The 72,089-nt window shown below is 42.2% G+C and overlaps 2 protein-coding genes across 4 annotated transcripts; both read left to right on the top strand.

Moving 5' to 3' along the window:
• Nucleotides 1–28,479: 28,479 nt before the first annotated feature.
• On the top strand, nt 28,480–35,318 carry LOC106569542 (spindlin-W). Of its 3 annotated transcripts, none has more exons than XM_014140998.3 (5): nt 28,480–28,589; nt 29,957–29,998; nt 30,111–30,376; nt 31,258–31,491; nt 32,236–35,318. In XM_014140998.3, exons 2-5 carry the CDS (start codon nt 29,979–29,981, stop codon nt 32,439–32,441), a joined length of 726 nt encoding a protein of 241 aa, XP_013996473.1. In that variant the 5' UTR covers nt 28,480–28,589; nt 29,957–29,978; the 3' UTR covers nt 32,442–35,318. The 3 variants fall into 3 exon arrangements, with proteins under 3 accessions (XP_013996473.1, XP_013996474.1, XP_013996475.1); XM_014140999.3 differs by lacking the exon at nt 28,480–28,589 and adding an exon at nt 28,873–29,100; XM_014141000.3 differs by lacking the exon at nt 28,480–28,589 and adding an exon at nt 29,332–29,353.
• Nucleotides 35,319–39,392: 4,074 nt separating this feature from the next.
• On the top strand, nt 39,393–67,453 carry LOC106569541 (hydroxysteroid 11-beta-dehydrogenase 1-like protein). Its single transcript, XM_045694352.2, has 7 exons — nt 39,393–39,670; nt 61,157–61,287; nt 61,543–61,654; nt 61,754–61,845; nt 61,956–62,049; nt 65,231–65,396; nt 65,870–67,453. Exons 1-7 carry the CDS (start codon nt 39,589–39,591, stop codon nt 66,045–66,047), a joined length of 855 nt encoding a protein of 284 aa, XP_045550308.1. The 5' UTR covers nt 39,393–39,588; the 3' UTR covers nt 66,048–67,453.
• Nucleotides 67,454–72,089: the final 4,636 nt, after the last annotated feature.

The following is a 72,089-nucleotide window of genomic DNA, read 5'->3' as shown; positions in this document are numbered from 1 at the left end:
GTGTGTGTGTGTGTGTGTGTGTGTGTGTGTGTGTGTGTGTGTGTGTGTGTGTGTGTGTGTGTGTGTGTGTGTGTGTGTGTGTGTGTGTGTGTGTGTGTGTGTGTGTGTGTGTGTGCAAGTAAAATAAAAAATGTTCACTCACCCTGCTTGTAGACTAGTTGATCACCAATGTCATCCTCCTTTCTTTCATGTTGGCTAAACAGTCTATGTCTCTATCATACAGTACACTTTAGTTTTTGTTGTCATAGGCTACCTAGCTAAAATGATTGCTAGCCTAACTTTCTCGCATGGGCAACAGTGAACCAGCTAAGCTAGCTAGCTTGTTAACATGAGCCTACTAGGCTACATGTAGGCTACATATTGAACTTCAATCATCTCAGTTCAGCGGCACAACATATTCATTTATGGTTGATCAGAATCACAGTCATTATCATTGGCCTGTACAGAGAGTTAAGTCAGAACCACAAGTCCAAATCCCCATCTCCATCCATGGCTTAGGAAAGGGCCGATTTAGCCAGATTTAGCAAGCTAGCTACTGAAGGACATCAACACAAGCTGCCCAGAAACAGACACGTTTTTCTAGAAATGACATTTTGCTTAGAAATTGATTTGATTGGTCTGAAGCCAAATCCAAACTGGCCTCCCTTAGGGGGCGTTTTGCTACACCAGGACAACCCACAGTTGAGCTCAGCTCAACGCTGATTAGCTAATTATAAAAAATAAATACAAATATCAAGGGAGACCAAATCTTTTAGAGAAGATTATTAGGATCTCATCTCACTGTGCTGTACCGTGCTGTGCTGTACTGTTTTGTACTGTGCTGTTCTGTGCTGTACTATGCTGTACTGTGCTGTACTGTTCTTCACTGTGCTGTACTGTGCTGTTCTGTGCTGCACTGTGTTGTTCTGTTCTGTTCTGTTCTGCACTGTGATGTTCTGTTCTATGCTGTTCTGTACTGTACTGTGCTGTTCTGTACTGTTCTGTGCTGTGCTGTGCTGTTCTGTGCTGTTCTGTGCTGCACTGTGTTGTTCTGTTCTGCACTGTGATGTTCTGTTCTATGCTGTTCTGTACTGTACTGTGCTGTTCTGTACTGTTCTGTACTGTACTGTGCTGTTCTGTACTGTTCTGTGCTGTGCTGTGCTGTTCTGTGCTGTTCTGTACTGTTCTTTCTGTTCTGCACTGTGCTGTACTGTGCTGTGCTGTACTGCGCTGTGCTGTATTGTGCTGTTCTGTACTGTACTGTGCTGTTCTGTACTGTGCTGTGCTGTTCTGTACTGTGCTGTGCTGTACTGTACTGTGCTGTGCTGTGCTGTTCTGTACTGTACTGTGCTGTTCTGTACTGTGCTGTACTGTACTGTGCTGTTCTGTACTGTACTGTGCTGTTCTCTACTGTTCTGTACTGTTCTGCACTGTGCTGTACTGTTCTGTGATGTACTGTTCTTTCTGTGCTGTACTGTTCTTTCTGTGCTGTGCTGTACTGTGCTGTTCTGTTCTGGGCTGTACTGTACTCTGCTGTGCTGTGCTGTACTGTGCTGTTCTGTACTGTTCTTTCTGTTCCGCACTGTGCTGTACTGCGCTGTGCTGTTCTGTGCTGTTCTGTACTGTGCTGTTCTGTACTGTGCTGCTATGTGCTGTTCTGTGCTGTTTTGTGCTGTGCTGTGCTGTGCTATGCTGTACTGTGCTGTGCTGTACTGTAGTGTGCTGTGCTGTACTGTTCTGTGCTGTGCTGTGCTGTACTGTGCTGTACTGTACTGTACTGTTCTGTTCTGTGCTGTGCTGTACTGTGCTGTACTGTGCTGTACTGTACTGTTCTGTACTGTGCTGTTCTGTACTGTGCTGTTATGTGCTGTTCTGTGCTGTGCTGTTTTGTGCTGTGCTGTGCTGTACTGTTCTGTTCTGTGCTGTACTGTTCTGTGCTGTATTGTGCTGTGCTGTGCTGTTCTGTGCTGTACTGTTCTGTTCTGCACTGTTCTGTTCTGTTCTGCACTGTTCTGTTCTGTACTGTACCGTTCTGTACTGTTCTGTTCTGCACTGTTCTGTGCTGTACTGTTCTGTGCTGTATTGTGCTGTGCTGTGCTGTTCTGTGCTGTACTGTTCTGTTCTGCACTGTTCTGTTCTGTTCTGCACTGTTCTGTTCTGTACTGTACCGTTCTGTACTGTTCTGTTCTGCACTGTTCTGTTCTGTTCTGCACTGTTCTGTACTGTACCGTTCTGTACTGTTCTGTTCTGCACTGTTCTGTGCTGTGCTGTACTGTTCTGTTCTGTGCTGTGCTGTACTGTTGTTCTGTGCTGTGCTGTACTGTTCTGTGCTGTACTTTTCTGTGCTGTACTGTTCTGTGCTGTATTGTGCTGTGCTGTACTGTGCTGTTCTGTACGGTTCTGTGCTGTGCTGTGCTGTACTGTTCTGTGCTGTGCTGTGCTGTACTGTGCTGTACTGTACTGTACTGTTCTGTTCTGTGCTGTGCTGTACTGTGCTGTACTGTGCTGTACTGTGCTGTACTGTACTGTTCTGTACTGTGCTGTTCTGTACTGTGCTGTTATGTGCTGTTCTGTGCTGTGCTGTTTTGTGCTGTGCTGTGCTGTGCTGTACTGTTCTGTTCTGTGCTGTACTGTTCTGTGCTGTATTGTGCTGTGCTGTGCTGTTCTGTGCTGTACTGTTCTGTTCTGCACTGTTCTGTTCTGTTCTGCACTGTTCTGTACTGTACCGTTCTGTACTGTTCTGTTCTGCACTGTTCTGTGCTGTGCTGTACTGTTCTGTTCTGTGCTGTGCTGTACTGTTGTTCTGTGCTGTGCTGTACTGTTCTGTGCTGTACTGTTCTGTGCTGTACTGTTCTGTGCTGTATTGTGCTGTGCTGTACTGTGCTGTTCTGTACGGTTCTGTGCTGTACTGTGCTGTTCTGTACTGTACTGTGCTGTTCTGTACGGTTCTGTGCTGTACTGTGCTGTTCTGTACGGTTCTGTGCTGTACTGTGCTGTTCTGTACTGTTATTTTCTGTGTGAGCAGCTGGCCTAGGCTGTGCAGTACACTATGCATCTGCTCTGCCAAACACTTGACCCTAACCCTAAACACTTCCCATTAGAGACGACCCAGAAATGTCCATGAACTCCTGGCAGATGGAGGGAGGGAGAGTGAGAGAGGAAGATAAGGAGGACGAGATAATGCAGGGCAAGGCAATCTTAAACCATCTGTCTCTTTTTGTAAACATCTTTCACTCCCAGTTTCAGACAGATACCATATGATCTCTTCCCTGATATGTCTCAAAAGCTAATAGTTCATGCCCTCTACATGGCAGGCAATGCATCAGGCTTCCACAAGTTCCATCTACCTCTCTGTCCTACAGTAATACAGTAGTAGAATCCTGAAGGGCTTCTAGGAAGTGTAGTGTTAAACTGTCTGGTGCACAGTAGAACTCTGTGTTCTGGGTGCTCTGGTCTTCTGGGACAATGCTTGGACTTCTGATTCATCTCATCTATTCTGTTCCATCAAGGTCTGGGATCGCTGACGCCCAAGCTATTCATCAAAGCTGACACACATACACACACACACACACACACACACACACACACACACACACACACACACACACACACACACACACACACACACACACACACACACACACACACACACACACACACACACACACACACACACACACACACACACAGCTAAACTCTTTCTATGACTGCCGCTAATACAAAAACCCCATTAACCATTCAACCTTTTCAATGGCAGAGAGCAATTAAAGAGAAGCACAGTTGGCCACCCACTTAGAAGTGTGTGTGTGTGTGTGTGTGAGCGAGAGAGAGAGAGAGAGAGGGAGAGAGAGAGAGAGAGAGAGAGAGAAATACATTTCACATAAGAGAAACATTTCAATACTTTGTCGGTATCTTTAATGTTGATATGGTACATTCATCAAAATGTTAATTAGCTGTCCTGCGTCTTAGATACCTGGCGTCTTAGATACCTGGCGTCTTAGATACCTGGCGTCTTAGATACCTGGCGTCTTAGATAAATTGCCTATTTGATAACTGGGGTCTTAGATAATCTGGGGTCTTAGATAACTGGGGTCTTAGATAATCTGGGGTCTTAGATAACTGGGGTCTTAGCTGTCCTGTGTCTTAGATACAGTAGTCAGAATTTTACATGCACCTTAGCCATACATTTAAAGCCAGTTTTTCACAATTCCTGATATTTAATCCTAGTAAAAATTCCCTGTTTTATGTCAGTTAGGATCACCACTTCATTTTAAGAATGTGAAACGTCAGAATAATAGTAGAGAGAATAATTTATTTCAGCTTGTCATAGGCGTCGTAAGGATTGGACCAAGGCGCAGCGGGTAAAGTGCTCATACTTAATTTATTCGATGAAAACACTTAAACAAAATAAACAAACAACGAAAACCAGTTCCATAAGGCTCCCAGGCTATACAGAAAATAACCACCCACAAAACACAAGTGAAACAACATCAACTAAATATGGCCTCCAATTAGAGACAACTACAACCAGCTGCCTCTAATTGGAGGTCATGCCCAAAAACCAACATAGAAATAGAAAAATAGAATTTAACCATAGATATAGAAAACATAGAAAAAAACTCAAAAACACCAAAACACACAAAACAAACACCCCCTGCCACGCCCATACTATAATGACCAATAACCCCTTTTACTGGTCAGGACGTGACAGGTTGCAGACCACCGCTGAAGGCTCTGGGTTGCAGACCACCACCGTAGGTTCCGGCCGCCTCAGCAGGTTCCGGACTGTAGGCCGTCTCAGCAGGTTCCGGACTGTAGGCCGTTTCAGCAGGTTCCGGACTGTAAACTGTCGCCGGACACTCTGGACGGGGAACTGTCGCCGGAAGCTCTGGACGGGGAATTGTCGCCGGAAGCTCTGGACGGGGAACTGTCGCCGGAAGCTCTGGACGGGGAACTGTCGCCGGAAGCTCTGGACGGGGAACTGTCGCCGGAAGCTCTGGACGGGGGAACTGTCGCTGGACGGAGAACTGTCGCCGGCAGCTCTGGACGGGGAACTGTCACCCTCAGCTCTGGACTGGGAATGCGCACTGGAGGGAGAGTGCGAGGAGCAGGAATCGGTCTCACCGGACTGGGGAGACGCACTAAAGGCCGAGTGCTCACCATTGTTTTATTCTCTCACCTGTCCTATCCGCACATAAGGAGCATTCTTTTCCTTTGGGTTTTGTGGGTAATTGTTTCAGTTCAGTGTGTTTCCTGTCAGTACTGTTTGCCTGTCGGTTTTCCTGTTTTTTGTATAGTGTTCTCTTTGTTTTTTGAATTAAATGTCAAGATGAACACTAACTCCGCTGCACCTTGGTCTCTCTCTCACGACAGCCCTTACACTGACAAGAGTGTAATTGAACAACAATATAACTTTTTTTAGATGTACATAGCAGGCAAAAACTGTCATAAAGACGTCATTGCAACACGTTTTGTCCACTGGGCAGTCTCAAGATCTCTCTGCCAGAACCCCTTTAAAATGTATATTTACCTGTATAACCTTGTTATACCTTGTTAACCATTGTTCTAACCATGTAGTTAACCAATATTTGACTGGATGGGTTTGCTGATGTTGTGGATCATCCTTTTCCCAAGTCGTCCTATATAATGTGGCCATCAATATGCTCACACATGCCCAGTTATTAAGGCAAGTTTACCTTGCTCTCTGCCTTCTCTCCTCTCCGAGCAGACTAGCCCACCTAGATCCAAGAACTCTTCAATAGAACATGTTTTTTATTGGTTGTTCTTGTTTTATTGTCGGAGGGACAGGGTAAAAAATTGCCCTGAAAGTGATCCGAACCACAGATCTCATTATTGTTCTCTGTGTGTAGTTATCGTTGTACTGTGAACGTGCCTGTTCACTTGAATTCGATTTTTTTTTGTTATCGTTATCGTTATAATCCTTGGTGTGGATGGCTCTTAACTATGGGAAGGAGAAGTGGGTGGAGGTGAAACACATGTTGTCTTACGAATAGTTTTGCAGAATGTCTGTCAAAGTCAATGCCAATTGTTTGCAATGTAATCTACAATGAACAAAAACATAAACGCAACATGTAAAGTGTTGGTCCCATGTTTCATGAGCTGAAAAAAAAGATCCAAGAAATGTTCCATACTGTCACGCCCTGATCTGTTTCACCTGTCCTTGTGATTGTCTCCACTCCCTCCAGGTGTTGCTTATTTTCCCCAGTGCATTTATCCCTGTGTTTCCTGTCTCTCTGTGCCAGTTCGTCTTGTATGTTAGTCAAGTCAACCAGCGTGTTTTTCCCGTTCTCCTTTTGCTATTCTCTTTTTTATAGTCCTCCCAGTTTTGACCCCTGCCTGACTCTGGACTACTTTCCCGCCTGCCTGATCATCCTGCCTGCCCTGACCTTGATTCTGCCTGCCCTTCGGTACCTTTTGGACTCTGAACTGGTTTTGACCCTTTTGCTTGTCCACGACCATTCTCTTGCCTTACCCTATTGAATTAATAAATATTGTAAGACTCCAATCATCTGCCTCCTGTGTCTGCATCTGGGTCTGCATCTGGGTCTGCATCTTGTGTCATGATACATATGCACAAATAGCTTATTTCTCTGAAATGTTGTGCACACAAGGTGCACCTGACAGGTGTGGCATATCAAGAAGCTGATTAAACAGCATGCTCATTACACAGGTGCACCTTGTGCTGTGGACAATAAAAGAGCACAGATGTCTCAAGTTTTGAGGGAGCGTGCAATTGACATGCTGACTGCAGGAATGTCCACCAGAGCTGTTGCCAGAGAATTTAATGTTCATTTCTCTACCATAAGTCGCCTCAGGTCATTTTAGAGAATTTGGCAGTACGTCCAACCGGCCTCACAACCGCAGTCCACATGTATAGCGTAATGAGGGTGAGCGGTTTGCTGATGTCAACATTGTGAACAGAGTGCCCCATGGTGGAGGTGAGGTCATGGTATGGGCAGGCATAAGCTATGGACAATGAACACAATTGCATTTTCGAAATGGCAATTTGAATGCACAGAGATACCGTGACGAGATCCTGAGGCCCAATGTCGTGCCATTCATCACCTCATGATTCAGCATGATGATGCACAACCCCATGTCGCAAGGATCTGTACACAATTCCTGGAAGCTGAAATTGTCACATTTCTTCCATGGCCTGCATACTCACCAGACATTGAGCAAGTTTGCGATGCTCTGGATCGACGTGTACGACAGCGTGTTCCAGTTCCCGCTAATATCCAACAACTTCACACAGCCATACAACAGCCTAATCATCTCTATATAAAGGAGATGTGTCACGCTGCATGAGGCAAATGGTGGTCACACCAGATAAACTGGTTTTCTGATCCACGCCCCTACCTTTTTTAAAGGTATCTGTGACCAACAGATGCATATCTGTATTCCCAGTCATGTGAAATCCATAGATTAGGGCCTAATTAATTTAAATTGACTGATTTCCGTATAAACTGTAACTCTGTAACGATGTACGCTGAGAGTTGGGAAGCAAGTTCAGGGAGTGAGTGTTTTAATAAATAAATGAAACAAACACATAACACAAACAACGGACAGACATGACCCAGGAACAGAAACAATGACGACTGGGGAAGAAACCAAAGGGAGTGACATAAAGGGCAGGTAATCAAGGAGGTGATGGAGTCCAGGTGAGCGTCATTATGCACAGATGTGCGTAACGATGGTGACAGGTGTGCGCCATAACGAGCAGCCTGGTGACCTAGAGGTCGGAGAGGGGGCACACGTGACAAACTCAGTAAAATCTTTGAAATTGTTGGATTTTGCATTAACATTTTTGATCAGTATATTTGATTTAAGTGGATTGAGCAGAAAAAAAATAATTAACTATAGGGAATATGGTGCAATTTGGGACGTAACCCGGGTCTGTCTATTTGTTGACTGTGACACACACACACACACAGACAGACAGACAGACAGACAGACAGACAGAGAGAGAGCTGTTGCTGGAGACAGGGGTCACTATTACTCAGGGACCTAATCTGATATGGAATCAGTTGATTTTGAATTTTAGATATGATTTTAGTGTCACACCCTGATCTGTTTCACCTGTCCTTGTGCTTGTCTCCACCCCCCTCCAAGTGTCACCCATCTTCCCCATTATCCCCTGTGTATTTATACCTGTGTTTTCTGTCTGTCTGTGCCAGTTTGTCTTGTTTGCCAAGTCAACCAGCGTTTTTCTCTTAGCCCATGGTTTTTCCCAGTCTCTGTTTTTCTCGTCCTCCTGGTTCTGACCCTTGCTTGTCCTGACTCTGAGCCCGCCTGCCTGACCACTCTGCCTGCCTGCCACCCTGTAGCGTTTTGGACTCTGCCCTGGCTATGAACTCTTGCCTGTCCCTGATCTGCCTTTTGCCTACCCCTTGGAGTATAATAAATATCAGAGCTCAAACCATCTGCCTCCTGTGTCTGCATCTGGGTCCCGCCTTGTGTCATTATATTTAGGTCCTAAAGCACCATTGTTTTATTCTTCCACCTGTCCTACCCGCAGGTTTGAAAATAATGTTACTGACAGTGTTTTTAGATGTTGTGCAACTCATTAAAATAGACTTTCAAGAGTGTAATAAAACAACAACAATATAAGATGTACATAGCAGGAAAAAACTGTCATAAAGACGTCATTGCAACACGTTTTGTCCACTGGGCAGTCTCAAGATCTCTCTGCCAGAACCCCTTTAAAATGTATATTTACCTGTATAACCTTGTTATACCTTGTTAACCCTTGTTCTAACCATGTAGTTAACCCATATTTGACTGGGTGGGTTTGCTGATGAAGCAGTTCTCATTTACCTGTAACTAGTTCTGACAACTCCTTATCTCTTTCCTATATCTCAGCCCATCTCCTGCCCCTCCTGCACTGCTGTGACCTCTTCATATAACACATGCACGTACACACACACATACACACACACATACACACAGTAACGTTGTTCCTTCCTGGCTCCGCCAACCTGACTCAAACTATGACCAACACTTGTGGAATTTACAAGAACGAATAAGTACAAACTGTTTTGGAGTCAGTCTGTCCTGACTGTGCAGACACACCCCGGCTCTCTCCATCTATCCTGCTCTCTCTCTCCATCCATCCTCCTCTCTCTCTCTCCATCCATCCTCCTCTCTCACTCCATCTATCCTGCTCTCTCTCTCCATCCATCCTCTCTCTCATCCATCCTCCTCTCTCTCATCCATCCTCCTCTCTCTCCATTCATCCTCCTCTCTCTCTCTCCATCCTCCTCTCTCTCTCTCTCTCTCCTCCCATCCTCCTCTCTCTCTCTCTCCGCCCATCCTCCTCTCTCTCACTCCATCCATCCTCCTCTCTCTCTCGCCATCCATCTCCTCTCTCTCTCCATTCATCCTGCTCTCAATTCAATATCAAAAGGGTATGACAAACAAACTGGAGGAATAAGAAATACTACAAGTATATTAGAGTGTCTAGTTTGAGAAAAAGACGACTCACAAGTCCTCAACTGGCATCTTCATTAAATAGTACCCGCAAAACACCAGTCTCAACATCAACAGTGAAGAGGCGACTCCGGGATGCTGGCCTTCTAGGCAGAGTTGCAAAGAAAAAGCCATATCTCAGACTGTCCAACAAAAAGGAAATATTAAGATGGACAAAAGAACAGAGACACTGGACAGAGGAACTCTGCCTAGAAGGCCAGCATCCCGGAGTCGCCTCTTCACTGTTAACGTTGAGACTGGTGTTTTGCGGGTACTATTTAATGAAGCTGCCAGTTGAGGACTTGTGAGGCGTCTGTTTCTCAAACTAGACACTCTAATGTACTTGTCCTCTTGCTCAGTTGTACACCGGGGCCTTCCACCCATTCTGGTTAGAGCCAGTTTGCGTTGTTCTGTGAAGAGAGTAGTACACAGCGTTGTACGAGATCTTCAGTTTCTTGGCAATTTCTCGCATGGAATGGCCTTAATTTCTCAGAACAAGAATAGACTGACGAGTTTCTTAAGAAAGTTATTTGTTTCTAGCCATTTTGATCACTTTGTTTCTAGCCATTTTGAGCCTGTGATCGAACCCACAAATGCTGATTCTCCAGATACTCAACTAGTCTAAAGAAGGACAGTTTTATTGCATCTTTAATCAGAACAACAGTTTTCGGCTGTGCTAACACCATTGCAAAAGTGTTTTCTAAAGATCAATTAGCCTTTTACAATGATAAACTTGGATTAGCTAACACAACGTGCCATTGGAACACAGGAGTGATGGTTGCTGATAATGGGCCTCTGTTCGCCTATGTAAATATTCCATAAATAATCTGCAGTTTCCAGCTACAATAGTCATTTACAACATTAACAATGTCTACACTGTATTTATGATCAATTTGATGTTATTTTAATGGACAAAAAAACAAAAACAAGGACATTTCTAAGTGACCCCAAATTGTTATACTATTTTTATATTGAATACTGCATTGTTGGGAAGGGCTTGCAACTTAAGCATTTCTCTGTACTTGTGCATGTGACGAATAAAACCTTGAAAGCGCTCTCTCTGTTTTCTCTAACCATCACAGCACCCAGAGCAGGGCTGAAGAGTGTGCAGCCCAGGCCATTCCCTCTCCTCTCCTCTCCTCTCCTCTCCTCTCCTCTCCTCTCCTCTCCTCTCCTCTCCTCTCCTCTCCTCTCCTCTCCTCTCCTCTCCTCTCCTCTCCTCTCCTCTCCTCTCCTCTCCTCTCCTCTCCTCTCCTCTCCTCTGCTCCCCCAGCCTTACCGCAGCATAACAACCATCCCAGGTTGGGTCTATTTCTGTCCTTCTGTCTCCCTGCTTTTACCAACATGCTTCTGACGTCTCTCCAGCAGTAAACAGATGAAGGATGTTAATGGATTTAGCAGTAAGCATCAGCTAAAGAGAATTGTGAGTGAAGTAAGGATCTGAAAAATCATTTAATGCTCTATTAGAGGACATTGGCATTACAGTGAAATTCATATTGCTTAGGAGACTGTGTAGCTTTTGTGTCGTCAATTACACTTACTGTTAGTCAACGTAGTTACCTGCAAGGCAATTTCAACGTAATTAATTTTATGTCTAAATGTAATCATGTGTCACATTATAAAGATGAGATCTAGGGCCACAATTTGTGACATCCCTGATAAAAACAATTAAGTAGTGAAACTAATGGGGATATTCTGAGGAGGGAGAAGAGGATCATTCACACATTTCATCTGGGAAATAGCTGAGTCACTGGAAGTGCAGAGTTGCGTTCTCTCTCTCTCGCTCTCTCTCTAAACCTTCTCCAGCTACATAAAGAGAAGATGAGGTTCTCTCTCACTCTTTCGTAAACACACACACCACCCAAACAGACACACACCCCACACGCTTATGGGAGTAAATAATTGGGTATCTTTCAGCCATGATAATGGAGGATAGCAGAATTCTGCAGCTGGACCTCCTCCTGGTCTCCTTCTTCTCCTTCTCCTCCTCCTCCTGGTCTCCTTCTCCTGGTCTCTTTCTCCTTCTCCTCCTCCTGGTCTCCTTCTTCTCCTTCTCCTCCTCCTCCTCCTGGTCTCCTTCTCCTGGTCTCTTTCTCCTTCTCCTGGTCTCCTTCTTCTCCTTCTCCTCCTCCTCCTCCTGGTCTCTTTCTCCTTCTCCTGGTCTCCTTCTCCTTCTCCTCCTCCTGGTCTCCTTCTTCTCCTTCTCCTCCTCCTCCTCCTGGTCTCCTTCTCCTGGTCTCCTTCTCCTTCTCCTCCTCCTGGTCTCCTTCTTCTCCTTCTCCTCCTCCTGGTCTCCTTCTTCTCCTTCTCCTTCTCCTCCTCCTGGTCTCCTTCTCCTCCTCCTGGTCTCCTTCTTCTCCTTCTCCTTCTCCTCCTCCCGGTCTCCTTCTTCTCCTTCTCCTTCTCCTCCTCCTGGTCTCCTTCTCCTCCTCCTGGTCTTCTTCTCCTTCTCATTCTCCTCCATCTCCTTCTCCTCCTCCTCCTGGTCTCCTTCTCCTTCTCCTCCTCATGGTCTTCTTCTCATTCTTCTCCTTCTCCTTCTCCTTCTCCTTCTCCTCCTCCTCCTGGTCTCCTTCTTCTCCTTCTCCTTCTCCTTCTCCTTCTCCTCCTCCTCCTGGTCTCCTTCTTCTCCTTCTCCTTCTCCTCCTCCTGGTCTCCTTCTTCTCCTTCTTCTTCTCCTCCTCCTGGTCTCCTTCTCCTCCTCCTGGTCTTCTTCTCCTTCTCATTCTCCTCCATCTCCTTCTCCTCCTCCTCCTCCTGGTCTCCTTCTCCTTCTCCTCCTCCCCTTCTTCTTCTCCTTCTCCTTCTCCTCCTCATGGTCTTCTTCTCATTCTTCTTCTTCTCCTTTTCCTTCTCCTTGTCTCCTTCTCCTTCTCCCGGCATAAGCCTTGCTATCTGACTCATAAAAATATCTGCGACAAGGACATATCCAACTGCATGCTTTTACAAATCAAAGATTGCTGTCATTTCCTGCTGATCTGATGGGCACCTCAGACCCCCATCACATCGCCTCAGGGCATTGTCACAGTCACACCAACTGACTCATCGAAGCCATCAATGGACCAGATCCCAGGCACCCTTATATTGACAATGGATAGATTACATCTCCCTAGAGACCCTCTGAGGCCTTTGTTGTACATCAGAGACTACGTAGATTTTGCCTGCACTGATCTGTCTCCTATCTTGCAAAGGTAATGGGATAGATACAAATTAGTTTGGCTACAATGTACTGTCTAACATTAGAAAATATTACCTAGGTGGCATCGTCTGCTAAACCCCATTTCTGACTCATAACAGTCTGAATTCATCTAAGCTAAAACAATAAATCTGTCGATAATTTTGCTTTTTTTAGGGTGAGGAAGTCTTAGTCTCCCCATTTTACATCTAACTAAGGATTTGTGTGCTTCAACATGCAGTATTTCTTAAGTTTGACAATGCGCACTGCTCGCTGAGCCAGTCACTGAAACAATGCTGCTAACCAACCTACTGTACCTGCTTAGTGCTGCACACACAATGTTGCATGCTTTCAAACAAGCTAGCTAGTTAGCAAGCTATTGTAGTATTGTTAATTCTAACATTATTCTGAGTTTTCATGAAGCAGCTATTCTGCCGCGATTCATTGAGTCTCCGTCACTAAGCACAGTACACAGACTCATATACATTTGAAATAAAACGATAGCCCACACCATAGAGATATACAGAGAGGCTGGTGTTCTATTTAATTATATGCTGATCACAGCAACCCTGCAACATAGTGGGGATGAAACCTCTGAATGGAACTTGAAATGAGTTATACACCATCAGTCCCCATCAAATCTAATCCAGTGGGAAGCTCAGTGGTGTGGAGGGAGGAAACAGTGAAAACGGGGTTTCCTAAAACTAAGTCAATGATTGACAACCATGATAATCCCAACCATTATGCTTTTCAATGGTTACTGACTCAGAGTGTTGATTTGATTGGTTCTAATTCTGGCAACACTTTAGTAACAATGAACATATGAAAACAATAAGCTAGAGAGAGTATTAACAGAATATTTTTCTGCTAAGTTAATTGATGTTTAATTTAGGGTATGAAGTGATGGCCTTTATCATCGGATTAAGATTTTATAATTAATTAAATTAATTTTAATCTCCTAAATTGACTGAGTTGACCTCAGTCAGCAACAACAACATCAACAATGACTAAGGTCAAGGCAGGGGCGGACTAGGACCAGTAATCGGCCCTGGTATTTCTAACACACTGGCCCATATTTTCCCTTAAAGCCCCCACTATTAGCCAAATTATTATAATTTTGCAACCCCCAAAAATTACTAGTTAGACAGGCCCCCTGGGCAAAAAGTGGACCAGCCCATCTGGCATTTGCCCGAAATGGCCAGTCCGGCCCTGGGTCAAGATGATGATAACAGCAATGACAATACAACAATGGTCTGGTTAAATCAAGGGTTCCTAACATACTGTAGCTTTCCCCAATTCCAAGAAGTCAGGGAAGCGTGGGATGCACTTTTATAGTATTTCAATAGGGCCAAAGAGAAAAACCTTAGAGTTGAGCAGGCACAAGGCTTGTCTTCACTAAAGTGGGGGTGTTACATTTTGCACACTTTCATTCATACACATACAAACACTGGATCCTACTGTGACACTAACAACCTGGTGTATGTGACATGACACACTGTTGGGCCAGGGGAGGGAACAAAGTGGAGTTTCTCTCTTTTACACACACACACACACACACACACTTTTAGATAACTCTGTTGTGCGGAGGGGAGCCAAAGGTATCAAAGCATCATCACAGTGAACAATAACTCATACTGCAGCAGAGTACACAGATCAATAACACATATTGCAGGTCCTATACCATCTACACCAGAGTCACTATCTAGCCATACTGCCTGTCCTATACCCTCTACACCAGAGTCACTATCTGGCCATACTGCCTATCCTATAGCCTCTACACCAGAGTCACTATCTGGCCATACTGCCTGTCCTATAGCCTCTACACCAGAGTCACTATCTGGCCATACTGCCTGTCCTCTACCCTCTACACCAGAGTCACTATCTGGCCATACTGCCTGTCCTATACCCTCTACACCAGAGTCACTATCTGGCCATACTGCCTATCCTATAGCCTCTACACCAGAGTCACTATCTGGCCATACTGCCTGTCCTATAGCCTCTACACCAGAGTCACTATCTGGCCATACTGCCTGTCCTCTACCCTCTACACCAGAGTCACTATCTGGCCATACTGCCTGTCCTATACCCTCTACACCAGAGTCACTGTCTAGCCGTACTGCCTGTCCTATAGCCTCTACACCAGAGTCACTATCTGGCCGTACTGCCTGTCCTATACCCTCTACACCAGAGTCACTATCTGGCCATACTGCCTGTCATATAGCCTCTACACCAGAGTCACTATCTGGCCATACTGCCTGTCCTATACCCTCTACACCAGAGTCACTATCTGGCCGTACTGCCTGTCCTATACCCTCTACACCAGAGTCACTATCTGGCCATACTGCCTGTCCTATACCATCTACACCAGAGTCACTATCTGGCCATACTGCCTGTCCTATACCCTCTACACCAGAGTCACTATCTGGCCGTACTGCCTGTCCTATACCCTCTACACCAGAGTCACTATCTGGCAACACTGCCTGTCCTATACCCTCTACACCAGAGTCACTATCTGGCCATATTGCCTGTCATATAGCCTCTACACCAGAGTCACTATCTGGCCATACTGCCTGTCCTATAGTCTCTACACCAGAGTCACTATCTGGCCATACTGCCTGTCCTATACCCTCTACACCAGAGTCACTATCTGACCGTACTGCCTGTCCTATAGCCTCTACACCAGAGTCACTATCTGGCCATACTGCCTGTCCTATAGCCTCTACACCAGAGTCACTATCTGGCCGTACTGCCTGTCCTATAGCCTCTACACCAGAGTCACTGTCTGGCCGTACTGCCTGTCCTATAGCCTCTACACCAGAGTCACTATCTGGCCGTACTGCCTGTCCTATACCCTCTACACCAGAGTCACTATCTGGCCATACTGCCTGTCCTATACCCTCTACACCAGAGTCACTATCTGGCCATACTGCCTGTCCTATACCCTCTACACCAGAGTCACTATCTGGCCATACTGCCTGTCCTATACCATCTACACCAGAGTCACTATCTGGCCATACTGCCTGTCCTATACCCTCTACACCAGAGTCACTATCTGGCAACACTGCCTGTCCTATACCCTCTACACCAGAGTCACTATCTGGCCATATTGCCTGTCATATAGCCTCTACACCAGAGTCACTATCTGGCCATACTGCCTGTCCTATAGTCTCTACACCAGAGTCACTATCTGGCCATACTGCCTGTCCTATACCCTCTACACCAGAGTCACTATCTGGCCATACTGCCTGTCCTATACCCTCTACACCAGAGTCACTATCTGACCGTACTGCCTGTCCTATACCCTCTACACCAGAGTCACTATCTGGCCATACTGCCAGTCCTATAGCCTCTACACCAGAGTCACTATCTGGCCGTACTGCCTGTCCTATAGCCTCTACACCAGAGTCACTATCTGACCGTACTGCCTGTCCTATAGCCTCTACACCAGAGTCACTATCTGGCCGTATTACCTGTCCTATAGCCTCTACACCAGAGTCACTATCTGGCCGTACTAGGAAGGACTAACCACATTGCCATGTTAACTATTATAGAACCAGCAAGCTCAGAGTATGCGGGGGTAAGTGTATATCAATGATCTACTGTGGTGTAAGGAAACTCTGGTAGATTCTCTGACCTATCCTATCCTGTCAAATGATTGTTGAGGGAGAGGAGGAACCCACTGCAGACTGTTGAGATGTACTCAGGACTGTGGAGTCAGGAGTCAGTCTGTGGATCTTGGATTTAGGCAGTGATTAAAGGATTGAGGGAGGGAGAACAGCACTCTATTATTGATATACTGACATATACAGTGGTAGGTGTGTGTACAATTGTACCTGGGTGCATGCATACAGTACCTATGTGCTTGCATGTATGCGTGCATACGTGTGTGCGTGCGTACATACGTGTGTGTTTGTTTGTGTCTGTATTTACTAATGCTGTGTGTGTTGATTAGAGTGCTTAGTTTCACAAGCTGGAGGTCAGACTGGAGAGAGTAATTAATATCAACAGAAAGTGTGAAGGAACAGAGTCAAACGCTACAACACCTTTCATCATCAGCATCTGGAAATAGACAGGCCAGTACATCAACACCTTGTGAAGTAGAGGCCCATCAAAGCCATTGAATGGTTCAGTAGGAACAGATGTTCCAACTGTATTCTGGTCAACACCTAGCTGATAGCCTGGATACCAGTCTGCTATTCATGCCACACACACACACACACACACACACACACACACACACACACACACACACACACACACACACACACACACACACACACACACACACACACACACACACACACACACACACACACGTCTTCCTATTTCTCCTCTGATCCGGTAGAAGTGTTAATTAGCTTTGTGCATGGTTGGAAGTTAGTCTACTCCACCTCTCTCTCTCAGGGTCAACTGGCTGTGACAGGGAAGGCTATACAACCTTATGGGCAAATAGTACATTTCATTTAGTCCAATCATTAATGGCAGGGAATTAGTGCGTTATCACTCTTCTTAATTGCAAGAAACTAAATCCCCCGTAGCCTGAGTTAGATTTAGATTATTATTATTTATTTTTTTACCTTTATTTAACCAGGTAGGCCAGTTGAGAACAAGTTCTCATTTACAACTGCGACCTGGCCAAGATAAAGCAAAGCAGTGTGACACAAACAACAACACAGAGTTACACATAAACAAACATACAGTCAGTAACACAATAGAAAAATCTATATACAGTGTGTGCAAATGCAAATGGAGTAGATGGCTGAGTGCCAAATGCAGGCCTGCTGTTAACTTTTTAAAATATTTTTTTTTAAACGTCAATGAAAGTTATAGTGGTGCTGCTCCTTCTATTGTACCTCTGGTATTTGCTAACTCACGTGCGGTTTTAAGAATGAACATGAAACACTTTAACTAGTTGCCTTGAACACGGCTCCCTTGCTACTCAACAAGCACCAGCTACTACTAACTGCCAATCATCCTCCACACCTGTCCTCAATCTCCTTAATCACCACAGTCACACTACTTTAACCTGACAAATGAACGTTCCTTCTCTATGTTCTGTAGTGCATGACGTGTTGCAGTACACCATGCATTACTACCTTTATCAAGTTTTTGCATCCTTTTATCTAGGTTCTTCCAAGGATCTCCTGGGGAGGGTCATCTGTAGCCCTCGGCTTCATCTGGTCCATTCTAATTCTCCTCCTGAATCCTCGTTCTCACATCCATTTCCTCAATAAATATTCTAAACCCATTTCAAAGTCTGGTCCTTAAACTTGTGAAACATAACACTTGAAACGCTATGTGGAGGTCATACATGGTGTTAAAGGACGGGGAAACATGCGTAGTGAAGTCCTTTATAGGCTGGTCATACTCATTAGGAGTGCACACGTGTGAACCTCATTCTTCATTGTGAAAAGGTTAAACAGATTCAATGTCCAATGTGGAGGACATGACTTGGAACTGTATTGTCAAGATTGTTCAGTGGGCAGAACTCCGTTGAATGCTAAGTTTAATTTACATCAGGAAAGGAAATATTTGTTCTCTCTTTGGGGATATTTTTCTAAAGTCAACTTTCTGCTTTGTAGACTGAAGATCAACTTGGATGATTGCTCATTTTGTTTCTTTGTGTCGGTGGGGGGGGGTTGTATGCCTGAGACCTAAAAACTTCCGTTAGCGATCCAGGTTAATACCTAGACTTTAGCTCAGTGGGCTAACACAGATCAGCATTGCAAATAATAATCTCTTCTTAATTGATTTAACCTGTATAAATAAAGGTAAAATAAATAAATAAACAACTTGTAGGCTGCAGGAGATCTAGGTTCAAACCCAGTCGTCCCATGTGTTCACCCATCCCACTAAACTCTTCTTGACCCTGTCGGAATGTATTCCGTTCTCAAACACAAAATGTCTTGGGGTTGTTACAGAAAGTTCTCCTGAGAAAAAGACTGCAGCAGACACCATCCTCTAAATTTGCCATTTCATCCTTTGCAAGAGAACAGGGAGGTTAGGTGTGATTAAGGGTAAAAATCAGCTTATAGACTCGCTAATTAAACCCAGTGAAAACAGCAATCAGCACATTCTGATTTTAGCCCTAACACTCTCATCATCTGGCGTGATTTCCAATTTTAGAATGTAACATTCCACAGACATGCACGCTAGTGTAACGGGGTTGGTTATGTTTCCACTTGCCTCTAAAGAAATGTGTACTTAATGTTCAAGCATTCGTATTGGTTGGTTCAACTGATGACAATAAGGTGTGTTGTGATTGGCCCCGCTTGCAGATAGGGGGAGATCGCGAACGTCAGGTCTTCCCAGTATGAAAATGTGATGCAAGGGGTAGGTCACGTTCTGAATACTGTTTTATATTTTATATTTTACAATGTGTACAAGTTTGCTGTACGTTACAGATTTATACATGTGTGGGTATATGGTACCTGTTAGGGATTGAGGGCCTTTCTGGGATGTGCTTTGGCATATGATTGCTGTATATAAGTGTGTTAGCTAGCGTACACCGTTGTAATGGTCACATAAGCCCACTGCTAACACAGTTGTCTTCATGCTACAGATTTTGCCATCGACAGCCATCAGTATCATTAAGCCCTGCACAACTACCGTGCTGTTTCCCATTTAACAACAGGTATTTACACAGGTTATATTTTGTATTGTATTTTTGTATTTTGTGACCCAGTATGAAAATGTAACAGTGTAGGTTCCGTCCCTCTCTTCGCCCCAACCTGGGCTCAAACCAGGGACCCTTGCACACATCAACAACTGACACCCCACGAAGCATCGTTACCCATCACGCCACAAAAGCCGCGGCCCTTGCAACGCAAGGGGAAACCCTACTTCAGGTCTCAGAGCGAGTGACGTCACTGATTGAAATGCTATTAGCGCGCACCACCGCTAACTAACTAGCCATTTCACATCGGTTACACTAGCATGCACATGCACCAATGCACATGTGCACAAACACACACACACACACACACACACACACACACACACACACACACACACACACACACACACACACACACACACACACACACACACACACACACACACACACACACACACACACACACACACATACACACACACATGCTTTTATTTGGATAAACAGTGAACCATGGTGAACCACACAGAGGTATGTTAGAACGTCTAATCATCTATTACATTCTGACAGTCAGGGGTCTGTAAAGGCCTCCTTCATATGCAGGCAGATTGCTCAAGAGTGACTTCAAAATTGGACGTCCACACATGTCCAGGGCACGTCGGGAAATGCCTTCAAACCTGCCCACTAGGGACAACAGTGAGCACTATTACCATCAAGTAGGCTAGGGTTTTACTAGGGCATGGTGGACGGGGGTGGTGAATGGGCATAATCCTGTGTGTGTGTGTGTGTGTGTGTGTGTGTGTGTGTGTGTGTGTGTGTGTGTGTGTGTGTGTGTGTGTGTGTGTGTGTGTGTGTGTGTGTGGACACCCGTTTTTTTTGTTTTTGCTTTAACCCTATCCTAAACCTTAACCTGTTGGAATGAGTGCCTAAACGTAACCCTATTCATTTGACGTTTGGAGCAACTTCGAAATTTGATGTTTGGAGAAACGTCGATCAACGTCTAACTCTGCAGTGAGACTGTGAGAGCTTGTTGCCATGTGGACATGCTACCATTATCAGCTGAAACAGAGCGGTATTCCTAGACACACAGACACACAGACACACACTTCATGATCTACCAATGGAAACAGGATGTGACACTCGATCAATTGTTCTTTCATGTGTGATCCAGGCACTCACACGCACACACACGCACACACACACACTCACACGCACACACACGCACACACACACACTCACACGCACACGCACACGCACTCACACGCACACACACACACACACACACACGCACACACAGTGTGACCTTGGATATAGACATGACCGGTCTTGAGTCTACATGTCTCCTTCACCATAATATCCCCTCTGTAATTCATCCCATACCACAATCAACACTCTCAGCAGGACAGTACAGCTGTAACAGGAACTCATTTACATGGCTACCAGGCCTGGAGATCTTTTGATAAAGGCAGAAGAAGTACAGGAAGAATGTGGTGGCTGGGATTGAGGTTCCTTGGTTTGAGAAATAGAAAAACTGAATGGGAGTTCCCAAAAATAAACCAGACACAGTCTAGCTTGTTCTTTATATTGAGTTCCAGAATAAATGTTATCTAGGTTCTTGATAAAACAAAATGTTTTGTTCATTGTTCTGTTCATTGTAAATATTCTGGGAGCTTAGGGAAAAGTTTTGTCAAAGATTCTGTCTCATCCCACCTATGTGCAAAGGCTTTCATCACCAGAAAACTCTACCTGACCCTTTTGGCAAGTGAGTGTCTTCTCTCCTGCAGTGAAAATTGAACTGACATATATCTGGAGATGTGAGATGGAGGGAGAACGGGAGTACTCTATTTTTAAAGGCGAGATTCGCAGCATGCCCCTGGGGAGAACGCATCCACTGGCTCCCCTCCTAGGATACCACTGCCGGAGGAACCTCTTAGCAGCTGAGACAGCAGCAGAGAGAGTTACCTGGCTGTGTGTGGGACAGACCAGGGATTTGGATGCAATCTATGTGTATGTGTAAGAGAGAGAAAGAGAGGAAGAGAGAGGGGGTGTGTGTGCGCGTGCATACGTACACACGTGTGCGCGTGTGCGTGTGTGATGGAGCCAAGGCTACTTTCCCTCCAGACTTTTTAGGATTACACTAAGCTACTTGGTTTTAAGCAGTGGTTTGCAAACTTTATTGGCTACTGACACGAGTGATCCATCTATGACCTGCCAGTTTATCCCGATCCCCAATTTGGATTACCATTGGATTAAGAGTGAATATTATTAGATAATACTGCACAATTTTTGGTAATATACCATAATGGGATTCATTGATCAAATGATCAACCAAAGATCATGTGTTGAGTGGAATCACATGTTAAAATGTTAATCCTTGCTGTTATGTGATGAACTGTAAAATATTTAAGAGCATAATAAAGTTAATTGTATTTTACTCCCGTTTCCCTCCCAAGACTGTCTGAATATCTAAAGCCATTCTGTACAGCAGTGTGTGACTTTATGTGCCGAATAAAAAGCAGGAAGTGAGTCGGAATAGCACCGTCATCATCCTGCTTCACTCTTACAAATATAAAGCAAGTTATTCCATTAGTCATGGCAACTTTTAGCTATTTGGTGAAACAACGTAGCAGTGCTTTTTCAGCTCAATGCTTTTTCCTCAGTTGCTGTGACAACGACAGGCAGCCAGGAACGTAGACAGGCAACCTTGGCCAGCAGGAAAGCTTTGTACACAGTCAGAGGGGAGGACACAAGGCCCACACATACGGTTTGTCAGCTTAACTTTCTGACTCACTCACACGCACACTGGCTACACATCTCCACTGTAAACGTCTGAAGACATTGTGTTTGGTGCAGCGCTTGTTCTTCGGCTGACAGGAAGCCCTTTTGAAAAAGGATTCGAGATGGCCTAAACTCAGTCGCCGTTTCTGACGTAAGACGCACTATAGGCCTACTTGGACCCTTTTTCAAAAGGACAACCTAACGGTTTCATTGTACCCACATAACAGATGTCCTAAGGATTCATGACTCATGACAGCTGCCATAATATTACATGAGTTATAGCTCTTGACTATTTGTGATGTCTGTAACATCATTATTAGGACGTAGGCCAAAGGGCTCAAATAAAATGCTAGTGAAATCCTATAACCTTGTGTACAAGGCTTTTAGTCTCTCTCTAGCCTTATACAACAACAATCACCTCTATTGTTCTGGATGTTCTGTGTCTGTGATGATGAATGGCTGTGGGGGTGGATTGTACACCAGCTTTAGCCAGACCCACAGGCTTCTCTGGCCAGATCCAGTGTTGCTGAGTGAGCCAAGGTGGAGGCACACTGGCATCCAAACCACTGAGAGAGCAGTCCATAGCCCTGTTCAATAAATTATCTCTCTGTCCCCTCTGAGTAATATTTTTTTTACATTTACATTTGAGTCATTTAGCAGACACTTATCCAGTGCAGCGTACAATTAGTGCATTAATCTAAAGATAGCTAGGTGGGACTACCACATAACCACATAATCACTGATCCAACCTCGAAAGGGAGGTGAAAGCAAGAGCTTAGATCCATTCATATCAGAAAAGGGATTACTTCAAGACAGGGAGGTAAGAAAGAAGGAGGCATTGCACAAGTATTGGAATAGGGCTCAGGGCACAGACTACAGTGGATTACGGGAGAGAAATGGGATGAGACTAATGGTAGAGATGACTCATCTGGGTGTATCTCAATAGTGTAAAGTGGCTTTTCCTCTCCTCATCTCCTTTCCTCCAACTGCATTGGCATCAAACTGGACGAGTAAAAGCACAGATAAATGATTGATTGTTTTACCATAGCCTTTGTTTTAAGACCAGTACAGATGAAGGGAACAAAGAGGGAAGGGCCCTTTAGACCGTCTGTATTTCTACATAGCTTCCTTGTACTAATTAGGGGCAATATTCCCTGGTGTGTCAACACTTCAATGTTAATGCTTCATTGATACAGATTGAATAGAGCCGTAGTACTACACAGTTTAAATCCCCTAGAGTCAATGTCCGTGCCCCGCGGGAATCTAATTAGCATAATAAAAAAATCCCAATAAAAATCTGTCAATTTAAGATAGAGATATCAGCTTGCATTGGATGCCTCTTAATCCACCAAATCCGCCGATGTCACACTTCCGCATCTGCGGTGAAAGGTGACAGTCTTCTCACAAAATCACCTGTAGCAACCAAATGGTTATGACCCCTATGACCACTCTATGGAAATATGAGACTCTCACAAAGACAACGGTGTTCTCCGTTTTGCTCTATGACCCCCAAATGTGCCTTGGGACTCGTCTGAAGTCGGTACAGCCGATCTGACAACTTCTGTCTGTAGCGTCCGAAAAGTTTGGGCTACACACTAGGCCTAGATCTTTCTCTAGGACGCCCACAGTCCTCACAAGACTCGTCTGAATGGCCCCCAGAACCAGTTGAAGAATACTGTATATGGCGTCTGTTTTGTGCCAAAAATAAGGGGTTAAATACATGTCAAAGAAATTCAACAAATTCCATGTAGTAAATATGTTATTCAATGTGTTTGTGTAGGCTAGTAGCAGTAAGGCCAAAGATATTTTTTCATAAAAAATTGTTTAATATTTTTCAGGGATACTTCAATGGGTCTTAACATTCTAAATCAAATAGCTAAATGGTCCTTGGTATGACCTTCTTAAAACAATTCCATAAAGCTTAGTAGACCCCCCTCCCCCGGGTTAGACAGGGCTTAGACTGTCATGGGTTTTAAGTGTCTGCCGGCTCCAGTATGCTAAGGTACAACAACTACATTTAATGAAGTTACCATGGAAGTAAACTCTTCAGAAGTTCCTCGTCCAGGACAGAAGATGATTTATAAAGAGCCTTCAGGGAGTGGTTAAAGAAATTCTTCACAAAGTCGATTCAAAGGCTTGTGTGTCGCTAAGTGGAGACAAATTAGTTTCGTCAGTCCTTATGTTGATGGGCCAGTGATTTCTGACTGAATAGTTCAAACACTAAGGGTGAGGTTGATTAAGAAGTCTGACGCACACAGATACGCCACTGCGGGTATAAGATATGTATTCAGAGCTCTTATAGAGGATAGGTTGTCAGAGAAGCCCTCTGAAACGCTCTATCATTTGCTTTGAACAGTTAGTCAGTGGTGTAAAGTACTTAAGTAAAAATACTTTTAAGTACTAAAGTAGTTTTTGGGAGGTATCTGTACTTTACTTTACTATTTATATTTTTGACAACTTTTACTTTTACTCCACTACATTCCTAAAGTAAATACATACATTTTACTCCCATACATTTTCCCTGACATGCAAAAGTACTTGTTACATTTCAAATGCTAAGGCAGGACAGTGATATGGTCAAATTCACGCTCCTAATAATATAACGCATTGTCATCCCTACTGCCTCTGATCTGGCGGACTCACTAAACACAAATAGCGCATTTGTAAATGATGTCATACTCAAGTATGTCAATGTACTACTTTTTCCAACACTGTACTTAAGTACATTTGAAACCAGATACCAGAGACTTTTACTCAACTAGCATTTTACTGGGTGAATTTCACATTTACTTGAGTCATTTTCTATTAACCCTCCTGCTGTGTTCTGGTCGAATTGGACCGATTTACAAGTTTTCTCTCTGAAAAATGTAGTTAATTTAATCTGATTGTCATAAGGTTCCATGACTTTGTCCACACAGGGCATTTGAACACACAAAATACATTTTGATGATTTTCATGACATTTTGGGTGTTTTATTTAACTTTTGTACAAAAATGAGCAGTCATTAGAAATGAATGAGTGAGACTACAATTAGTGTATAAAATTGACTTCAGGCACATGCCCATTCATCAGATGGACACACTTCCTCTCCCAGACCCCACATACATGTGTGTTTGAGCACACACACACACACCTCACTCCCCTTCTTGGCTCCCATGGCAACCCCCATGGCAACCTTTCCCCACTAGAATTTTTCCCCCACGGGAACCACACCTGTTGACATTCTCACAAACAATCGCAATATTGTTGTTTCAATAATATATAGAACTTTTCTCGCAGCTCTGGTGTATAAATCTTTTTTGAAGCCTTGCTCACAATTAGTTCTGTGGCAGCACAATGACCAAACGATATACTGTATGTGAGGATCTTGATCATATCTTTGATCATGACACTGGTGAAGAGGAGAGAGGCCAGGAAACTGACATTGAAGATGCATAAGAGGAAGACGTGTCAGAAGTTGAAGACAACACAGAATATGATCCAGACCAAGAGACAACCGATGTGTAATAATGCAGTGATGAGGAAGAGGGCCCTGCCGAGGTTGTTGTTGTTACATACCAGTCAAGGAATGGGAATTTGTCCTGGTCTTCATCCCCACCTGAGAGGAGAGGTCGGCTATCAGCTGAAAATGTTATCAGGATGACCCCAGGGCCAATGAGATACGCCATATCCCGGGTTGATGACATAAAATCCTGCCACTATTTAAACCTTTGAAATGGTTTCAAAACAAATGTCATTGTTACACTTTGACACAAAGTAGTCTGTGATAAATAACACAATAAGTTTCAACTGAGTATTTGTTATAGTCAAAATAATCTATACATTATGCTTTTTTAACTCAAAAACAAGTTGTATGAGCTCAGGTCAATGAGGCCTACAGGCCATAAATAGCAAATAGAAGTTCAAAACTTGTAATCATCACAAGAGTTTAAGTTGATACAATGATATAACACAACATTAGGTGATAATATATGTATTATTATGGATTTATAATCAGCTATAATGGGGAGGTCATTTTGGACCGGGAACACAGAATTAATTAACATGAAATGAACACAACAGGAGGGTTAAGGTATCTTTACTTTTCCTCAAGTATGACAATTATGTACCTTTTCCACCAAGTCTGTCCAAGTCAGCTCATTATGAATGGTCTGCTGTGACAGAGAGACTGTGGCTGACATCTAGTGGTGAAAACTGGCATTTCAGTTTAAAGGACAGCATGACTGATCACATCCACTGAGACTCAGAGGTCCTTCTTATTCCCATCACTCCCCACAGCAGGTAGCAGTGTCTTTTAGTGATTAGAGTCTGTACCTCTAGTTCATTATGTACAGTGACACAGCAGTCTGGGACAGAGAGAGGAAGAGAGAGAGAGGGAGAGAGGGACAGACAGACAGACAGACAGACAGACAGACAGACAGACAGACAGACAGACAGACAGACAGACAGACAGACAGACAGACAGACAGACAGACAGACAGACAGACAGACAGACAGACAGACAGACAGACAGACAGACAGACAGACAGACAGACAGACAGACAGACAGAGATTGATTTTAGTTAGCTTGGTACTCTTGCTGCCTGTTTGTGTGTGTGTGTGTGTGTGTGTGTGTGTGTGTGTGTGTGTGTGTGTGTGTGTGTGTGTGTGTGTGTGTGTGTGTGTGTGTGTGTGTGTGTGTGTGTGTGTGTGTGTGTGTGTGTGTGTGTGTGTGTGTGTGCGTGTGTGTGTGCGTGTGTGTGTGCGTGCATAGCCGTGGGAAATAGGGGTGCTGAGGGTGAAAAATACAAAATAAACAAAAGAATCCTGAAAATATATAGAATCTTTTGCAGGAAAAAAAGTTTCACAAAAGTAGTACCTTTACTAGTATTAGACCTTTACTAGTATTAGACCTTTACTAGTATTGGTGGACTGATATAGACGTCTTTAGCAAAAAGGTGGTTGTATAATGAAGAACAGTAACTTACAGGATTCAATAGTTGGAATTGTAAGAGTTGTTGCTATGTCCCTTTCTCTGTGATTCTGTCATTCTAATGGAATCCAGAAAACCCTGTCCTCAAACATTTATATCAAAAGGTGCAAAGTTATTTTTTAACCTTTATTTAACTAGACAAGTCAGTCAAGAACAAATTCTTATTTACAATGACGGTCTACACCGGCCAAAACAAGACAATTGAAATATTTTTCTTGATCAAATACCATGGAAAACAACCACTTTTTGTGCAGTATTAATTTACCATCCTTACACTGTACTATACATAGGCTGGTCATCTAGGTTTGTACCTGTAGACTTTTTGTCACCATGAAGAAAAACAATGACCAATACAGTAATTGAGTACATTGAGACATCAAGTGGTTTGTGATGATATTATGTGGCCCAGTTGGTAAAGCATGGCGCTTGCAATGCTAAGGGTGTGGGTTTGATTCCCACGAGGGACCAGTATAGAAAATGTATGCACTCACTACTGTAAATTGCTCTGGATAAGAGCATCTATGGAAAAGGAATTAAAAGACCATTTCAGTTTCACATAGAAATAAGTTGCATTTGCAAAGTATTTCAAGAAACTGGAAAACATATGAAGTAAGTATTTTTATATTCCACAAGTATTATCAGATTAACTGTTTTGTACAGATTATTATCAGACTAAAGTTACAAATGCTGGTAAACACTCAAATACATTTAGTTTGAAAAAAATACAAAAGTATTTACTTTACTAGGCCTGTATTAGCTATTAGCAGTGTCTTCATACACAACCCCCCCAACTACTTCCTGAGGCTGTGTGTGTGTGTGTGTGTGTGTGTGTGTGTGTGTTGTGTGCCTCCACCTTCTTGCAAATAACACCTGGTTGACTCATTCATACCACCACTTCCAAGCCTTGATTCAACATTGATCCACTTTATAATTGCTAACATATTATTATTAGTAGCCAATATTATATAGTTTGATATCAATATAAACATGCAATGCATCCATTCTACAGAAGTACTCACACATTGTAAGTCTAGACTATTTCCTAAAGCAGGCATAGCTATTCATATGGGCCCACAGTTGAATAGCAGGACAAAGAAAGTATGGGCTAAGGGAAAAATACATGTCATAGTGCAGCTGTAAAGGAATTTTCCCAACCCAATCCGCGATATGTATTGCATTGTGGGAAATGTAGTTCAACCTACACGCTTGGCCAACAAGCTTACTACCGGATAGGCAAAACAAAATGGATACGTTTGATGTTAATTCAGTTTTCCTGAAATAGACAGGCCTACACACTGAATATTTAATTGCTTGCCAAAGCCACAATGTACAGCTCCACTAAAGACCGTTATTTTTTCTCCTTTGTGAGTTACACAACCCAATCTATTGTTATGGATTTATTGGTGTGGGTGACATGAAGGACACCAACTCCCAGCGGCCTGTGCGAAGGACAACACTTTTACAGAGTTTAGTCATAAACCTATCTTGGTAGTTGTAGTTCTCGTAGTCAGACTGTTCCCTTGTAGCCTACATGAGGCGGATTCTGCTCAGCAGAGGGAAGTAGATATGAAAATAGGGGCCAGGTAACTCTCTTTGTCTAAATATGCTTTCTACTTTGATAATCGTGTTACTGCACTACATTATTATGCATTTCAAGCCCGCCAGTGTGTCAATTTTGTCTACGCTATTTATTGTAATGCAAATGCCAACACAGTTGGTCGTTTTACTGTATACCAGTGGTCAGTGTTACGGCACAAAATTACCGCACATGATTACATGACGTTGAATATTCTATTATTGGTTTCGCTTTGCGCAAATAGGCACGCGCCTCTTTGAAAAGCAATTGGCAACATCTGAACGTAATCGTGCATGTGAAAGGCTAGGCCTACACCTCTGCTTACAGGCATGCTTACACCTTGATGTTGTAGTCAGGATTATCTCTGGCTTGTCCAGAAATATCAAATTGCTGCAATCTTACGAAACGTGGTCCGCAGCGAAATTACATTAGAGACATGACATGATTTCACAGACAACTGCACTGGCAACAGTTGAAGGAGGTTATGCAGTGAGGGCGACGTTGTTTGTTGACATCCGGTAGGGCTACTTAATCTGCGTTTACACAGGCAGCCCAATTATGATATTTTTTTGCCAGTAATTGGTCTTTTGACCAATCACATCAGATGCTTTTAGAGCTGATTTAATTGGTCATAACACCAATTAGTTACAAAAATATCAGAATTTGGCTGCCTGTGTAAATGCAACCATTGTAACAACGCCTGTGGTATACTCGCGGGAAACTAGGGCTACCTGGGTAAAATAACACATCCTCGACAGTACTTGTACACTGGTGGGTGAGGGTTTATTGCTTGCGTAACCATAATTCATTATATGATAACACTGTAACAGGTTATCTTGTTATGATTTGCAGATTGCATGTCTCCAGATAAATGTGCCATCTAACATTTCATTTGAATATAGGTATTTCTACCCCGTGACACAGTCCATGTGTTATCAATATTGCCTAGTGAAATGCTAATTCATAATTAGCCTACACTCAATACAATTGTATCAAATTAGTTTCTCCAGATTGAGATTATGGTAGAGATCCTTGGTATATGAGCCACATTACTATTCCCACTGAGTGGGGGAACCCTATTGGCACGATTCGCAGGGTGTATGCCTTTCACGCCAGTGACCCGGGCTCGCTTCCCTTGCCGTTCTCTACACTGGTGTCAGAAGTGGGATGGTGTTTGTGAATTTACGGCCCAGAACTATGAGGGGGCTGAGTTGTCGAGGGCACAGGGACGTGCCTTTCCGTTCTGCGGGTGCAACATAGCGATCCTCACTATGTGAGCCAGCGACCTGGGTTCGCTTCCCTGCCCTGCCATTTGCTACATTATTAAAGGTTCTTGCATTGAAATAATACACTGTCTTTGCTCTCTGCCCACAGGATTGTGTGAATTTCTGGAAATATGTCCAAGAAAAGGGGCAGGTAGGTTGAAACACCTGTTCTTGGTTATTTCACTGATATTTGAGTACTGTTTTGGGTATTTCCTGTTTTGCTTTAACCTAAACTTTATTTTACACCTATATTCTTCTCTCAGAAAGCGTAGTAGCGGCGAGCTGAGTGAGAGTTCGGGTTTGTCTCTGTCGTCGACCCCAGACCCTAACAACCTGCTGGGCCTGCGGATTGAGCACAATTGGAGGGAGAAGGGCAACCTGACCAAGTGGAAAGGCACAGTGCTGGAGCGCCTCACCGTCAACACTTCCCTGTACATGGTCAAATACGACGGCTTCGACTGCGTCTATGGCATCGAGCTGTTCAAAGACGAGCGGGTGTCCAACCTGCAGGTTTTAACAGAGAAAGTCGGTGGGTTCACCTACGTTTTGAGTATGTTGAAGCTTTGATTTAAGCATGTTGGTAATGAGAGAAGAAATTCTCGACCTGGAATGACCGCCAAGCAAATATGTACAAAACACAAAAGAACAGTGTGCTGGTCTTTGTTCCAGGTCAGTATGTACACAACAGATTCATCTTATCAAGGCCAATTGTAAATAAAAGCCTGCATACCATTATCCCCATTGCTCTCCTTATCCGTAGGTTAATGACCTACCGTTTCGTTATCATGTGACCTTTCCACGCATTGCTAATTGTAATCTCCTGTACAGCAAACCACAAGATAAAGGTGTTGTCAACTCGATGCAAGATCATTTTGTTCAATCCCATCACCTCAGCACCTAGCTTGTATTGTATATGTGTCAATGTAGAAGAATTGTATAGGATTGGACCTATACACCTATCTATTCCATTCAGATCGAAAGGGCCTAGTATTTGTTTCCCCATTTTACCTCTTGCCCCCAAAGTACACAAAAAGAGCAATTCTCTCAGTTTAAGTTAAGTAACTATTTTAGTAGCCTGGTGGAACCAGTTCACGTTCTGTTTTGGGGCTCCCGAGTGGCGCAGCGGTCTAAGGCACTGCATCTCAGTGCAAGAGATGTTACTACAGTCCTTGGTTCGAATCCAGGCTGTATTACATCTGGCTGTGATTGGGAGTCCCATAGGGTGGCGCACAATTGGCCCTGTGTCATCCGGGGTTGGCCCTCATTGTAAATCAGAATTTGTTTTTAACTGACTTGCCTAGTTAAATGAAATAATCTGAAACCAAAAGTGAGCACAGTGTTCCGTGTTCTTGACCAGGCTGCTATTTTAGTGTTTTTCAAAACTATAAATCCTTCTCTTTACCTCCATAGTAAACAACAAGATCAAGGTGCCCCACGATGCGCCAGAGCTGGTTGGCAAGGCTGTGGAGCACCTGTTTGAGAAGGAGGACGGTGAGAAGAATGAGTGGAGGGGCATGGTCCTGTCTCGCGCCCCCATCATGACCAACTGGTACTACATCACCTATGAGAAGGACCCTGTGCTCTACATGTACCAGCTGTGGGACGACTATAAGGACGGAGACCTCCGCATCCTCCCTGAAGCTGGTGAGAAAGACTTTATTTACTCCATATAATTATGTTAACCTTTAGAAGATGATGCGACAGAGGGTCTGATACAAATCACAGGTCTGTTGCAATGGTTAGTGCTGACACAAGGGAAACCTAGTTTAACATTAGTAAAGGAGTTTGTAAACCTAGTTTAACATTAGTAAAGGAGTTTGTAAACCTAGTTTAACATTAGTAAAGGTCGTTGTAAATCTAGTTTAACATTAGTGAAGGCCCTTGTAAAGACTTTAACCCACACATATCTTATCTCCCTAAGAAGAAATAGAAATGGTCTTCACTGCATAGAGCAGTTGAAATAAGGACATACAGCACAGTATGTGGATGGCCAGGGAGGGAGCCATGTCCTCAGTACTAACAGAACCTGAGGATGAAGTAATTGTTGTAAAGCTGAATGAAAGGCAGGTTTGACATGTAAAGCTAAGGAAGAGATATACAGAAGAGATATACACACATCTGATTATACTGGGCAGATTCTGCTGGGGATCAAAGTATACATCCAGAAAGACAACTTAAAATCAGGTCATGAATGGCTTATGAGGCTACTGGGTGAAATGGTTGTAGTCTGTTGAGAGCATGAGAACTGGAACACATGTCTTACGTGGCTAGCTGCTGAGTAGTGGACCTGAAAGAGGAGGAAGTATTTGTTCTGGTATGTGAAGTAAAACGGCAGACACCATATGCATATCTCTTTTTTCCTCCTTTATTTTTTCCCTCGTTTCCCAGAGAACAAACACCTGCTGCCTGCGGACAGGAAGCCAGGCGAGGAGACAGAGAGCCTTGTGGGTAAGCAGGTGGAGTACGTCACTGATAAGGGCGTGAAGAGGACTGGGCTGGTTATCTACCAGGTTCCCGCCAAGCCCTCCGTCTACTACATCAAATACGACGACGACTTCCACATCCACGTTTATGACCTTGTCAAAACCACCTAGAATCCATCTCGACCCGGTCAAAACCACCTAGAATCCATCTCGACCCGGTCAAAACCACCTAGAATCCAACTAGACCTTGTCAAAACCACCTAGAATACAACTAGACCTTGTCAAAACCACCTAGAATACAACTAGACCTTGTCAAAACCACCTAGAATACAAATTCGACCCGGTCAAAACCACCTAGAATACAAATTCGACCCGGTCAAAACCACCTAGAATATAAATTCGAACCCGGTCAAAAACCACCTAGAATATAAATTCGGACACGGTCAAAAACCACCTAGAATATAAATTCGGACACGGTCAAAAACCACCTAGAATATAAATTCGGACACGGTCAAAAACCACCTAGAATATAAATTCGGACCCGGTCAAAAACCACCTAGAATATAAATTCGGACCCGGTCAAAAACTACCTAGAATATAAATTAGGACCCGGTCAAAACCACCTAGAATATAAATTAGGACCCGGTCAAAACCACCTAGAATATAAATTAGGACCCGGTCAAAACCACCTAGAATATAAATTAGGACCCGGTCAAAACCACCTAGAATATAAATTAGGACCCGGTCAAAACCACCTAGAATATAAATTAGGACCCGGTCAAAACCACCTAGAATATAAATTCAGACCCGGTCAAAACCACCTAGAATATAAATTCAGACCCGGTCAAAAACCACCTAGAATATAAATTAGGACCCGGTCAAAACCACCTAGAATATAAATTCAGACCCGGTCAAAAACCACCTAGAATATAAATTCAGACCCGGTCAAAAACCACCTAGAATATAAATTCAGACCCGGTCAAAAACCACCTAGAATATAAATTCAGACCCGGTCAAAAACCACCTAGAATATAAATTCAGACCCGGTCAAAAACCACCTAGAATATAAATTCAGACCCGGTCAAAAACCACCTAGAATATAAATTCAGACCCGGTCAAAAACCACCTAGAATATAAATTCGAGCCCGGTCAAAAACCACCTAGAATATAAATTCGAGCCCGGTCAAAAACCACCTAGAATATAAATTCGAGCCCGGTCAAAAACCACCTAGAATATAAATTCGAGCCCGGTCAAAAACCACCTAGAATATAAATTCGAGCCCGGTCAAAAACCACCTAGAATATAAATTCGAGCCCGGTCAAAAACCACCTAGAATATAAATTCGAGCCCGGTCAAAAACCACCTAGAATATAAATTCGAGCCCGGTCAAAAACCACCTAGAATATAAATTCGAGCCCGGTCAAAACCACCTAGAATATAAATTCGGACCCGGTGAAAACCACCTAGAATATAAATTCGAGCCCGGTCAAAACCACCTAGAAAGGACTTTCTAGTCCCCCCGCCTCAGACCCTCACACCTGTACACACACCTTGAGGTCGACTCCCATTTCAACTCAGTCAATTCAGGAAGTGAGTTCAAAATTCAGTATTTACCAAATCGAAATATTGGGAAGCTTAATTCATCAATGGAATTTGAATACCTCTCCTGAATTGACTGGATTGAAATGAAACTCTGCAAACCTGACACTTACTGTCATTATTGTGGACATGTTCCCTGCCTTGTGTCTCATCTAATGGGAGAAGGACTACCAAGGTCAGAAGTTTGCTAAAAGTGTGAAATCTGTGACTTAGATCGACTAGGCTTTTGTAAACAGTTCAAAGCTTACATCTATTTATTTTTCATTTAAAGTAACTGTCAAACTTTTCCAGATTTCTATGAAATATGACAAGTAATTACTTACAATATGAGTAAAATAGTTTTCCTTCCAAAAAAAAGTAATTATGTTAAAAAGTAGCTTTTCTGTATTTGAATGGTGGGTGCGTACCCCAACAACATAATGGTGTGGGTGTATACTGGTCATCACAAATTTTAATGTGAGTAGGCCGCTGATTGGCCAGCTCATCCTCCTCAGGAGTATGACATTATACTCTGTAAGGAAATAGCAAGCAGTTTTTAAACTATCTGTTTTAGATACAAGTTTGAGGTGGGGTTTTTGAAGTGTTTATTTTTCTCCAATTTATGCTTTGGCCACATGAGTATAGGATGAGTCAACAACATTATTTGGCTTAACAGAATATTAACTTTTTTTAAAGTTACATTTTCACTCGACAGTTACTTTAAGAAACAAGAGATGAAGCAGCAATGTTTGATTTTTCTTATCTCTATGTGCAACTTATTTTAAAACATATTTAGCTATGATTTTTATTTATATATTCTGAAATAAAACATGGATACAAACTTTGTACCAGGGCAAAAGCTTTGATACAATGTATTCCCAACTGATGGTTGATGACTTGGTTACTATGGACAATAGAATTAGTGTTTTGTTTGGCTAAGGAAGTAGATGTTATCAGTGAAAATGACCTATGTTAATGTTCAAATGTGTTGCTTGAATAGTGCAAGAAAAAAATGTTATTTAATAGAAATTATTAACAATTGCCAAGATTTGCCTGCTCATGTTTCAGAACCACCCACACCAGCTAAGCTCACATTTTAATTTGAGAGGAATTGTTTGACTTAGCTACTAGTTTCATAAGTTCAGAAAGTCATGTTTAAGACATTTTGGATTACAATCAACCCTTAGTCATGGTTGAATAATCTAATATTTCTGTCATGTTGTTAGACCGTCATAATCGTAACTGTACTTACTTTTTGTAAATACGTGTAATGTGTGACGCATTTTAAAAAATACTGCAAAGATGCTTTGGTATTATTTGCTCTTCCTGTTTGATGTTGAATAATGCTTTATTTCGCGATTGCAGCCATTGTTGGTTCATTATTGTTCCACCACTAGTGGCCAGGTTTACTTAGCATTTAAACCTTTTTTTCAGTAAGGAATTAAACATAAAAGGTAATAAAACCGTTACATGTTTCTAGCTTAGTTTTTGTTCTTTGTTCACCTCAGAAATTAAGGTGTAAAAATGTCCCTAATGTGAATGCTTTTGTAAAGCTGCACATATGTTTTAATGGGGCTATTTATCCACACGAAAAAGGTTGATGTTGAAATTGACTTGATCAAAGATAAAGACCTTTTATCTTTATATCTGTGTGACAGGTGAAGATTCCCTACCAGTAGTGGCATTTTGCCAGAGAGATAACATTTTACAATGCCTAGAAGGCCCTAAATAATTCAATTTAGTTTATAATTCAATTTAGTTTAAAAGTAATGTTACCTCAAAATGCCTCTTAATTTAGATCTTAAGTTCTACATATATTTGGAAACTTGTTGTCCTCCTCTCTTGTGTTCTGCTCTGTCATTCTCACAGTGTTTGATAGCTATTAAAACCATTCATTATTTCATCATGCCCATCAGACAGTCAGTGGTATTCAAAAGCTCTGTTTGGGAAAATATCTGAATTTTCTCTCCTCCCTCTCCTTCGTTGTTAAGGTGCTTTATTGTGTAGTTTGCAAGTTTACAGAACTGTCGAGAGATTCAGAGGAAATATATTTACCATGTTATTTTGCTGCTTTCTACAAAAGTTGATTATTTAGTAAGCTTACAAGTGTTCAATTCTCCGTTTTGTCTGTTTGTGTAACAACACTATCATGGATAATAAAAGAGATATTTTTTGCACAAGGTGTGTGTTCCCAGCTCCTGGTACATAGCATATCTCCCATATTCCTGTGCATGAGAATATGGCGAGAGGGAGAAGTATAAGGAAGAGGGCATAAAATTACATTGTGTATTTGCCTATCTGACATTAAAAAATAATAATACATGCAGTACCAGTCAAAAGTTTGGACACACCTACTCATTCAAGGGATTTTCTTTATTTGGACTATTTTCTACATTATAGAATAGTAGTGGAGACATCAAACTATGAAATAACATTTATGGAATCACATAGTAACCAAAAAAGTTAAACAAATCAAAATATATTTTATATTCTTCAAAGTAGGCACCCTTTGCCTTGATGACAACTTTGCACACTCTTGGCATTCTCTCAACCAGCTTCACCTGGAATGCTTTTCCAACAGTCTTGAGGACTTGTTGGATGCTTTTCCTTCACTCTGCGGTCCAACTCATCCCAAACCATCTCAATTAGGTTGAGGTCAGGTGATTGTGGAGGCCAGGTCAACTGATGCAGCCCTCCATCACTCCTTCTTTGTGAAATAGCCCTTACACAGCCTGGAGGTGTGTTGGGTCATTGTCCTTTTGAAAAGCAAATGATAGTCCCCCTAAGCGCAAACCAGATGGGATGGTGTATCGCTGCAGAATGCTGTGGTAGCCATGCTGGTTAAGTGTGCCTTGAATTCTAAATAAACCACAGACAGTGTCACACCTCTTCTATCCTTCACAGTGGGAACGGAGATCATCCGATCACCTACTCTGCGTCTCACAAAGACACGGCGGTTGGAACCAAAAATCTAAAATTTGGACCCATCAGACCAAAAGACAGATTTCCACCAGTCTAATGTCCATTGCTCATGTTTCTTGGCCCAAGTAAATCTCTTCTTATTATTGGTGTCCTTTAGTAGTGCTTTCTTTGTAGCAATTCGACCATGAAGGCCTGATTCACGCAGTCTCCTCTGAAAGGTTGATGTTGAGATGTGTCTGTTACTTGAACTCTGAAGCATTTATTTGGACTGCAATTTCTGAGTCTGGTAACTCTAATGAACGTATCCTCTGCAGCAGAGGTAACTCTGGGTCTTCCTTTCCTGTGGCGATCCTCATGAGAGCCAGTTTCATCATAGCGCTTGATAGTTTTTGCGACTGCACTTGAAGAAACTTTGAAAGTTCTTGACATTTTCCGAAATGACTGACCTTCATGTCTTAAAGTAATGGTGGACTGTTGTTTCTCTTTGTTCTTATTTGAGCTGTTCTTGCCATAATATGGATTTGGTCTTTTACCAAGTAGGGTTATCTTCTGTATACCACCCCTACCTTGTCACAACACAACTGATTGGCTCAAATGCATTAAGAAGGAAAGAAATTCCACAAATTAACTTAAGGCACACCTGTTAATTGAAATGCATTCCAGGTGACTACCTCATTAAGCTGGTTGAGAGAATGCCAAGAGTGTGCAAAGCGGTCATCAAGGCAAAGGGTGCCTACTTTGAAGAATCTCAAATATAAAATATATTTTGATTTGTTTAACACTTTTTTGGTTACTAGATGATTCCATATGTGTTATTTCATAGTGCTGATGTCTTCACTATTATCCTACAATGTAGAAAATAGTAAAAATAAAGAAAAACTCTTCAATGAATAGGTGTGTCCAAAGTTTTGACTGGTACTGTATACAGTTGAAGTTGGAAGTTTACATACACTTAGGTTGGAGTCATTAAAACTCGTTTTTCAACCATTCCATACATTTCTTGTTAACTAACTATAGTTTTGGCAAGTCGGTTAGGACATCTACTTTGTGCATGACACAAGTAATTTTTCCAACAATTGATTTACAGACAGATTATTTCACTTATAATTCACTGTATCACAATTCCAGTGGGTCAGAAGTTTACATACACTAAGTTGACTATGCCTTTAAACAGCTTGGAAAATTCCAGAATATGATGTCATGGCTTTAGGAGCTTCTGATAGGCTAATTGACATCATTTGAGTCAATTGGAGGTGTACCTGTGGATGTATTTCAAGGCCTACCTTAAAACTCAGTGCCTCTTTGCTTGACATCATGGGAAAATCAAAAGAAATCAGCCAAGACCTAAAAAAGAAAAGAAATTGTAGACCTCCACAAGCCTGGCTCATCCTTGGGAGCAATTTCCAAATGCCTGAAGGTACCACGTTCATCTGTACAAACAATAGTAAGCAAGTATAAACACCATGGGACCATGCAGCCGTCATACCGCTCAGGAAGGAGACGCGTTCTGTCTCCTAGAGATGAACGTACTTTGGTGCGAAAAGTGCAAATCAATCCCAGAACAACAGCAAAGGACCTTGTGAAGATGCTGGAGGAAACGGGTACAAAAGTATCTATATACACAGTAAAACGAGTCATATATCGACATAACCTGAAAGGCCGCTCAGCAAGGAAGAAGCCCCTGCTCCAAAACCGCCATAAATACGCCAGACTACGGTTTGCAACTGCACATGGGGACAAAGATCGTACTTTTTGGAGAAATGTCCTCTGGTCTGTTTGGAGGAAAAAGGGGGAGGCTTGCAAGTCAAAGAACTCCCCCAACCGTGAAGCACGTGAAGCACGTGTAGGCAGCATCATGTTGTGGGGGTGCTTTGCTGCAGGAGGGACTGGTGCACTTCACAAAATAAATGGCATCATGAGGCAGGAAAATTATGTGGATATATATTGAAGCAACATCTCAAGACATCAGTCAGGAAGTTAAAGCTTGGTCGGAAATGGGTCTTCCAAATGGACAATGAGCATACTTCCAAAGTTGTGGCAAATGGCTTAAGGACAACAAAGTCAAGGTATTGGAGTGGCCATCACAAAGCCCTGACCTCAATCCTATAGAAAATTTGTGGGCAGAACAGCAAAAGCGTGTGCGAGCAAGGAGGCCTACAAACGTGACTCAGTTACACCATCTCTGTCAGGAGGAATGGGCCAAAATTCACCCAACTTGTTGTGGAAGGCGACCCGAAATGTTTGACCAAAGTAAAACAATTTAATGGTGATGCTACTGAATACTAATTGAGTGTATGTAAACTTCTGACCCACTGGGAATGTGATGAAAAATACAAGCTGGAATAAATCATTCTCTCTATTATTATTTTGACATTTCACATTCTTAAAATAAAGTGGTGATCCTAACTGATATAAGACAGGGAATTTTTACTCGGATTAAATGTCAGGAATTGTGAAAAACTGAGTTTAAATGTATTTGGCTAAGGTGTTTGTAAACTTCCGACTTCCAACTGTATGTGCCAACTTACATGGCTGGCGTCCTAGTGTCACTGCCCCTTTAAGGCAAGACAAGCGGTAGGCTAGGGCTACAATATATATGAGGTGGAAGGCAAGAACCACTTTGTCTGTGGCTTGCAGCAGTGTGATCATAGCATGCTTTACAGAACTTGGAGTTTTTAGGATAACCTTACGGGACCTTTTTGTTTTTACAGTTAGATGAAGTAGGATATTGGCACAGGCGCACAATTGTTTTACCAATTAAAGTCATGTGTCTTACCTGAGCATCACCTGCGGCACTGAATAGAAGTCAACATTGTTATGCAGGTCCCAATGAAGACCATGTTTTTAATGTTTGCCGTTTGCCTGATTGCAGTCCTCTGGAGGGACACGTTTGATCCAGGTGAGTCCTCAAACAGTGCTCCATAGGACAGGCAGACAACAGTGCTCCATAGGACAGGCAGACAACAGTGCTCCATAGGACAGACAGACAACAGTGCTCCATAGGACAGGCTGACAACAGTGCTCCATAGGACAGGCAGACAACAGTGATCCATAGGACAGGCAGACAACAGTGCTCCATAGGACAGGCAGACAACAGTGATCCATAGGACAGGCAGACAACAGTGCTCCATAGGACAGGCAGACAACAGTGCTCCATAGGACAGGCAGACAACAGTGCTCCATAGGACAGGCAGACAACAGTGATCCATAGGACAGGCAGACAACAGTGCTCCATAGGACAGGCAGACAACAGTGCTCCATAGGACAGGCAGACAACAGTGCTCCATAGGACAGGCAGACAACAGTGCTCCATAGGACATGCAGACAACAGTGCTCCATAGGACAGGCAGACAACAGTGATCCATAGGACAGGCAGACAACAGTGATCCATAGGACAGGCAGACAACAGTGATCCATAGGACAGGTAGACAACAGTGCTCCATAGGACAGGCAGACAACAGTGCTCCATAGGACAGGCAGACAACAGTGATCCATAGGACAGGAAGACAACACACCTTTTTAGCTCATTCAAGGTTCTTGTTCGTTTAGATTCCCCCATCCAGGAAATTGCTGTAATTGTCATTTCCCAGTGTTTGATTAGCCTTTTCCATTTCAAGTTTTTAAACTAAATTAAGATTTAATGCACTAGATTTAACTATTGTCATAATTTACAATATAATCAGAAAACAACTTTGACATCAAATGGGACACCACTCACTTTGTCAATTCAATTTAACCTGAGTTCTTGAACAGTTTCAATCCACAATGGACATTTGTCCCTTAATGACTGCAGATACCCATTAGAATATCTAGACTGGATTGGACTGGGCTAGACTGGACTGCGGAGACTTGGTAGATTTGAAGGATTTGCAGATGTGGCCATCGGGCAGATCTGTCCATATTAGGGCAGACATAACTGAGTGTGAAATAAGGTCAGGATCTATAACTTATGGATCATATGTAAACTTAATGTGTTACAGTATAACACTTAATTTCTTATCTTAATTTGTCATTGAGAATGTGGGACTAGACAGTTCTAATTGCAAACTGAGCTGTTGACATAGCCTTGTTCTGTACCATATTCTCTACCTATATACAACTCTAAATACCCCAATTCATGTTAAGTTAAAAAGAATACAAGATAAAATTGCTGACACCATTTAAACCAATGAGGGTTCAGAACCTTAAAGCCAATGAACTCCTAATCATCTTTTTTGCAGATAACCTTTATAGTCCCAAGTTCTTGATATGCCAAATCTTATCTTAATTTTTCATATTTTACCTTGATATCAACATAACTTACTTTGACCGTCCCCGGTGCAGCTATGTATTTATTGCCTTTTATGTAATCAGTCCATACATAGTCTCTCCAGACGGCTTGCCTCCCACAATGTTACCAATGTTCCAGCATACACAGTGCGCTATGCTATGATAGTAGTGCAACCTAAACTCAGGGGTAGACGTAACACAGTAAATAAATATCTGGGACACTCAAATTAGTATGATATGCTATGTTTTGTATGGTATGTATTCATTTCTGGATGTCCATCATCCATTTCGAATATGTTCCGAATTACAATTCGTATGATATGTTGCGAATTACAATTCATACAATATGTTATGAATTTGCCATACGTATGATATGTTATGAATTCCAATTTGTTGTGGCTAATGTTAGCTTGGTGGCTAGTAGGCTAACACTAATGTTAGCTAGGTGGCTAACATTATCTAGGCTAGGGATTAAGGTTAAAGTTAGAGTTAAGGTTAAAGCTAGGGTTAGGAGTTAGATTAAAGGGTTAGCTAAGTAGTTGCAAAGTAGCTAAAAAGTAGTAAGTATACTGAAAATAATATAAACGCAACATGCAACACTTTCAAAGATTTTACTGAGTTATAGTTCATATGAGGAAATAAGTAAATTGAAATAAATTAATTAGGCCCTAATCTATGGATTTCACATGACTGGGAATACAGATATGCATCTGTTGATCACAGATATCTTAAAAAATGGGCTTCACAACGGGCCTCGGGATCTCGTCACGCTATTTCTGTGCATTCAAATTCCCATCGATAAAATGCAATTGTGTTCATTGTCCGTACCTTGTTCCTGCCCACACCATAACTCCACCGCCACCATGGGGCACTGTGTTCACAATGTTGACATCAACAAACCACTCGCCCACACAACGCAATACATGTGGTCTGCGGTTGTGAGGCTGGTTGGACGTACATCCAAACTCTCTAAAACATTGTTTGAGGCGGCTTGTGGTAAAGAAATGAACATTCAATTCTCTGTCAACAGCTCTGGTGGACATTCCTGGAGTCAGCATGCCAATTGCGCGTACCCTCAAAACTTGAGACATCTGTGGCATTGTGTTGTGTGATAAAACTGCACATTTTAGAGTGGCCTTTTATTGTCAACAGCACAAGGTACACCTGTGTAATGATAATGCTGTTTAATCAGCTTCTTGATATGCCACACCTATTAGGTGGATGGATTATCTAGGCAAATGAAAAATGCTTACTAGCAGGGTTGTAAACAAATTTGTCCACAACATTTGAGAGAAATAAGCTTTTTGTGCGTATGGAACATTACTGGGATCTTTTATTTCAGCTCATGAAACATGGGACCAACACTTTACATTTATTTCATCTCATGAAACAGGGGACCAGCAATATACATGTATTTCAGCTCATGAAACATGGGAACAACACTCTACATGTATTTCAGCTCATGAAACATGGGAACAACACTTTACATGTATTTCAGCTCATGAAACATGGGAACAACACTCTACATGTGTTTCAGCTCATGAAACATGGGAACAACACTCTACATGTATTTCAGCTCATGAAACATGGGAACAACACTCTACATGTATTTCAGCTCATGAAACATGGGAACAACACTTTACATGTATTTCAGCTCATGAAACATGGGAACAACACTCTACATGTATTTCAGCTCATGAAACATGGGAACAACACTCTTCATGTATTTCAGCTCATGAAACATGGGAACAACACTTTACATATATTTCAGCTCATGAAACATGGGAACAACACTCTACATGTATTTCAGCTCATGAAGCATGGGAACAACACTCTACATGTATTTCAGCTCATGAAACATGGGAACAACACTTTACATGTATTTCAGCTCATGAAACAGGGGACCAGCAATATACATGTATTTCAGCTCATGAAACATGGGAACAACACTCTACATGTATTTCAGCTCATGAAACATGGGAACAACACTCTACATGTATTTCAGCTCATGAAACATGGGAACAACACTTTACATGTATTTCAGCTCATGAAACATGGGAACAACACTCTACATGTATTTCAGCTCATGAAACATGGGAACAACACTTTAAATGTATTTCAGCTCATGAAACATGGGAACAACACTCTACATGTATTTCAGCTCATGAAGCATGGGAACAACACTCTACATGTATTTCAGCTCATGAAACATGGGAACAACACTTTACATGTATTTCAGCTCATGAAACATGGGAACAACACTCTACATGTATTTCAGCTCATGAAACATGGGAACAACACTCTCTACATGTATTTCAGCTCATGAAACATGGGAACAACACTCTACATGTGTTTCAGCTTATGAAACATGGGAACAACACTCTACATGTATTTCAGCTCATGAAACATGGGAACAACACTCTACATGTATTTCAGCTCATGAAACATGGGAACAACACTCTACATGTATTTCAGCTCATGAAACATGGGAACAACACTCTACATGTATTTCAGCTCATGAAACATGGGAACAACACTCTACATGTATTTCAGCTCATGAAACATGGGAACAACACTTTACATGTATTTCAGCTCATGAAACATGGGAACAACACTCTACGTGTATTTCAGCTCATGAAACATGGGAACAACACTCTCTACATGTATTTCAGCTCATGAAACATAGGAACAACACTCTACATGTGTTTCAGCTCATGAAACATGGGAACAACACTCTACATGTATTTCAGCTCATGAAACATGGGAACAACACTCTACATGTATTTCAGCTCATGAAACATGGGAACAACACTTTACATGTATTTCAGCTCATGAAACATGGGAACAACACTCTACATGTATTTCAGCTCATGAAACATGGGAACAACACTCTTCATGTATTTCAGCTCATGAAACATGGGAACAACACTTTACATATATTTCAGCTCATGAAACATGGGAACAACACTCTACATGTATTTCAGCTCATGAAGCATGGGAACAACACTCTACATGTATTTCAGCTCATGAAACATGGGAACAACACTTTACATGTATTTCAGCTCATGAAACAGGGGACCAGCAATATACATGTATTTCAGCTCATGAAACATGGGAACAACACTCTACATGTATTTCAGCTCATGAAACATGGGAACAACACTTTACATGTATTTCAGCTCATGAAACATGGGAACAACACTCTACATGTATTTCAGCTCATGAAACATGGGAACAACACTTTAAATGTATTTCAGCTCATGAAACATGGGAACAACACTCTACATGTATTTCAGCTCATGAAGCATGGGAACAACACTCTACATGTATTTCAGCTCATGAAACATGGGAACAACACTTTACATGTATTTCAGCTCATGAAACATGGGAACAACACTCTACATGTATTTCAGCTCATGAAACATGGGAACAACACTCTCTACATGTATTTCAGCTCATGAAACATGGGAACAACACTCTACATGTGTTTCAGCTCATGAAACATGGGAACAACACTCTACATGTATTTCAGCTCATGAAACATGGGAACAACACTCTACATGTATTTCAGCTCATGAAACATGGAAACAACACTTTACATGTATTTCAGCTCATGAAACATGGGAACAACACTCTACATGTATTTCAGCTCATGAAACATGGGAACAACACTATACATGTATTTCAGCTCATGAAACATGGGAACAACACTTTACATGTATTTCAGATCATGAAACATGGGAACAACACTCTACATGTGTTTCAGCTCATGAAACATGGGAACAACACTCTACATGTATTTCAGCTCATGAAACATGGGAACAACACTCTACATGTATTTCAGCTCATGAAACATGGGAACAACACTCTACATGTATTTCAGCTCATGAAACATGGGAACAACACTTTACATGTATTTCAGCTCATGAAACATGGGAACAACACTCTAAATGTGTTTCAGCTCATGAAACATGGGAACAACACTCTACATGTATTTCAGCTCATGAAACATGGGAACAACACTCTACGTGTGTTTCAGCTCATGAAACATGGGAACAACACTCTACATGTGTTTCAGCTCATGAAACATGGGAACAACACTCTACATGTATTTCAGCTCATGAAACATGGGAACAACACTCTACGTGTGTTTCAGCTCATGAAACATGGGAACAACACTCTACATGTATTTCAGCTCATGAAACATGGGAACAACACTCTACATGTATTTCAGCTCATGAAACATGGGAACAACACTCTTCATGTATTTCAGCTCATGAAACATGGGAACAACACTTTACATATATTTCAGCTCATGAAACATGGGAACAACACTCTACATGTATTTCAGCTCATGAAGCATGGGAACAACACTCTACATGTATTTCAGCTCATGAAACATGGGAACAACACTTTACATGTATTTCAGCTCATGAAACAGGGGACCAGCAATATACATGTATTTCAGCTCATGAAACATGGGAACAACACTCTACATGTATTTCAGCTCATGAAACATGGGAACAACACTTTAAATGTATTTCAGCTCATGAAACATGGGAACAACACTCTACATGTATTTCAGCTCATGAAGCATGGGAACAACACTCTACATGTATTTCAGCTCATGAAACATGGGAACAACACTTTACATGTATTTCAGCTCATGAAACATGGGAACAACACTCTACATGTATTTCAGCTCATGAAACATGGGAACAACACTCTCTACATGTATTTCAGCTCATGAAACATGGGAACAACACTTTACATGTATTTCAGCTCATGAAACATGGGAACAACACTCTACATGTATTTCAGCTCATGAAACATGGGAACAACACTTTAAATGTATTTCAGCTCATGAAACATGGGAACAACACTCTACATGTATTTCAGCTCATGAAGCATGGGAACAACACTCTACATGTATTTCAGCTCATGAAACGTGGGAACAACACTTTACATGTATTTCAGCTCATGAAACATGGGAACAACACTCTACATGTATTTCAGCTCATGAAACATGGGAACAACACTCTCTACATGTATTTCAGCTCATGAAACATGGGAACAACACTCTACATGTGTTTCAGCTCATGAAACATGGGAACAACACTCTACATGTATTTCAGCTCATGAAACATGGGAACAACACTCTACATGTATTTCAGCTCATGAAACATGGGAACAACACTTTACATGTATTTCAGCTCATGAAACATGGGAACAACACTCTACATGTATTTCAGCTCATGAAACATGGGAACAACACTCTACATGTATTTCAGCTCATGAAACATGGGAACAACACTTTACATGTATTTCAGCTCATGAAACATGGGAACAACACTCTACGTGTATTTCAGCTCATGAAACATGGGAACAACACTCTCTACATGTATTTCAGCTCATGAAACATGGGAACAACACTCTACATGTGTTTCAGCTCATGAAACATGGGAACAACACTCTACATGTATTTCAGCTCATGAAACATGGGAACAACACTCTACATGTATTTCAGCTCATGAAACATGGGAACAACACTTTACATGTATTTCAGCTCATGAAACATGGGAACAACACTCTACATGTATTTCAGCTCATGAAACATGGGAACAACACTCTTCATGTATTTCAGCTCATGAAACATGGGAACAACACTTTACATATATTTCAGCTCATGAAACATGGGAACAACACTCTACATGTATTTCAGCTCATGAAGCATGGGAACAACACTCTACATGTATTTCAGCTCATGAAACATGGGAACAACACTTTACATGTATTTCAGCTCATGAAACAGGGGACCAGCAATATACATGTATTTCAGCTCATGAAACATGGGAACAACACTCTACATGTATTTCAGCTCATGAAACATGGGAACAACACTTTACATGTATTTCAGCTCATGAAACATGGGAACAACACTCTACATGTATTTCAGCTCATGAAACATGGGAACAACACTTTAAATGTATTTCAGCTCATGAAACATGGGAACAACACTCTACATGTATTTCAGCTCATGAAGCATGGGAACAACACTCTACATGTATTTCAGCTCATGAAACATGGGAACAACACTTTACATGTATTTCAGCTCATGAAACATGGGAACAACACTCTACATGTATTTCAGCTCATGAAACATGGGAACAACACTCTCTACATGTATTTCAGCTCATGAAACATGGGAACAACACTCTACATGTGTTTCAGCTCATGAAACATGGGAACAACACTCTACATGTATTTCAGCTCATGAAACATGGGAACAACACTCTACATGTATTTCAGCTCATGAAACATGGAAACAACACTTTACATGTATTTCAGCTCATGAAACATGGGAACAACACTCTACATGTATTTCAGCTCATGAAACATGGGAACAACACTCTACATGTATTTCAGCTCATGAAACATGGGAACAACACTTTACATGTATTTCAGATCATGAAACATGGGAACAACACTCTACATGTGTTTCAGCTCATGAAACATGGGAACAACACTCTACATGTATTTCAGCTCATGAAACATGGGAACAACACTCTACATGTATTTCAGCTGATGAAACATGGGAACAACACTCTACATGTATTTCAGCTCATGAAACATGGGAACAACACTTTACATGTATTTCAGCTCATGAAACATGGGAACAACACTCTACATGTGTTTCAGCTCATGAAACATAGGAACAACACTCTACATGTATTTCAGCTCATGAAACATGGGAACAACACTCTACGTGTGTTTCAGCTCATGAAACATGGAAACAACACTCTACATGTGTTTCAGCTCATGAAACATGGGAACAACACTCTACATGTATTTCAGCTCATGAAACATGGGAACAACACTCTACGTGTGTTTCAGCTCATGAAACATGGGAACAACACTCTACATGTATTTCAGCTCATGAAACATGGGAACAACACTCTACATGTATTTCAGCTCATGAAACATGGGAACAACACTCTTCATGTATTTCAGCTCATGAAACATGGGAACAACACTTTACATATATTTCAGCTCATGAAACATGGGAACAACACTCTACATGTATTTCAGCTCATGAAGCATGGGAACAACACTCTACATGTATTTCAGCTCATGAAACATGGGAACAACACTTTACATGTATTTCAGCTCATGAAACAGGGGACCAGCAATATACATGTATTTCAGCTCATGAAACATGGGAACAACACTCTACATGTATTTCAGCTCATGAAACATGGGAACAACACTTTAAATGTATTTCAGCTCATGAAACATGGGAACAACACTCTACATGTATTTCAGCTCATGAAGCATGGGAACAACACTCTACATGTATTTCAGCTCATGAAACATGGGAACAACACTTTACATGTATTTCAGCTCATGAAACATGGGAACAACACTCTACATGTATTTCAGCTCATGAAACATGGGAACAACACTCTCTACATGTATTTCAGCTCATGAAACATGGGAACAACACTCTACATGTGTTTCAGCTCATGAAACATGGGAACAACACTCTACATGTATTTCAGCTCATGAAACATGGGAACAACACTCTACATGTATTTCAGCTCATGAAACATGGGAACAACACTTTACATGTATTTCAGCTCATGAAACATGGGAACAACACTCTACATGTATTTCAGCTCATGAAACATGGGAACAACACTCTACATGTATTTCAGCTCATGAAACATGGGAACAACACTTTACATGTATTTCAGCTCATGAAACATGGGAACAACACTCTACGTGTATTTCAGCTCATGAAACATGGGAACAACACTCTCTACATGTATTTCAGCTCATGAAACATGGGAACAACACTCTACATGTGTTTCAGCTCATGAAACATGGGAACAACACTCTACATGTATTTCAGCTCATGAAACATGGGAACAACACTCTACATGTATTTCAGCTCATGAAACATGGGAACAACACTTTACATGTATTTCAGCTCATGAAACATGGGAACAACACTCTACATGTATTTCAGCTCATGAAACATGGGAACAACACTCTTCATGTATTTCAGCTCATGAAACATGGGAACAAACCTTTACATATATTTCAGCTCATGAAACATGGGAACAACACTCTACATGTATTTCAGCTCATGAAGCATGGGAACAACACTCTACATGTATTTCAGCTCATGAAACATGGGAACAACACTTTACATGTATTTCAGCTCATGAAACAGGGGACCAGCAATATACATGTATTTCAGCTCATGAAACATGGGAACAACACTCTACATGTATTTCAGCTCATGAAACATGGGAACAACACTTTACATGTATTTCAGCTCATGAAACATGGGAACAACACTCTACATGTATTTCAGCTCATGAAACATGGGAACAACACTTTAAATGTATTTCAGCTCATGAAACATGGGAACAACACTCTACATGTATTTCAGCTCATGAAGGATGGGAACAACACTCTACATGTATTTCAGCTCATGAAACATGGGAACAACACTTTACATGTATTTCAGCTCATGAAACATGGGAACAACACTCTACATGTATTTCAGCTCATGAAACATGGGAACAACACTCTCTACATGTATTTCAGCTCATGAAACATGGGAACAACACTCTACATGTGTTTCAGCTCATGAAACATGGGAACAACACTCTACATATATTTCAGCTCATGAAACATGGGAACAACACTTTACATGTATTTCAGCTCATGAAACATGGGAACAACACTCTACATGTATTTCAGCTCATGAAACATGGGAACAACACTCTTCATGTATTTCAGCTCATGAAACATGGGAACAACACTTTACATATATTTCAGCTCATGAAACATGGGAACAACACTCTACATGTATTTCAGCTCATGAAGCATGGGAACAACACTCTACATGTATTTCAGCTCATGAAACATGGGAACAACACTTTACATGTATTTCAGCTCATGAAACAGGGGACCAGCAATATACATGTATTTCAGCTCATGAAACATGGGAACAACACTCTACATGTATTTCAGCTCATGAAACATGGGAACAACACTTTACATGTATTTCAGCTCATGAAACATGGGAACAACACTCTACATGTATTTCAGCTCATGAAACATGGGAACAACACTTTAAATGTATTTCAGCTCATGAAACATGGGAACAACACTCTACATGTATTTCAGCTCATGAAGGATGGGAACAACACTCTACATGTATTTCAGCTCATGAAACATGGGAACAACACTTTACATGTATTTCAGCTCATGAAACATGGGAACAACACTCTACATGTATTTCAGCTCATGAAACATGGGAACAACACTCTCTACATGTATTTCAGCTCATGAAACATGGGAACAACACTCTACATGTGTTTCAGCTCATGAAACATGGGAACAACACTCTACATATATTTCAGCTCATGAAACATGGGAACAACACTCTACATGTATTTCAGCTCATGAAACATGGGAACAACACTTTACATGTATTTCAGCTCATGAAACATGGGAACAACACTCTACATGTATTTCAGCTCATGAAACATGGGAACAACACTCTACATGTATTTCAGCTCATGAAACATGGGAACAACACTTTACATGTATTTCAGATCATGAAACATGGGAACAACACTCTACATGTGTTTCAGCTCATGAAACATGGGAACAACACTCTACATGTGTTTCAGCTCATGAAACATGGGAACAACACTCTACATGTATTTCAGCTCATGAAACATGGGAACAACACTCTACATGTATTTCAGCTCATGAAACATGGGAACAACACTCTACATGTATTTCAGCTCATGAAACATGGGAACAACACTTTACATGTATTTCAGATCATGAAACATGGGAACAACACTCTACATGTGTTTCAGCTCATGAAACATGGGAACAACACTCTACATGTGTTTCAGCTCATGAAACATGGGAACAACACTCTACATGTATTTCAGATCATGAAACATGGGAACAACACTTTAAATGTATTTCAGCTCATGAAACATGGGAACAACACTCTACATGTATTTCAGCTCATGAAGCATGGGAACAACACTCTACATGTATTTCAGCTCATGAAACATGGGAACAACACTTTACATGTATTTCAGCTCATGAAACATGGGAACAACACTCTACATGTATTTCAGCTCATGAAACATGGGAACAACACTCTCTACATGTATTTCAGCTCATGAAACATGGGAACAACACTCTACATGTGTTTCAGCTCATGAAACATGGGAACAACACTCTACATGTATTTCAGCTCATGAAACATGGGAACAACACTCTACATGTATTTCAGCTCATGAAACATGGAAACAACACTTTACATGTATTTCAGCTCATGAAACATGGGAACAACACTCTACATGTATTTCAGCTCATGAAACATGGGAACAACACTCTACATGTATTTCAGCTCATGAAACATGGGAACAACACTTTACATGTATTTCAGATCATGAAACATGGGAACAACACTCTACATGTGTTTCAGCTCATGAAACATGGGAACAACACTCTACATGTATTTCAGCTCATGAAACATGGGAACAACACTCTACATGTATTTCAGCTGATGAAACATGGGAACAACACTCTACATGTATTTCAGCTCATGAAACATGGGAACAACACTTTACATGTATTTCAGCTCATGAAACATGGGAACAACACTCTACATGTGTTTCAGCTCATGAAACATAGGAACAACACTCTACATGTATTTCAGCTCATGAAACATGGGAACAACACTCTACGTGTGTTTCAGCTCATGAAACATGGAAACAACACTCTACATGTGTTTCAGCTCATGAAACATGGGAACAACACTCTACATGTATTTCAGCTCATGAAACATGGGAACAACACTCTACGTGTGTTTCAGCTCATGAAACATGGGAACAACACTCTACATGTATTTCAGCTCATGAAACATGGGAACAACACTCTACATGTATTTCAGCTCATGAAACATGGGAACAACACTCTTCATGTATTTCAGCTCATGAAACATGGGAACAACACTTTACATATATTTCAGCTCATGAAACATGGGAACAACACTCTACATGTATTTCAGCTCATGAAGCATGGGAACAACACTCTACATGTATTTCAGCTCATGAAACATGGGAACAACACTTTACATGTATTTCAGCTCATGAAACAGGGGACCAGCAATATACATGTATTTCAGCTCATGAAACATGGGAACAACACTCTACATGTATTTCAGCTCATGAAACATGGGAACAACACTTTAAATGTATTTCAGCTCATGAAACATGGGAACAACACTCTACATGTATTTCAGCTCATGAAGCATGGGAACAACACTCTACATGTATTTCAGCTCATGAAACATGGGAACAACACTTTACATGTATTTCAGCTCATGAAACATGGGAACAACACTCTACATGTATTTCAGCTCATGAAACATGGGAACAACACTCTCTACATGTATTTCAGCTCATGAAACATGGGAACAACACTCTACATGTGTTTCAGCTCATGAAACATGGGAACAACACTCTACATGTATTTCAGCTCATGAAACATGGGAACAACACTCTACATGTATTTCAGCTCATGAAACATGGGAACAACACTTTACATGTATTTCAGCTCATGAAACATGGGAACAACACTCTACATGTATTTCAGCTCATGAAACATGGGAACAACACTCTACATGTATTTCAGCTCATGAAACATGGGAACAACACTTTACATGTATTTCAGCTCATGAAACATGGGAACAACACTCTACGTGTATTTCAGCTCATGAAACATGGGAACAACACTCTCTACATGTATTTCAGCTCATGAAACATGGGAACAACACTCTACATGTGTTTCAGCTCATGAAACATGGGAACAACACTCTACATGTATTTCAGCTCATGAAACATGGGAACAACACTCTACATGTATTTCAGCTCATGAAACATGGGAACAACACTTTACATGTATTTCAGCTCATGAAACATGGGAACAACACTCTACATGTATTTCAGCTCATGAAACATGGGAACAACACTCTTCATGTATTTCAGCTCATGAAACATGGGAACAAACCTTTACATATATTTCAGCTCATGAAACATGGGAACAACACTCTACATGTATTTCAGCTCATGAAGCATGGGAACAACACTCTACATGTATTTCAGCTCATGAAACATGGGAACAACACTTTACATGTATTTCAGCTCATGAAACAGGGGACCAGCAATATACATGTATTTCAGCTCATGAAACATGGGAACAACACTCTACATGTATTTCAGCTCATGAAACATGGGAACAACACTTTACATGTATTTCAGCTCATGAAACATGGGAACAACACTCTACATGTATTTCAGCTCATGAAACATGGGAACAACACTTTAAATGTATTTCAGCTCATGAAACATGGGAACAACACTCTACATGTATTTCAGCTCATGAAGGATGGGAACAACACTCTACATGTATTTCAGCTCATGAAACATGGGAACAACACTTTACATGTATTTCAGCTCATGAAACATGGGAACAACACTCTACATGTATTTCAGCTCATGAAACATGGGAACAACACTCTCTACATGTATTTCAGCTCATGAAACATGGGAACAACACTCTACATGTGTTTCAGCTCATGAAACATGGGAACAACACTCTACATATATTTCAGCTCATGAAACATGGGAACAACACTTTACATGTATTTCAGCTCATGAAACATGGGAACAACACTCTACATGTATTTCAGCTCATGAAACATGGGAACAACACTCTTCATGTATTTCAGCTCATGAAACATGGGAACAACACTTTACATATATTTCAGCTCATGAAACATGGGAACAACACTCTACATGTATTTCAGCTCATGAAGCATGGGAACAACACTCTACATGTATTTCAGCTCATGAAACATGGGAACAACACTTTACATGTATTTCAGCTCATGAAACAGGGGACCAGCAATATACATGTATTTCAGCTCATGAAACATGGGAACAACACTCTACATGTATTTCAGCTCATGAAACATGGGAACAACACTTTACATGTATTTCAGCTCATGAAACATGGGAACAACACTCTACATGTATTTCAGCTCATGAAACATGGGAACAACACTTTAAATGTATTTCAGCTCATGAAACATGGGAACAACACTCTACATGTATTTCAGCTCATGAAGGATGGGAACAACACTCTACATGTATTTCAGCTCATGAAACATGGGAACAACACTTTACATGTATTTCAGCTCATGAAACATGGGAACAACACTCTACATGTATTTCAGCTCATGAAACATGGGAACAACACTCTCTACATGTATTTCAGCTCATGAAACATGGGAACAACACTCTACATGTGTTTCAGCTCATGAAACATGGGAACAACACTCTACATATATTTCAGCTCATGAAACATGGGAACAACACTCTACATGTATTTCAGCTCATGAAACATGGGAACAACACTTTACATGTATTTCAGCTCATGAAACATGGGAACAACACTCTACATGTATTTCAGCTCATGAAACATGGGAACAACACTCTACATGTATTTCAGCTCATGAAACATGGGAACAACACTTTACATGTATTTCAGATCATGAAACATGGGAACAACACTCTACATGTGTTTCAGCTCATGAAACATGGGAACAACACTCTACATGTGTTTCAGCTCATGAAACATGGGAACAACACTCTACATGTATTTCAGCTCATGAAACATGGGAACAACACTCTACATGTATTTCAGCTCATGAAACATGGGAACAACACTCTACATGTATTTCAGCTCATGAAACATGGGAACAACACTTTACATGTATTTCAGCTCATGAAACATGGGAACAACACTCTACATGTGTTTCAGCTCATGAAACATGGGAACAACACTTTACATGTATTTCAGCTCATGAAACATGGGAACAACACTCTACATGTGTTTCAGCTCATGAAACATGGGAACAACACTCTACATGTATTTCAGCTCATGAAACATGGGAACAACACTCTACATGTATTTCAGCTCATGAAACATGGGAACAACACTTTACATGTATTTCAGCTCATGAAACATGGGAACAACACTCTACATGTGTTTCAGCTCATGAAACATGGGAACAACACTCTACATGTATTTCAGCTCATGAAACATGGGAACAACACTCTACGTGTGTTTCAGCTCATGAAACATGGGAACAACACTCTACATGTATTTCAGCTCATGAAACATGGGAACAACACTCTACATGTATTTCAGCTCATGAAACATGGGAACAACACTCTCTACATGTATTTCAGCTCATGAAACATGGGAACAACACTTTACATGTATTTCAGCTCATGAAACATGGGAACAACACTCTACATGTATTTCAGCTCATGAAACATGGGAACAACACTTTAAATGTATTTCAGCTCATGAAACATGGGAACAACACTCTACATGTATTTCAGCTCATGAAGCATGGGAACAACACTCTACATGTATTTCAGCTCATGAAACATGGGAACAACACTTTACATGTATTTCAGCTCATGAAACATGGGAACAACACTCTACATGTATTTCAGCTCATGAAACATGGGAACAACACTCTCTACATGTATTTCAGCTCATGAAACATGGGAACAACACTCTACATGTGTTTCAGCTCATGAAACATGGGAACAACACTCTACATGTATTTCAGCTCATGAAACATGGGAACAACACTCTCTACATGTATTTCAGCTCATGAAACATGGGAACAACACTCTACATGTATTTCAGCTCATGAAACATGGGAACAACACTCTACATGTATTTCAGCTCATGAAACATGGGAACAACACTTTACATGTATTTCAGCTCATGAAACATGGGAACAACACTCTACATGTATTTCAGCTCATGAAACATGGGAACAACACTCTACATGTATTTCAGCTCATGAAACATGGGAACAACACTTTACATGTATTTCAGCTCATGAAACATGGGAACAACACTCTACGTGTATTTCAGCTCATGAAACATGGGAACAACACTCTCTACATGTATTTCAGCTCATGAAACATGGGAACAACACTCTACATGTGTTTCAGCTCATGAAACATGGGAACAACACTCTACATGTATTTCAGCTCATGAAACATGGGAACAACACTCTACATGTATTTCAGCTCATGAAACATGGGAACAACACTTTACATGTATTTCAGCTCATGAAACATGGGAACAACACTCTACATGTATTTCAGCTCATGAAACATGGGAACAACACTCTTCATGTATTTCAGCTCATGAAACATGGGAACAACACTTTACATATATTTCAGCTCATGAAACATGGGAACAACACTCTACATGTATTTCAGCTCATGAAGCATGGGAACAACACTCTACATGTATTTCAGCTCATGAAACATGGGAACAACACTTTACATGTATTTCAGCTCATGAAACAGGGGACCAGCAATATACATGTATTTCAGCTCATGAAACATGGGAACAACACTCTACATGTATTTCAGCTCATGAAACATGGGAACAACACTTTACATGTATTTCAGCTCATGAAACATGGGAACAACACTCTACATGTATTTCAGCTCATGAAACATGGGAACAACACTTTAAATGTATTTCAGCTCATGAAACATGGGAACAACACTCTACATGTATTTCAGCTCATGAAGCATGGGAACAACACTCTACATGTATTTCAGCTCATGAAACATGGGAACAACACTTTACATGTATTTCAGCTCATGAAACATGGGAACAACACTCTACATGTATTTCAGCTCATGAAACATGGGAACAACACTCTCTACATGTATTTCAGCTCATGAAACATGGGAACAACACTCTACATGTGTTTCAGCTCATGAAACATGGGAACAACACTCTACATGTATTTCAGCTCATGAAACATGGGAACAACACTCTACATGTATTTCAGCTCATGAAACATGGAAACAACACTTTACATGTATTTCAGCTCATGAAACATGGGAACAACACTCTACATGTATTTCAGCTCATGAAACATGGGAACAACACTCTACATGTATTTCAGCTCATGAAACATGGGAACAACACTTTACATGTATTTCAGATCATGAAACATGGGAACAACACTCTACATGTGTTTCAGCTCATGAAACATGGGAACAACACTCTACATGTATTTCAGCTCATGAAACATGGGAACAACACTCTACATGTATTTCAGCTGATGAAACATGGGAACAACACTCTACATGTATTTCAGCTCATGAAACATGGGAACAACACTTTACATGTATTTCAGCTCATGAAACATGGGAACAACACTCTACATGTGTTTCAGCTCATGAAACATAGGAACAACACTCTACATGTATTTCAGCTCATGAAACATGGGAACAACACTCTACGTGTGTTTCAGCTCATGAAACATGGGAACAACACTCTACATGTGTTTCAGCTCATGAAACATGGGAACAACACTCTACATGTATTTCAGCTCATGAAACATGGGAACAACACTCTACGTGTGTTTCAGCTCATGAAACATGGGAACAACACTCTACATGTATTTCAGCTCATGAAACATGGGAACAACACTCTACATGTATTTCAGCTCATGAAACATGGGAACAACACTCTTCATGTATTTCAGCTCATGAAACATGGGAACAACACTTTACATATATTTCAGCTCATGAAACATGGGAACAACACTCTACATGTATTTCAGCTCATGAAGCATGGGAACAACACTCTACATGTATTTCAGCTCATGAAACATGGGAACAACACTTTACATGTATTTCAGCTCATGAAACAGGGGACCAGCAATATACATGTATTTCAGCTCATGAAACATGGGAACAACACTCTACATGTATTTCAGCTCATGAAACATGGGAACAACACTTTAAATGTATTTCAGCTCATGAAACATGGGAACAACACTCTACATGTATTTCAGCTCATGAAGCATGGGAACAACACTCTACATGTATTTCAGCTCATGAAACATGGGAACAACACTTTACATGTATTTCAGCTCATGAAACATGGGAACAACACTCTACATGTATTTCAGCTCATGAAACATGGGAACAACACTCTCTACATGTATTTCAGCTCATGAAACATGGGAACAACACTCTACATGTGTTTCAGCTCATGAAACATGGGAACAACACTCTACATGTATTTCAGCTCATGAAACATGGGAACAACACTCTACATGTATTTCAGCTCATGAAACATGGGAATAACACTTTACATGTATTTCAGCTCATGAAACATGGCAACAACACTCTACATGTATTTCAGCTCATGAAACATGGGAACAACACTCTACATGTATTTCAGCTCATGAAACATGGGAACAACACTTTACATGTATTTCAGCTCATGAAACATGGGAACAACACTCTACGTGTATTTCAGCTCATGAAACATGGGAACAACACTCTCTACATGTATTTCAGCTCATGAAACATGGGAACAACACTCTACATGTGTTTCAGCTCATGAAACATGGGAACAACACTCTACATGTATTTCAGCTCATGAAACATGGGAACAACACTCTACATGTATTTCAGCTCATGAAACATGGGAACAACACTTTACATGTATTTCAGCTCATGAAACATGGGAACAACACTCTACATGTATTTCAGCTCATGAAACATGGGAACAACACTCTTCATGTATTTCAGCTCATGAAACATGGGAACAAACCTTTACATATATTTCAGCTCATGAAACATGGGAACAACACTCTACATGTATTTCAGCTCATGAAGCATGGGAACAACACTCTACATGTATTTCAGCTCATGAAACATGGGAACAACACTTTACATGTATTTCAGCTCGTGAAACAGGGGACCAGCAATATACATGTATTTCAGCTCATGAAACATGGGAACAACACTCTACATGTATTTCAGCTCATGAAACATGGGAACAACACTTTACATGTATTTCAGCTCATGAAACATGGGAACAACACTCTACATGTATTTCAGCTCATGAAACATGGGAACAACACTTTAAATGTATTTCAGCTCATGAAACATGGGAACAACACTCTACATGTATTTCAGCTCATGAAGGATGGGAACAACACTCTACATGTATTTCAGCTCATGAAACATGGGAACAACACTTTACATGTATTTCAGCTCATGAAACATGGGAACAACACTCTACATGTATTTCAGCTCATGAAACATGGGAACAACACTCTCTACATGTATTTCAGCTCATGAAACATGGGAACAACACTCTACATGTGTTTCAGCTCATGAAACATGGGAACAACACTCTACATATATTTCAGCTCATGAAACATGGGAACAACACTTTACATGTATTTCAGCTCATGAAACATGGGAACAACACTCTACATGTATTTCAGCTCATGAAACATGGGAACAACACTCTTCATGTATTTCAGCTCATGAAACATGGGAACAACACTTTACATATATTTCAGCTCATGAAACATGGGAACAACACTCTACATGTATTTCAGCTCATGAAGCATGGGAACAACACTCTACATGTATTTCAGCTCATGAAACATGGGAACAACACTTTACATGTATTTCAGCTCATGAAACAGGGGACCAGCAATATACATGTATTTCAGCTCATGAAACATGGGAACAACACTCTACATGTATTTCAGCTCATGAAACATGGGAACAACACTTTACATGTATTTCAGCTCATGAAACATGGGAACAACACTCTACATGTATTTCAGCTCATGAAACATGGGAACAACACTTTAAATGTATTTCAGCTCATGAAACATGGGAACAACACTCTACATGTATTTCAGCTCATGAAGGATGGGAACAACACTCTACATGTATTTCAGCTCATGAAACATGGGAACAACACTTTACATGTATTTCAGCTCATGAAACATGGGAACAACACTCTACATGTATTTCAGCTCATGAAACATGGGAACAACACTCTCTACATGTATTTCAGCTCATGAAACATGGGAACAACACTCTACATGTGTTTCAGCTCATGAAACATGGGAACAACACTCTACATATATTTCAGCTCATGAAACATGGGAACAACACTCTACATGTATTTCAGCTCATGAAACATGGGAACAACACTTTACATGTATTTCAGCTCATGAAACATGGGAACAACACTCTACATGTATTTCAGCTCATGAAACATGGGAACAACACTCTACATGTATTTCAGCTCATGAAACATGGGAACAACACTTTACATGTATTTCAGATCATGAAACATGGGAACAACACTCTACATGTGTTTCAGCTCATGAAACATGGGAACAACACTCTACATGTGTTTCAGCTCATGAAACATGGGAACAACACTCTACATGTATTTCAGCTCATGAAACATGGGAACAACACTCTACATGTATTTCAGCTCATGAAACATGGGAACAACACTCTACATGTATTTCAGCTCATGAAACATGGGAACAACACTTTACATGTATTTCAGCTCATGAAACATGGGAACAACACTCTACATGTGTTTCAGCTCATGAAACATGGGAACAACACTCTACATGTATTTCAGCTCATGAAACATGGGAACAACACTCTACATGTGTTTCAGCTCATGAAACATGGGAACAACACTCTACATGTATTTCAGCTCATGAAACATGGGAACAACACTCTACATGTGTTTCAGCTCATGAAACATGGGAACAACACTCTATATGTATTTCAGCTCATGAAACAGGGGACCAGCAATATATATGTATTTCAGCTCATGAAACATGGGAACAACACTTTACATGTATTTCAGCTCATGAAACATAGGACCAACGCTTTACATGTTGCATTTATATTTTTGTTCAGTATTTAATAGTATGTGATGATCATGATGACAATGAAGTATTTTACGCAAATTTGTGTTTAACCTTAAAACACCTCTATTTTATTTTAGTCACTGTGATCATGTGATCGTCCTTCCCCATCAGTAGTCTTTCTCACCCCACGCAGCCTGACTGACTGCCTGTCTGTCCGTTTGTCCCTCCCCTCAGAGTCTGTTCGTTGTGCCAGGGTGCTGGTGACTGGGGCCAGCACAGGCATTGGAGAACAGGTGGCATACCACTATGCCAAGATGGGCGCCCAGGTCGTCATCACAGCCAGGAGGGAGTACGCCTTACAGAAGGTTTGAGGATCTGTCTGTGTCGGTCTCTCTGTCTATCTGTGTCTGTCTGTCTGTCTGTCTGTCTGTCTGTCTGTCTGTCTGTCTGTCTGTCTGTCTGTCTGTCTGTCTGTCTGTCTGTCTGTCTGTCTGTCTGTCTGTCTGTCTGTCTGTCTGTCTGTCTGTCTGTGAACTTCTATCCTTTCTACTGTCTCATGATGACCAGATAGATAGTGACAGCCTCTGTACCAGTGTGTCATTGCTCCCTCTGTCCTGTAGGTGGCAGCGAACTGCACACGCCTGGGGGCCCAGAAGGCTCTGTATGTGACAGGGGACATGTCCCAGTCCTCAGACCCAGAGAGAGTGGTGAGGATGGCTGTCAAACAACTGGGTAAGGACTGATCACTAAGAATACATTCAGTCATATTGTGAGTATTTATTATGTTAGAGATTCATAAGGCACACTAGTGTCTGTTTCTCTTTTTCGCAGGAGGTCTTGACATCCTGGTTCTAAATCACATTGGATCCACCCCATTCGCCATGTGGAACGGAGATGGGGATCACGTCAGGGAACTGATGCAGGTATGCTTTTGTTTTCTTCTTCATATTAGTCTATACTTCAAGTCTTGTGTCTGGCCAAGCGAGACAAGGTCATTCTATGAGTGTAGTTTTTAATGTGTTGTCTTCCAAAGTTGAATTTCCTCAGCTATGTGAACATGGCTTCAGCAGCTTTGCCAGTACTGGAGCAGAGTGCAGGGTCTATGATCGTAGTGTCATCTCTGTTGGGTGAGTATACATCACACAGCCTTATACAATACAGACTTACACAGATAGTATTATACCAATAGTCATACAGATAGTCTTATATAGATAGTCTTATATAGATTGTCTTATACAGATATAGTCTTATACAGATAGTGTCACGAATGTGTGTGGGAACGGACCAAGGCGCAGCGTGAATATCGTTCCACATATTTTATTATAATGTGAAACTATGCAAGACATACAATAAACAATAAACAAAACAACAAACCGTGACGACAGAGGTGCAACATGCACTAACTCAAAATAATCTCCCACAAACAAAGGTGGGAAAAACAACTACTTAAATATGATCCCCAATTAGAGACAACGATGACCAGCTGCTTCTAATTGGGGATCATCCAAAAACCCCAACATAGAAAAACAGAAATTAGAACCAAACAACATAGAAAAATAAAACTAGAATAAACCCCCCCAGTCACGCCCTGACCTACTCTACCATAGAAAATAAGAGCTCTCTATGGTCAGGACGTGACAGTACCCCCCCCCCCCCCCCCCCCCCCCGGGCGGACCCAAAGGTGCGGAACCTGAAACCAAAAGGGAGGGTTAGGGGAGGGGTGTCTAGTGTTGGCGGCGGTTCTGGTGCAGGACGAAGAACCTTCTCATCCCGCGGATCCTCCCGCATCGGAGTCGGTTCTGGTGCGGGATGAAGAACCCTCTCATCCTGTGGATCCGCCAGCATAGGAGGCGGCTCTGGTGCAGGACGAAGAACCCTCTCATCCTGCAAACCCACCAGCATCGGTGGAGGCTCAGGACCGCCGAACGTCGCTGGAGGCTCCGGACCGCGGACCATCGCTGGAGGCTCCGGACCGCGGACCGTCTCAGGAGGCTCTGAGCCGCGGACGTCTCAGGAGGCTTCGGGCCGCAGACCATCTCAGGAGTCTCCGGACCGCGGACCGTCTCAGGAGGTTACGGGCCGCGGGCCGTCTCAGGAGGTTCCGGACTGTGGGCCGTCGCCGGAAGCTCTGGACTGGGAACTGTCGCCGGAAGCTCTGGACTGGGAACTGTCGTTGGAAGCTCTGGACTGGGAACTGTTGCCGGAAGCTCTGGAATGGGAAGGTGCACTGGAGGCCTGATGCGTGGGGCTGGCACAGGTGGCGCCAGGCTGGTAACACGCACCTCAGGGAGAGTGCGAGGAGAAGGCACAGGACGTACCTGACTGAGGACAGGCACTCCAGGGAGAGTGCGAGGAGGAGGCATAGGACGTACTGGGCTATGGAGGGCACTGGAGACCTGGTGTGTAGAACCGGTGCAGGATATACTGGACCGTGGAGGCGCACTGGAGGTCTGGAGCGTAGAGCTGGCACAACCCGTCCTGGCTGAACGCTCACTTTAGCCCGGCAAATGTGGGGTGCAGGCACAGTGCGCACCAGGCTATGAATGCCCAGTGGAGATACAGTGTGCATCACCGCATAACACGGTGCCTGATTGGTCACATGCTCCTCAGGGTAAGCACGCCCGCTCTGCAGCGCTCTCAACGCCAACACCTCTCACTGGAATCTTTCGTCGAGTTCCTCACTCGACTCCCTGACTGGCTCCCTTCACCCCTCGGCTCCGCCGACCACTCCGTGTGCCCCCCCCCCCCCCAAAACATGTTTGGAGCTGCCTCTCAGGCTTCCGTTGTTGCCGTGCTAATTCCTCGTAGTGTCGCCATTCTGCTCTCGCTGCCTCTATCTCCTCCTTCGGACGGCGATACTCCCCTTCCTGCCTCCAGGGTCCTTTCCCATCCAAGATTTCCTCTCAGGTCCATTCCTCTTGACCACGCTGCTTGGTCCTCTGGTGGTGGGAGATTCTGTCACGATTGTGTGTGGGAACGGACCAAGGCGCAGCGTGAATATCGTTCCACATATTTTATTATAATGTGAAACTATGCAAGACATACAATAAACAATAAACAAAACAACAAACCGTGACGACAGAGGTGCAACATGCACTAACTCAAAATAATCTCCCACAAACAAAGGTGGGAAAAACAACTACTTAAATATGATCCCCAATTAGAGACAACGATGACCAGCTGCCTCTAATTGGGGATCATCCAAAAACCCCAACATAGAAAAACAGAAACTAAAACCAAACAACATAGAAAAATAAAACTAGAATAAACCCCCCCAGTCACGCCCTGACCTACTCTACAATAGAAAATAAGAGCTCTCTATGGTCAGGACGTGACAGATAGTCTTATACAGATATAGTATTATACAGATATAGTATTATACAGATATAGTATTATACAGATAGTCTTATACAGATATAGTATTATACAGATATAGTATTATACAGATATAGTCTTATACGGATATAGTATTATACAGATGTAGTATTATACAGATAGTCTTAAAAAATAGTCTTATACAGATAGTCTTATACAGATAGTCTTATACAGATAGTAGTATATAGATATAGTCTTATACAGATAGTCTTATACAAATAGTCTTATGCAAATAGTCTTATACAGATAGTCTTATATAGATATAATCTTATACAGATAGTCTTATTGTGGAAAACTCTAGTCCTTCCAGTCAGATCTGGCCTTGTTTTCTGATGGCAATCTGTTGCAAGGTGGGAGTGCTCCACCCCCCTCCTCAGAAGTGTAAGTTTCCAGTTTCCAGTCACACGTCTGATCTCTCACTGGACCCTTGATCTGTCAATCGTCACCTCTGACCCTGCCCACCTTGGCCCTCGGCCACTTACAAGGCCTGACTGACCATTCCTTTCCAAAATTGGACTGCATGAACTCCAAACATTATCTGGTGTAGATAATGAGTATATTCCATAAAACCATTCATTCAACTACACCATTAAGCCGTGTGTATCTTCGGCAGTAAAGGTTTGAACTTCAGTCTGTGTCATGTTCGTTATTGTGCCTCTAACCAGGTACCCAGAGTGATCGTCCCTTATATAAACCGGCACCTTCATTTTTGGAGTCCATCACCAGTTGGTGGCGCTCTATTTTTCACTTATACAGACAGTCTTATACAGATACAGTCTTATACATATAGTCTTATACAGATGCAACTGCACTAGTAATCCTTATAGGGAGAATACAATTTAAAATCCTGTTCTTCTCAGTCTGAAGTACTCAGACAAGCACTGTGGATACTGTGTAAACTCATCACCTTTCTCTTCCCTCTCTCCTCTACAGGTAAGATAACCACTCCTTTTGTGGGGCCCTACGCGGCCACCAAGTTTGCAGTGAATGGTTTCTTTGGTTCCATGCAGCATGAGCTAGCCATGCAGCGCAGCAATGTGTCTCTGACCATCACCACACTGGGCCTGATAGACACAGACTCTGCCATGGACAAAATCAGGTTAGTCACAGGAGCCATTTACACTAGGGTTTTCAACAGAATAAGAGATTTATATTCTACAACTCTCGTCTCTTCCGAAATAGATTCATGACATCAAGACTGGTTGTGCTTGTGACGCTAAATGACTGGTCATATAAGAGAAACATAACATGAATGAGTTGTATTGAGTGATTGTGTAATGGTATATATTTCTGACGGTTCAGTAACTGCTGCATTTATAGTAGCTCTTAGTTAAAGTGTAATGGGGAGTTAAGGTAAAACATTACAGTAGGTATCATGTAGGTCTTACCAATGTGTCGTTATTTTACTATGCAACCTTTATTCAAACCATTGAGATAACCTGGTGTGCATTTGAAATTGCACCTAGAACTGCACTATATAGGGAATAGGCCATTTCAGATGGAGTCCTGATTAAAGCATTCCCAAACACACTGCAGGCAGCATGTCTTTACATTGTTCTATGCCACCTCCAGAGGATATACCAACATGACAGCCTACCCAGCCAGCGATGCTGCCCTCCACATCATCAAGGCCGGGGCCACCCACCAGAAGGAGTCATTTTACCCTGGATACATCTACTTCGCCTGCTTGTGCAGAGACTGGTTCCCCTTCTTCAGAGACATCATCATCCAGAACTCCTACACATACTGAAGGAGCCAACATACCCCTAGTTAAGGAAGTACCTAAACCTACAGGAACGTGTGTGTCCTCAGGCCAAGAATAGCAAAGCACCCTTTACTGGCTCAGCTGCCTTACCAACCTTTGAGTAAACAAATGAACAACAGATTTTCAGCACAGTTATAGGGAAGGGCATTCAACATGTACGGACGGCACTTACACAAATTACTGATGATTGGATGAGATACATTTATAATAAAAAGATTGTGGGAGCTGTTTTGTTAGACTTCAGTGCAGCTTTTGACATTATTGATCATAATGTGCTGCTTTACATCCCCTGCTATGTCTAACAGAACACAGAGGGTGTTCTTTAATGGAAGCCTCTCCAACATAATCAAGGTAGAGTCAGGCATTTCCCAGGGCAGCTGTCTAGACCCCTTTACTGTTTTCAATCTTTACTAATGACCTGCTACTGGCTCGGAGTAAAGCCAGTGTGTCTATGTATATTGATGACTCCACACATCAGCTTCCTTCCACAGCAACACTTAACTAAGAGCTGCAGTCGGGTTCAGAATGGGTGTCAAGAAACAAGTTAGTCCTAAATATTTCAAAAACGAAAAGCATTGTTATTGGGACAAATCAATCACTAAACCTTAATCCTCAACTAAATCTTGTAATGAATAATGTGAAAATTGAGCAAGTTGAGGACATAACCCTGGATTGTAAACTGTCCTGGTCAAAACATATTGATGCAACAGTAGCTACGATGGGGAGAGGTCTGTCCATATTAAAGTGCTGCTCTGCCTTCTTAACAATGCTATCAACAAGGCAGGTCCTACAGGCCCTAGTTTTGTCGAACCTGGACTACTGTTCAGTCGTGTGGTCGGGTAACACAAAGAACGACTTAAGAAAATTACAATTGGCTCAGAACAGGGCAGCATGGCTGGCCCTTAAATGTACACGGGGAGCTATGTGGTATATATGTGGTAGTAGAGTAGTGGCCTGAGGGCACACACTTCATGTATTGTGAAATATGTTGTGAAATGTAATGTTTTTTTAATTGTATATAACTGCCTTCATTTTGCTGGACTCCAGCATGAGTAGCTGCTGCAGGAACTAATGGGGATCCATAATAAATCCAAATATATAGTACACAGAGCGGGCATGGTTATGTTAGGGGACAGTTGTTCAGGATAAGATAGAAATACTGTATAGTAGGGTGTTCACCTACTCCGGCACAGATTGGGTGAACACGCGCTTGGTGTTGATGACATTTCACTTCCTTATTGTATAAAATACATTTTACCAAGACAGATATGATTCTGTTCTGGGTCTCTAAAGAATGCTAATTTAACCATTCTCCTATTTGTTTAAAATGTAGTGGTACATTACATTTGTTGTACAGTGGTAAATATGAAAATAAAAGCTTCAAAATGAAACGAACACCCCTACAAGTCATTGTTTAAACGATTTATTTTATATGTGGTAGTGCTGTCCACTCAGTAGTGCTGAATCCCCCCCATCCCTCCATAAAAAAACAACGATGGGACAGCACTGGGCTCAAACTCATGACACTCAGAACCAGAGCGAGCTGCTTAGAACACTGCACCATGGCAGTTCACAATTCTTCAGCAAGCAGGGAGAGTATTTGATGAAACTAAATGGAAACACATTTTTTTGTTGTATTTTGTTTTATGCTTTCCACAAACCAAAGCCCTAACCATAACCCTTTGAGTTGTTTCTGTTCAAACCCGGTAACCACACGGAATGAACCCTGTAACAATGCGGAATTAATGGGTCAAAACTTGACGTTCATCCACATTACGTCAAATCCTGACTTGAAACTATGAGATCAAGTTGCAGCTTTGGCCTCAGTTGATCTCCTTGCATAGATTTCCCTTTGCCATTTGTTCAAGTATGGGTAGCTGCAGCTCAATATGGCAAACAAAGGATGCGCGAGGGGTTGTGTTGAAAGGAAAGTAGTGGGAGTGTGGAAAGGAGTGGGTGTGTCGAAAACGCTCCGCTATAGACAACTTTCTGTGTTTGCAAACATTGCTGCACGAGGGCTATGGGCTCAAGTTTCTAGCAGAACACAGAACACAAAAAAAGCTTATATTTACACATTTCTTATGAGTGCATTTCACTCTTCTTTTAGATTATAATTGGATTTTAAGGCTCATACTTAATATAATGTTTGTGTCATTATCGCAAATCAACTGCATTGTACTTGTTGCATTGTACCAGTAAAATGGTTCTTCGGCTAGCTTTTGCGATAGCGTATCCCAATGAGCGTTAGCATTTTAGCTAACAACTGCTGCATCCAAAATAGTTATTTTGCAAAGATCACAACCAAATATAATGTTAACGACTGTTCAAGTAAGATTCAAAACATCATTGTAAGTGTATAAGAACCCCAAAAAGTGATTTTGTTTAGATGTAATAAAAATGTAAATCTAGGCTCTATTGAATGGGCGTAGATGGCGACGGCTTTCTTACTGCAGCCAAGAGATGTGACATCTGTATGTTACGTCAGTGTGTTGTGTACTAGAAAGGGGTCTATAGGTTAGACGGTTTTTGATTTAGCTGTTTTTCTTTCTTCGTTTCTTCAGTTTTTAAGCGAGAGGATGAGTGTGAGTCATACTTCTATCAGGATAAGGTAAGACCCAGATGCAGACCGTGTCGAAGTAACAATGTTTATTACAGCAACAGGGGCAAAGGTACAGGATGGCAAGCAGGCTCAGGGTCAGGGGCAGGCAGAGTGGTCAGGCAAGCGAGCTCAGGGTCAGGACAGGCAACGTGGTCAGGCGGGCGGGCTCAGGATCAGGACAGGCAAGGGTCAAGTCCAGGAGGACGAGAAAAGAGAGACTGGGGAAAAGCAGGAGCTGATACAAAAAACGCTGGTTGACTTGACAAACAGGAGACAAAGGGCTGTGAGTCATGGGTTTAACAAGGGACACATGAAAGGTGGGGTGTACACAAAGGGCACGGGGCAACAGAAGACAAACAGCAGAAGGACTAATAATTTTACAGATGGGGAAACGGGCCAATAAACCGGGGGAGAGTTTGCAGGATTCCACCCGGAGGGGCAGATCCCGGGTGGATAGCCATACCTTCTGCCCTAGATGATACCAGGGAGCCGGGGTCTGATGGCGATCCACTTGTCGTTGATACCTGGAGGTGGTCTTGAGGAGGGCCGATCGGGCTCTCCTCCAGGTACAACGACAGTGGCGGACAAACATCTGGGCAGAAGGTACGACCTCTTCCTCCTGCTTGGGGAAGAGCGGGGGCTGATAACCCAGGGAACATTCAAAGGGCGATAGGCCCATGGCAGAGCAAGGAAGGGAGTTGTGTGCGTATTCCACCCACACAAGCTTCTGGCTCCAGGTGGTGGGGTTGGTGGAGACCAGGCAGCACAGAGTTGTCTCAAGGTCCTGGTTGGCTTGCTCCGAATGACCATTGGACTGGGGGTGGAACCCAGAGGACAGGCTGGCCGATGACCCAATGAGGGTGCAGAACGCCTTCCAAAACTGGGACGAGAACTGAGGACCCCGGTCGGAGACCATGTCCACGGGCAGTCCATGATCCGGAAGACGTGCTGCACCATGAGCTGGACCATCACCGTGGCCATGGGTAGTTTGGGGAGAGGAATGAAGAGGGTAGCCTTGGAAAACCGGTCGACCACAGTCAGGATGGCAGTGTTGCCCTCAGACGGGGGGAGACCCGTGACAAAATCCAGGGATATGTGGGACCAGGGACAGTGAGGGACAGGCAGAGTTTGCAGAAGGCCAGCCGGAGCTTTGCCCGTGGAGTCTTGTTCTGAGCACACACTGTGCAAGCGGCGATGAATGCGGAGACGTCAGGGACCATAGTGGGCCACCAAAAGTGTCGTCGTACAAATGCTAGGGTCCGGCGGGACCCCGGGTGGCAGGCTAGTCTGGAGGAATGGGCCAGTCTGAAGCGGCGATAAAAGTTGGCGTACCCGAGGAAACGTTGCAGCTGCACCCTGGACGAAGGCTGGGGCCAATCCACCACCGCTCTCACCTTCCAGGGATCCATCTGGACACTCCCAGCGGAGATGATGTACCCCAGAGATGGGATGGTGGAGTGCGGGCGCCAGGGGGGAAGAGCGGGAGCAGGTGTGACAGTCCCCCCCCCTCTAGGGGCGCCACCCGGCGTCCCACCTGGGCGAGCCTGACGGGCCAGCCGTGGCATGGGCACTGGACAAGCTGGGTGGGTGTAAAATCCTGAAGAACCGGAAGAGGTGTGGGAGCCTGGCGAGTCGGCTGAGGCATAGAAGCCTGACAATCCGGCTGAGGCGTGAAAGCCTGTCGATCCCGCTGAGGTGTGGGAGCCCAATGACCTGACTGAGGCGAAAGCAGCCTGATGAGCCGGCTGGGCGTAAAAACCTGACAATCCGGCTGAGGCCTGATGCGGGATGGGCGCCTGCCAAGCCAACCAGGGCAAGGAAACCTCTCGAGCCTGCTAGGGTGTGGAAGCCCTAGCTGCTACTTCTCAGCCAGGTCATTGGGCTCCTATCCCTCAGCCGGCTCGCCAGGCTCCCACACCTCTGCCGGATCATCGGGATTTTATGCCCAACTGGCTTGTCCAGCACCTGTGCTTTGGCCAGCCCGTCAGGCTCGCCCTAGGGGGGTTGGACTGTCATGCCTACTATTTGTGTTGTTTTCTCCCATTCTTCTCTGCAAATCCTCTCCAGCTCTGTCAGGTTGGATGGGGAGTGTCGCTGCACAGCTATTTTCAGGTCTCTCCAGAGATGTTCAGTCGGGTTCAAGTCCGTGCTCTGGATGGGAACCTCAAGGACATTCAGAGACTTGTCCCGAAGCCACTCCTATGTTGACTTGGCTTTGTGCTGTTGTCCTGTTGGAAGGTGAACCTTTGTCCCAGTCTGAGGTCCTGAGCATTCTGGAGCAGGTTTTCATCATGGACCTCTCTGTACTTTGCTCTGTTCATCTTTCCCTCAATCCTGACTAGTCTCCCAGTCCCTGCCGCTGAAAAACATCCCCACATCATGATGCTGCCACCACCATGCTTCACCGTAGTGATGGTGCCTGGTTTCCTCCAGATGTGATGCTTGACATTCATGCCAACGAGTTCAGTCTTGGTTTCATCAGACCAGAGAATCCTGTTTTCGCTTTGTCATTATGGGGTATTGTGTGTAGATTGATGGAAAAATGTTTTTTAATACATTTTAGAATAAGGCTGTAACGTAACAACATGTGGAAAAAGTCAAGGGGTCTGAATACTTTCCGAATGCACTGTAGGCTACATTCAGTTTGGATGCTGGAATTATTTTGGAGTAGACGAATGTGCACAGGTAGCCTACTTTTTGAAGCGATATGTTTGACAATCAGATTAAAATATCATGACTGGTTGTGTTCATGCTACAAGAAGATTTATGGAACATGCCAACACTTTGGAGATAACAATAGATGGCAAAGTCAAAGATACTGGTTTCCCCTATCCATCTGTGGAGAAGTTTTCCCTAAATGCATGTGACAAATCCAGCTCCTGCTGGCTAATCTTTTGAATACGGTGTAGCAACAACGATCTAGCTAGCTAGATAAGGTTGGCATGCTAGCTAGCAGTTGTCAGTGCCCTACTTGTTGTTATTTGTCCACCACAACGTTCCCACCCCCAGTTCGTGAATAAGTATTTGCAGCCTGCGTCATTCTTCAGAGGTGGAACCTAAACAAGACAGGAATTACATCAAAATAGGGGTGGCATTGCCCTCTAAAAGCAAAATTCCTACAATTTTACAAATGTTGCCATGTCTTATGCCATGTTAATATGATATCTGACTGAGAGTGACTAACAAAATCAATTGGGGCCCCCTAGAAGTCAGGGCCCCTGAGCACATGCCCTGTGTACCCGGTCGGTATTTGGGCATGATTACTATAAGTTTAGATAGCTGGCTAGACTAACTACCAATCAAAAGATTGACATGGGTAATTGTCAGCTAATTGAGTGACTTGCATAACAAGAGAAAAACTGCTGATGAACAATCACATTTCTAAATTGCACTTGGTGTATTTTACTATTCTTACTCTCAATAGTAAG

This window comes from Salmo salar, chromosome 14 (assembly GCF_965601325.2).
Source record: "Salmo salar chromosome 14, fSalSal1, whole genome shotgun sequence".
NCBI classification, from domain to species: domain Eukaryota; kingdom Metazoa; phylum Chordata; class Actinopteri; order Salmoniformes; family Salmonidae; genus Salmo; species Salmo salar.
This window is presented reverse-complemented; position numbering and strand designations above follow the sequence as displayed.

Excerpts from the sequence above, each read along its gene's own strand:
- LOC106569542 (XM_014140998.3), top strand. The coding sequence starts at position 29,979 with ATGTCCAAGAAAAGGGGCAG. Across the intron at positions 29,999-30,110 it reads ATGTCCAAGAAAAGGGGCAG|AAAGCGTAGTAGCGGCGAGC; the intron begins GTAGGTTGAAAC and ends TTCTTCTCTCAG. Across the intron at positions 31,492-32,235 it reads CCGCATCCTCCCTGAAGCTG|AGAACAAACACCTGCTGCCT; the intron begins GTGAGAAAGACT and ends CTCGTTTCCCAG.
- LOC106569541 (XM_045694352.2), top strand. The coding sequence starts at position 39,589 with ATGCAGGTCCCAATGAAGACCATGTTTTTAATGTTTGCCGTTTGCCTG. Across the intron at positions 61,655-61,753 it reads GATGGCTGTCAAACAACTGG|GAGGTCTTGACATCCTGGTT; the intron begins GTAAGGACTGAT and ends TCTTTTTCGCAG. Across the intron at positions 65,397-65,869 it reads TCTGCCATGGACAAAATCAG|AGGATATACCAACATGACAG; the intron begins GTTAGTCACAGG and ends TGCCACCTCCAG.